At 47.8% G+C, this 71057-nt stretch overlaps 1 protein-coding gene across 3 annotated transcripts; it reads left to right on the top strand.

The window, feature by feature from the left end:
- Window positions 1-29906: 29906 nt before the first annotated feature.
- Window positions 29907-70667, top strand: FAM174B (family with sequence similarity 174 member B). Of its 3 annotated transcripts, XM_086364764.1 has the most exons (4): window positions 29911-30457; window positions 37090-37122; window positions 52876-53007; window positions 68960-70667. In XM_086364764.1, exons 1-4 carry the CDS (start codon window positions 30108-30110, stop codon window positions 68961-68963), a joined length of 519 nt encoding a protein of 172 aa, XP_086220890.1. In that variant the 5' UTR covers window positions 29911-30107; the 3' UTR covers window positions 68964-70667. The 3 variants fall into 3 exon arrangements, with proteins under 3 accessions (XP_086220891.1, XP_086220892.1, XP_086220890.1); XM_086364765.1 differs by lacking the exon at window positions 37090-37122 and having other exon boundaries at window positions 29907-30457; XM_086364766.1 differs by lacking the exon at window positions 52876-53007 and having other exon boundaries at window positions 29910-30457; window positions 68960-69084.
- Window positions 70668-71057: the final 390 nt, after the last annotated feature.

The raw sequence follows: 71057 nt of genomic DNA, 5'->3' as shown, positions 1-71057 counted from the left end.
TGTCAGGGGAGCAGAGAACAGGGCCTGGGCCCAGCTTTGAGGACACCAGTGTTTAGTGGCTCTGCGGAGGAAAATGGACACACAGAGGGGACAGAAGGAGAGACTAGAGATGCAGAGAGAGAGAGTTGCAGAGAGCGTGGCGTCATTCATGGAGGCCACCGGAAGAATGAATTTCAAGCAGGGCATCTTGCTTTCCTGAGAGAAAGAGGTCAGGGAAGATGAGGACTGAAGGACGTCTGCTAAATTGAGCAATGTTAAGTCATGAGTAAGTTTAGGAAGCGCTGTTCCAGTAAGGAGCTGGGCTGGTGAAGTAGAAGAGAGAGTAGGACGTGAGAAGGAACAGAGAAGCTTCCGGGAAGGTGCTTACAGGGACTGGAATGACTCCACTGTGGGGCTTGCTTAGCCCCACTCCCCTACTTCCTGCCAGGAATCTGGATGTGATGGCTGGTGGGACAACAGCCCTTTTGGGATTACAAGGAGGAGGAGTCCTAGAGGCCTCAATTCCAGCACCTTAGGCTGCTGAACTAGCCCTAACTCTCACTCACCTCTGAGTATTTCTTTTCATGAGAAAAATAAAAATTGTGTTGTTTGCAGCTAAAGATAATTTGTAACTGATATAGCGTGTCATCTGCCTTATCTCATCTAATCCCCACCATGGCTTTTTGAGCTAGTGGGATTACTATTCCTATATTATGGACAAAGAGACCTAAGCACAGAGAAGTTAAGACAATGGCATGTGTGTTCTAAGTCACTTCAGTTGTGTCTGACTGTTTGCAACCCTATGGACTCCTCCATCCAGGCCCCTCTGTCCATGGGATTCTTCAGGTAAGAATACTGGAGTGGGTTGTCATGCCCTCCTCCAGGGGATCTTCCTGGCCCAGGGATTGAACCTGTGTCTCTTATGTCTCCTGCACTGGCAGGCGGGTTCTTTACCACTAGCACCACCTAGCTGAGATTTAAAGAGGTTTTCTGATTTGAGATCAGGCTCATAAGTGCTGCTATGATGTGCTTTCTCAACAACTATTGTTGGTGACTTTGTTGTTGTTATTATTGCTGCTAGCCATCTCAGACGTCACTGGGAGACGTAGTGGCAACAGCCCCATCCTCTGTGTGTCCCCCTTTACTCTCATATGACTATCATACTCCTAACACTGCTAACACCAGATGTGGGGGTTTACCTCCACCAAGCAAATCTGGGACACCAGCTGGGTGTTCTACCATGTCACTCAATACTGATGCTATCTTCCAGGAGGTAGCATCAGATCCCATAGGTTAAGGACCTGGTCCCAGGAGACTGCTCCCCACTTGGGATGCCAATCATGAGTCACAGGTCCCAGGTTAGCCAAAATTTCTGCCTGTCTTGTCTGTAACTCAGAGTTTCTTATGATCCCCTCCTTGTGTTCAATTAATTTGCTAGAGTAGCTCACAGAATTCAGGGAAACAAAAAATACAGAGGAACAGTCAGATGAAGAGATATATAGGGTGAGATCTGGGAGGGTCCTGAGCGTAGGTGCTTCTATTCCCATGGGAATGGCTTGTGTCACCCTCCTGGTATGGATGTGTATACTCACCTGGAGTCTCTTCAAAGCCTACACCTTTGGTATTTTTATGGAGACATGATCGACTGTGAAATCCATTTCTAATCCTCCTTCTTCCTCAAGAGACTTGGGGAGTATGGCTGAAAATTCCAAGCTTCTAATCAAGGCTTGATTTTTCCAGTGACCAGCTCCCTCCAGGAATCATCCAGGAGCTCACTCAGAGACACTTCCTTAGAACAAAAGACACTCCTATCATCCAGAAAATCACCAGAGTTTCCGGAGCCCTGTGCCAGGAACTGGGGCAGAGGCCAGTGCATATGTGGATTTTATTACCTTGCAAGGGAATTAATGATAGAATAATGCTAAGTCCCCTTTCATGGAGGTAGCCTTATAGCTTGAATTTCCCAGAAGCTTTGAAATGCCTAATGATTCTGTCTATGCCTCCTCTGTTCCATGTTTGTGGAGCTGGTGTAGGTGGTAGGAATACAGAGAGTTGACATGGAAGGTAATTTCTAAAGCTATAATTCTACAGTTCCACTCTAAAGACACTGTGGTGCAGTTCATATATGAAACAATCCTCCAGCTCAGGATCCCGGGGTGGGAGTGGGGGAACGCTGAGATCAGGGAATCAGTACAGTCTGTGAAGGGGATCAAGTTCCCTTTCCATGGCTGCACCCATCCGTCAGGCACAGTGAGGAGCGGGCACCCTGGGACCAATCATGTTTATTGTTGTTCCGTTCAGCATGACATCACTAAGGGGGTCGCAAAATCACCCAGTTCTGTGCGGAAGAGAAAATCTATCCAAGTTGGGCAACTGTTATGTAAAATCCTAGCCATCAGCCATGAGAAAAGACCCATCAAAGTATAGACTAGAATAATTTTCAAGGATGGTTTTTATTACTAACTTGTCACTGCAAACATACTTCCACCCAAATAGAGCAAGAAAAAAAATTTTTTTCCCTCTAGTTTATAGTCTATGAGAACTTGAATAGAATTTGTATCCTTCTGTGTGTGAAAATTGTATAAATCTTAATTATGTTGAATTGGTTCATGGTGATTTTCAGGTCTATGTATCCTTACACTTGTCTGTGTATTCACTGTATTAATTTTTGAGAGTTTGATATTGAAACTCCAACTAAAAATCTTAATTTATCTGCTTAAAAAATAAATGTAATATAGTGGAACTATGGGCTTCCTGGGGAGAAGGCAATGGCACCCCACTCCAGTACTCTTGGCTGGAAAATCCCATGGACGGAGGAGCCTGGTGGGCTGTAGTCCATGGGGTCGCTAAGAGTCGGACACGACTGAGCGACTTCACTTTCACTTTTCACTTTCATGCATTGGAGAAGGAAATGGCAACCCATTCCAGTGTTCTAGCCTGGAGAATCCCAGAGACAGGGGAGCCTGGTGGGCTGCCATGTATGGGGTCGCACAGAGTTGGACACGACTGAAGCAACTTAGCATGGGCTTCCTGGGTTTCCCAGGTGGTGCTCATGTTAAAGAATCCATCTCTCAGTGCAGGAGACATAAGAGACACAGGTTCGACCCCTGGGTTGGGAAGATACCCTGGAGGAGGGTATGGCAACGCACTCCAGTTTTCTTGCCTGGAGAACCCCACGGACAGAGGAGCCTGGCGGGCTATGGTCCATGGGGTCACAGAGAGCTGGACACGACTGAAGCGACTTAGCATGATGCATAGTGGAACTATATGTAATTTTGTCTGTATTTTCCAAGTCTCCTGTAAATGTGTTATTGTACTTTCATAATTTAAAAAACAAAAAAGAGAAGAACCAATATTTGCTATATTAAAAAAAATTCCTGAGAATCAGCACTGTGAAATCACATCCTCAGAGTGTTTATAATTACTGTTGGCAATCCACTTATCAGTATTTCCACATGCATCTTGCCAGTGCAGGCGTGTATCAACAATTAGAGAAGCTACTACCCTTACTTAATGTAATTAAAAATTGAATTTAATAAAGAACATTGCCTAATGATTTGTATCTTTTTTTTAAAAAAAAGTCTTGAATAAAATTTAGAGTTTGTTAATGATTTATATCACTTATAATTCTTTAAGCATTGATCATGTGTGTGTGTTCAGTAGCTCAGTTGTGTCTGTCTCTTTGCAACTCCATGGACTAGCCCACCAGGCTCCTCTGTCCATGGGATTCTCCAGGCAAGAAGACGGGAGTGGGTAGCTGTTCCCTTCTCCAGGGGATCTTCCTGACCCCCAGGGTTGGACCCCAGTTTTCCTGCATTAGCAGGTGGATTCTTTACCACTGAGCCACATGGGAAAGCCCAAGCATTGGTAGTAGACTAGTGCTACTATATACAATTTAAAACTGCATGTGATAGGGACTTCCTTGATGGTCCAGTGGTTAAGAATCTTCCTTCCAAGCAGGGGACACAGGTTCAATCCTTGGTCAGGGAACTAAGATTCCACTTGCTGAAAGGTAAATAAGCCCACGGGCTCTAGAGCCCATACTTCATAACTAGAGAAGCCCTTGTACCGAAACAAAAAGGTCCCACATGCCACAACTAAGACCTGATCCAGCCAAATAATAAACAAATAAAAACTTCATGTAGGATAAAAAAGGTCGTTGCGTTTTCCTCACCAGGGTAGGTGGGTGAAATAAAACACTGATATTTACACTACTGTTTTTCACTTTCAATAACTGCCCATCAGTTTCAAACAAATGAAATTCATTTTGTAAATTTTTTAAAATTGAATATTTTATTGAAGTATAGTTGATTTACAATGTTGTGTTAATTTCTACTGTATAGCAAAGTGATTCAGTTATACATATATATATATATGCTTTTCATATTTTTTTCCATTATAGTTTATCACAACATATTGGCTGTAGAGTCCCTTATTCTTTATCCATTCTATGAATAATGGAAATTCAATTTACTTCAGATTCTCCACCACCATCATCTTGATCATGAAAGCTTATTTTAAAAATGTGTCCTCAATGAGATTGCTGAAGTTTGAGTGCAAAGTTGGGGGAATCTATGCATAGGCACTGCTGTTGCTAATTCACTCTGGTTCTCCTTGGCTAGTACTTTCCATGAACAATGCTTTAGGCTTGTTAGTGGGCTGAAATCCTTTCCACCAGTCTTGTAAATCATTCATTCTGGAGTCAAATGAAAATGACCATTTCTTTAGATATCCTACACATATTTATTGAATTTGTTACAATATTGCTTCTGATGTTTATGTTTTGGTGTTTTGGCCTGGAGGCATGTGGTAGAATACCTTAGGTCCCAACTAGGAATTGAACCTACACCCCCTTCATTGGAGGTTGAAGTTTTAACCACTGGACCTCCAGAGAAGTCCCTCCTACATATTTTAAATGCTACAGCCTTCTGTAATGGTGGGAATGGAATTCCAAGGACATGGGTGACCTGTGTCTTGCTTAGAGGAATTAGTAGAACTATAGTCTGTGCTGTGAGCACCTACTGTGTGCCAGGAACTTTGGATTTATTATTATGATCATCTCAACTCCATGAGGAAGGTTTATCAACTGGGGAAACAGAGTCAGACCATCAAGAAACTTGCCCAGACTCTCACTCCTATGAGGAGCCAGAGGTGTTACTTTAAGATATACGTGTGTTCAGTTCAGTTCAGTTCAGTTCAGTCGCTCAGTCGTGTCCGACTCTTTGCGACCCCATGAATCGCAGCACGCCAGGCCTCCCTGTCCATCATCATCTTCCGGAGTTCACTCAAACTCATGTCCATCGAGTCAGTGATGCCATCCAGCCATCTCATCCTCTGTCGTCCCCTTCTCCTCCTGCCCCCAATCCCTCCCAGCATCAGAGTCTTTTCCAATGAGTCAACTCTTCACATGAGGTGGCCAAAGTACTGGAGTTTCAGCTTTAGCATCATTCCTTCCAAAGAAATCCCAGGGCTGATCTCCTTCAGAATGGACTGGTTGGATCTCCTTGCAGTGCAAGGGACTCTCAAGAGTCTTCTCTGACACCACAGTTCAAAAGCATCAATTCTTTGGCACTCAGCTTTCTTTGTAGTCCAACTCTCACATCCATACATGACTACAGGAAAAACCATAGCTATGACTAGATGGACCTTTGTTGGCAAAGTAATGTCTCAGCTTTTTAATGTGCTGTCTAGGTTGGTCATAGCTTTTCTTCCAAGGAGCAAGCATCTTTTAATTTCATGGCTGCAGTCACCATCTACAGTGATTTTGGAGCCCAGAAAAATAAAGTCTGACACTGTTTCCACTGTTTCCCCATCTATTTCCCATAAAGTGATGGGACCAGACGCCATGATCTTAGTTTTCTGAATGTTGAGCTTTAAGCCAACTTTTTCACTCTCCTCTTTCACTTTCATCAAGAGGCTCTTTAGTTTTTCACTTTCTGCCATAAGGGTGGTGTTATCTGCGTATCTGAGGTTATTGATGTTTCTCCCAGCAATCTTGATTCCAGCTTGTGCTTCATCCAGCCCAGTATTTTGCATGATGTACTCTTATAAGTTGAATAAGCAGGGTGACAATATACAGCCTTGACTTACTCCTTTTCCAATTTGGAACCAGTCTGCTGTTCATGTCCAGTTCTAACTGTTGCTTCTTGACCTGCATACAGATTTCTCAGGAGGCAGGTTAGGGGGTCTGGTATTCACATCTCTTGAAGAATTTTCCACAGTTTGTTGTGAATCACACAGTCAAAGACTCTGGTGTAGCCAATAAAGCAGAAGTATATGTTTTTCTGGAACTCTCTTGCTTTTTAGATGATACAGTGGATATTGGCAATTTGATCTCTGGTTCCTCTGTCTTTTCTAAATCCAGCTTGAACATCTGGAATTTCATGGTTCACGTACTGTTGAAGCCTGGCTTGGAGAATTTTGAGCATTACATTGCTAACATGTGAGCTGGAGTGCAATTGTGTGGTTGTTTGAACATTCTTTGGCCTTGCCCTTCTTTGGGACTGGAATGAAAACTGACATTTTCCAGTCTTGTGGCCACTGCTGAGTTTTCTAAATTTGCTGGCACATTGAGTGCAGGACTTTCACAGCATCATCTTTTAGGATTTGAAATAGCTCAACTGGAATTCCATCACCTCCACTAGCTTTGTTCATAGTGATGCTTTGTAAGGCCCACTTGACTTCGAATTCCAGGATGTCTGGCCCTAGGTGAGCGATCACACCATCATGGTTATCTGGCTTATGAAGATCTTTTTTGTATAGTTCTTCTGTGTATTCTTGCCAGCTCTTCTTAATATCTTTTGCTTCTGTTAGGTCCATACCATTTCTGTCCTTTATTGTGCCCATCTTTGCATGAAATGTTCCCTTGGTATCTCTAATTTTCTTGAAGAGATCTCTAGTCTTTCCCATTCTATTGTTTTCCTCTATTTCTTTGCATTGATCACTGAGGAGGGCTTTCTTATCTCTCCTTGCTATTCTTTGGAACTCTGCATTCAGATGAGTATATCTTTCCTTTTCTCCTTGCCTTTAGCTTCTCTTCTTTTTCTCAGCTTTTTGTAAGGCCTCCTCAGACAACCATCTTGCCTTTTTGCATTTCTTTCTCTTGGGGGTGGTCTTGATCTCTGCCTCCTATACAATGTCATGAACCTCCGTCCATAGTTCTTTAAGCACTCTATCAGATCTAATCCCTTAAACCTATTTGTCACTTCCACTGTATAATCGTAAGGGGTTTGATTTAGGTCATACCTGACTGGTCTAGTGGTTTTTCCTACTTTCTTCATTTTAAGTCTGAATTTTGCAATAAGGAGTTCATGATCTGAGCCACTGTCAACTCCCTGTCTTGTTTTTGTTGCTTCTCCATCTTTGACTGCAAGAATACAGTCAATCTGATTTTGGTATTGACCATCTGGTGATGTCCATGTGTAGTCTTCTCTTGTGTTGTTGAAAGAGGGTGTTTGCTGTTACCAGTGCATTCTCTTGGTGAAACTCTGTTAGCCTTTGCCCTGCTTCATTTTGTACTCCAAGGCCAAAACTGCCTGCTACTCCAGGTGTCTCTTGACTTCCCAGGCTGTCAGGCACTATCAGTGTTAGTCGCGCAGTCGTGCCCAACTCTTTGCGACCCCATGGACTGCAGCCCACCAGGCTCCTCTGCCCGTGAGATTTTCCAGGCAAGGATACTTCAGTGGGTTGCCATTTCCTTCTCCAGGGGATCTTCCCACCCCAGGGATCGAACCCGGGTCTCCTGCGCTGCAGGCAGATTCTTTACCGACAGAGCTACAAGGGAAGCACTATATAATCTCTTAATTAGGGATTTAGTAAAACGGGGTATACACTGTGTATGCTTGTTGGTCTTAAACACCTACCAAAAGGAGAAAAAATTAGAAAAAGAGCCAAAGACAATATATGGGAATGACATCTAAATAAACAGCACTATTTCGATGGGATTTATGATGATTGTGAGGTGCCACTAAAAATAAGTCAGTATGGCTGGTTTAATAATGGAAAAATGTAGATTTGGGTCTTGTTTGAGAATCTGTTTCTGTATTTTCACTTTAATAATACTAATCAAAGACTGTTTCTTCTCATAGTGATGAGGCACAAATGGTATCTATAACATCACGACTGTATGTGCTAATGCTGGGCCATCAGGTGCTATATGGCCAAGATTTGGCCAGTGAGTAATTTCCAAGTGCTGATTTTATTTCACTTTTTTTTTTTTTCCACTTATTGGCCACACTGCGTAGGATGTGGGATTTTAATTCCCTGACCAGAGATCAAGCCTGCGCCCACTGTGCCTGTGCATTGGAAGTATGGCGTTTTAACCACTGGACCGACCACCAGGGAAGTCCCCCAAACACTTGGTAGATACTCATGTTCACTCACATTTGCAAAATGATATGGTAGGCTTATTAGAATCTACTTTAAATGGGGTTTCCCTTCCTACAGTTTTTGTAGAGAGAGAAGAAAATATCTCAAGTGTCTATTTCCTACTTACTGCAAACTGTTAGGGCTTCCCAGTTGGTGCAGTTGGTAAAGAATCTGCCTGCCAGTGCAGGAAACCAGGAGGCTCAGGTTTGATCCCTGGGTTGGGAAGATTCCTGGAGGAGGAAATGGCAACCCACTCCAGTATTCTTGCCCTGGGAAATCCCATGGACAGAGGAGCCTGGTGGGCTACAGTCCGTGGGATCACAAAAATCTGGGCACAACTGTGCACACACACACACACACGCAAACTGTTATGTGTAGACAGGACACACAAACTGTTTCTGCAGTTATTTCAACACAAGTGGCTACTTTCTGGTCACTTTGAATCTACTGGCTTCTCCTGCTTTGTGCTTTGGTCCTTCTGTTTGGACTCCTTCAAAATCTGCATATGTGCACTGAGTGCCTTTATGCTACAAAACACAAGCGCAATAGGTGGCGACTACATATTGTCACCCTGCTTATTTAACTTCTATGCAGAGTACATCATGAGAAATGCTGGGCTGGAATAAGCACAAGCTGGAATCAAGATTGCCGGGAGAAATAGCAATAACCTCAGATATGCAGATGACACCACCCTTATGGCAGAAAGTGAAGAGGAACTAAAAAGCCTCTTGATGAAGGTGAAAGAGGAGAGTGAAAAAGTTGGCTTAAAACTCAACATTCAGAAAACAAAGATCATGGCATCTGGTCCCATCACTTCATGGCAAATAGGTGGGGAAACAGTGGAAACAGGGTCAGACTTTATTTTGGGGGGCTCCAAAATCACTGCAGATGGTGACTGCAGCCATGAAATTAAAAGATGCTTACTCCTTGGAAGGAAAGTTATGACCAACCTAGATAGCATACTGAAAAGCAGAGACATTACTTTGCCAACAAAGGCCCGTCTAGTCAAGGCTATGGTTTTTCCAGTGGTCATGTATGGATGTGAGAATTGGACTGTAAAGAAGGCTGAGCGCCAAAGAATTGATGCTTTTGAACTGTGGTGTTGGAGAAGACTCTTGAGAGTCCCTTGGACTGCAAGGAGATCCAACCAGTCCATTCTGAAGGAGATCAGCCCTGGGATTTCTTTGGAAGGAATGATGCTGAAGCTAAAACTCCAGTACTTTGGCCACCTCATGAGAAGAGTTGACTCATTGGAAAAGACTGTGATGCTGGGAGGGATTGGGGGCAGGAGGAAGAGGGGACGACAGAGAATGAGATGGCTGGATGGCATAACCGACTCAATGGATGTGAGTTTGGGTGAACTGCGGGAGTTGGTGATGGACAGGGAGGCCTGGTGTGCTGCGATTCAGGGGGTCAAAAAGAGTCGGACACGACTGAGTGACTGAACTGAACTGAACATAATGTACAATAGTCGTATATTGGCAAACAGAAAATGCAGACAGGAAGTTGTCACGCAGATCCCTAAGGTGGATCCCTAAGGTGTCTGTAGACCCCAGTTTGAGAAACACTGGCTAGAAAATGAAACATCTGTACCTTTAGGGAGACACAGATGAAGTGATGTCTTTCTCATTTCTCCAAATTCCAGAGAGAATACAGTGAAGGTTCTGAAAGGCTGGAAGCCGCGGGGGTAAGGGCTTTAGGAATGAGGGTCCCAGCCTGGAATAATGAAGAGGAGAGGCAATAAGGTTCCCCTCAGGTGGGCTGAGAATTCTCCAGTTCTTGCCATGACGACAAAGCTGGGGGGACAAAGGGAATTAAGAACTTGCTGTTCCAACACCTAGATTGGGGTGGGAGGGGAATTGTTTGGAAAGACCCAGGGCACCAATAAAGAATTAGAAAGCAGCTAACCCAGTGCCCTAAGGCAGAGGCTCTCAACCTGGGCGCCTGTAAGCATCACCAGGGGAGCCCTTTAAAGGAGCTGATGCATGCATCCATCACTGGAGATCTGAATTAATTGGTCGGGGTTGGGCATCAGTCTTTGTAAAAGGTCCCTGGGGGATTCTAATGTGTGGGCAAGGTGGCCGATTAGTGTTTGAAGGGAAGCTTTTTCTACGGCATAATTACATTTAAGGCCACCTGTATTCATTTCTTTAATGGGGGGAAGGGAGCCAACCCTTATTGACTGCACTGCTCGCTATTTAAATAATAATAATAATAAATAGTAATAGCAGCTAGCATTTATTAAAGCTTGTTATATGCCAGGGGTTGTGTTAACCACCTGACATCTGTTGAACCTTCACGACACCTCTGTGAAATGGATATTATTATCTCCCTTTTACAAATGCAGGCTCAGCAAGACCAAGGAATTTGCCTCAAATCTTTCAAGGGCAAATACATAAATACGTAAATGAAAGCAATTACATGCCCAAGATCTTGTAGGGGGACTGGATGTGAACCACTGCCTTTAGTTCTTCTGTTGATGCAACTAACTGCTATCTCAACGCATTTAACAAATATTTATGACTGGACCATATACTGTTTAGTCGCTTCAGTCGTGTCCAACTCTTTGCGAACCCATGGACTGCAGTCCACCAGGCTCCTCTGTCCGTGGGATTCTCCAGGCAAGAATAATAGAGTGGGTTGCCATTTCCTCCTCCAGGGGATCTTCCTGACCCAGGGATCAAACCCACATCTCTTGCATTGGCAGGTGGATTCTTTTACCAATGAACCACCTGGGAAGCCCTATATGTGCCTGACCCTAGGGTAGATACTGTGGATGTGAAGATGAACAAGGCAATATTTCTGCTCTCCAATCTTATCAAAAGACAGCTAATTCCCAAACCATGTGATCAATGCTACTGGGGCAACCAAATACCCCTGTTGGCCCAAGATTCTTTGGTTTTAGCACTAAAATCCTTAATTCTGGACAACTCTTCAGTCCTGGGCGAATGAAGACATTTGGTCACCCTGGATGTTACGGAGCACTGTGTGTGGGCTGGGGCTGGTATGGGACGGTGGGAGCTCGTAGAGAAGAGATCAGGAACTTCACAAAGAACGTTATGTCTCTCTGTAGAAGGCTTTGGAATTCTTTAGGTCAAAAATGGAGGCGAGGGGGCCAGGGAAGAGTGTTCCTGGTGGAAGAACCAGGAAGGAGCTCAGCCTTGGAGGGGAGGGATAGCAAGTAATTTAGTAAAGTTTGAGTTTGGGGTGTGTGGGTGTGGGGTTGATGAAGCTGGCGATGGGGGAATTGGGTCAGTATTAAGGAACTGGGATTCTAGAGGCAAAGAGTTCACCTAAAGAGTTTTCAGCACTGAGTAGGGTTACCTGAGAAGGAAATCCAAAAAACAGGAGATGGTGGGCATTGGTGGTATAGTGGTGAACACAGCTGCCTTTCAAAAATAGAGGGGATATATGTATATACGGACAGCTGATTCACTTTGCTGGAAAGTAGAAACTAACACAACTTTGTAAAACAAGTATACCCCAATACAATTAATAAAACAAATCAAAAGGGTTTTCAGCAAGGGAGAATTACGCTTGATTCTGCACTCAAGAAGATGAAGCTGGTTATGAGAGCAGGGTGGGGGTTACAACTGGAAGATGGTTATGATACAGGTGAGGACTGGGGCCAGGAAAGAATGCTGACTACAGCAGCAACACCATCTAATGCCTATTGATTACTTGTGTGTGTGTGTGTAGGGAGGGGGGCGGTTAGTCACTCAGCTGTGTCCAACTCTTTGTGACCCCATGGACTTAGCCTGCCAGGCTCCTCTGTCCATGGAATTCTCCAGGCAAGAATACTGGAGTGGGTTGCCATCCCTCCTGCAGGGGATCTTCCCATCCCAGGGATCGAACCTGTGTGTCCTGCACTGGCAGGCACTCTTTTTTGCTGAGCCACCAGGGAAGCCCAATTCAGCCTGAACTCTGGCCTTCACCGAGACGCTGGGGATTCCAGTTGTGGGGTCACAGCGGGGCAGACCTGGAGGGGGCGTCTCTGGACGCAGGGGTGGCCCTGCGCTGCAGAGACAACAGCTGGTGTGTTTCCACCAGGCCAGGCCGCACTAGGCGTGCCATTCGCTGTGTGTTTTAAGGACCACCACCGGGAGGGTGAACTGCGCCCCGCCCCGCCCGCTTGCCCCGTCCTTTCAGCTTTTCTGAGGAAATCAGCCTGGAGTCTGTTTAGTTCCGCCCAGCTTGTCTTTGCCTCTCAAAATCTCCATTTTGAGAAGAAAACTAGTGAACGTGACTTTGATGTGTAGGAGACAAATACCAGAACTGCAGAAGGAGCTGCGGACAGCCCGCGCTCCGCTCAGAGCCGGGTGCTGGCCCCGTGTGCACCTCAGGACTGTTTCCTATGAAATCCCAGAAAAAGTTCCTCCGTGGGTGGCACTGTTTCCGCAGCCTGATTGGCCGGGAGGGCTTCATCAGCCAACATTATGTCATCACTGGTTGTTGGCGGGGGCTCCTCAGGGACACTTGAGAAACGTTGATAGAAACATTTCTCTTTGGCAACAGCCGGCTGTTTCCATGGTTTGACAACACTAACCAGATGCAAAGTGGACCAGCAAAGGGGAGGCCTGCCCCGGGGGATTAGAGACCCTCACACACTCAGTCCTGCCCTGGACAGCTTAGATAACCTCCTTCCGGCCCCTTTCCCTTTTTCTCATCTTTGAAGTGGAACAACAATAGGAGCTCTAATTACCTCGTGGTGTGAGAATGAGCAGTTAAAGAAGTTTGCAAAATTTTGAGTTCTTTAATAAAGAGTAATCGTAAAGTCCTTTGGAGGGCACAGTTTATGATTTTGTTTATTTATTTATTTAGGCTGTGCTGCGTCATCATTTGGAGAAGGCAATGGCACCCCACTCCAGTACTCTTGCCTGGAAAATCCCACGGATGGAGGAGCCTGGTAGGCTGCAGTCCATGGGGTCGCTAAGAGTCGGACATGACTGAGCGATTCACTTTCACTTTTCACTTTCATGCATTGGAGAAGGAAATGGCAACCCAGTCCAGTGTTCTTGCCTGGAGAATCCCAGGGACGGGGGAGCCTGGTGGGCTGCCGTCTATGGGGTCGCACAGAGTCGGACACGACTGACGTGACTTAGCGTCATCATTGCCGTGCTGGCTTTTCCGGAGTTGCGGTGAGCGGGGACGGCTCTCTAGTTGTGGCGTGCAGGCTTCTCATTTAGGTGGCTTCTCTTGTTGCAGAAGCACAGGCTCTAGGGCACACGGGCTTCAGTAGTTGCGGGCAATTGCTGTGGCCCACGGGCTGAGTTGCTCTGTGGCATGTGGGATCTTCCCAGATCAGGGATTGAACCTGTGTTTCCTGCACTGGCAGGCAGATTCTTTAACTCTGAGCCATCTGGGAAGCCCTGGAGGGCATATTTTAGAAACAAATGAAATAAGTAACAAAGCAGAACTTAAATGTACTGATGTTAATCTCATATGGATCTAATAGACTGTCATTCTTAGAGATCTACTAACTGAAGTAAATAATCCTCTCACCTGATATAGACAGAATATATTTTTTAAATTGAAGTATAGCTGATTTACATTGTGTTAGTTTCAGGTGTACAGCAATGTTTTTACATATATAAAATTTTCAGATTATTTTCCATTGTAGGTTATTATAAGATATTAAATTTAGTTCCCTGTGCCATCAGTAGGACCTTGATGTTTATCTGTTTTACATATAATGGTATGCATCTTTTAATCCAAACTCCTAATTTTGCCCCATTCCCCTTTGGTAACTATCAGATAGTTTTTTTTTTTTTTCCCCATAAGATTGTTTTCTGTGTCTCTGAGGCTGTTTCTATTTTGTAAATAGTTCATTTGTATCATTTTCTTAGATTCCACATATAAGTGACATGTGATATTTGTCTTTATCTGACTTACTTCACTTAGTATGATAATCTCTAAGTGTATCCACATTGCTGCAAATGGCATTATTTCATTATTTTTTATGGCTGAGTAATATTCCATGGTGGGCTTCCCTAGTGGCTCGGGGTAAAACAAAATCTGTCAACCAATGCAGGAGACTGGGGTTCGCTCCTTGGTTTGGGAAGATCCCCTGGAGAAGGAAATGACAACCCACTCCAGTATTCCTGCCTGGGAAATCCCATGGACAGAGGAGCCTGCCAGGCTACAGTCCTTGGGGTTGCAAAAGAGTCAGACATGACTTAGCAACTAAACAACAAGAACAATATCAAGCTGGTTTTAGAAAAGGCAGAGGAACCAGAGATCAAATTGCCAACATCCACTGGATCATAGAAAAAGCAAGAGAGTTCCAGAAAAACATCTATTTCTACTTTACTGACTATGCCAAAGCCTTTGACTGTGTGGATCACAATGAACCGTGGAAAATTCTTCAAGAAATGGGAATACCAGACCACCTGACCTGCCTCATCAGAAATCTGTATGCAGGTAAGGAAGCAACAGTTCAAACTGGACATGGAACAACAGACTGTTTCCAAACAGGAAAAGGAGTACATCAAGGCTGTATATTGTCACCCTGCTTATTTAACTTATATGCAGAGTACCTCATAAGAAATGCTGGGCTAGATGAAGCACAAGCTGGAATCAAGATTGCTGGGAGAAATAGCAATAACCTCAGATATGCAGATGACACCACCCTTATGGCAGAAAGTGAAGAAGAACTAAAGAGCCTCTTGATGAAACTGAAAGAGGAGAGTGAAAAAGTTGGTTTAAAACTCAATATTCAGAAAACTGAGATAATGGCATCTGGTCCCATCACTTCATGGCAAATAGGTGGGGAAACAGTGGAAACAGTGACAGACATTATTTTTGGGGCTCCAAAATCACTGCAGATGGTGACTGCAGCCATGAAATTAAAAGACACTTACTCCTTGGAAGAAAAGTTATGACCAACCTAGACAGCATATTAAAAAGCAGAGACATTACTTTGTCAACAAAGGTCCATCTAGTCAAGGCTATGGTTTTTCCAGTGGTCATGTATGGATGTGAGAGTTGGACTATAAAGAAAGCTGAGTGCCGAAGAATTGTTGGAGAAGACTCTTGAGAGTCCCTTGGACTACAAGGAGATCCAACCAGTCCATCCTAAAGGAAATCAGTCCTAAATATTCATTGGAAGGACTGATGCTGAAGCTGAAACTCCCAATACTTTGGCCGCCCAATGCGAAGAGCCGACTCTTTTCAAAAGACCCTGATGTTGGGAAAGATCGAAGGCAGGAAGAGAAGGGGACAGTGACAACAGAGGATGAGATGGTTGGATGGCATCACCAAATTATCAATGGACATGAGTTTGAGTAAACTCCAGGAATTGGTGATGGACAGGGAGGCCTGTCGTACTGCAGTCCATGGGGTTGCAAAGACTTAGACACAACTGAGCGACTGAACTGACTGGCTGAACAAGAACAATAACAACATTCATACATATTCCATTGTATATGTGTATGTACACACACATATATATCTCACATCTTCTTTATCCATTCATCTGACAGAATATTTTTAATGTAATTTTTTTTTTTGAACAGGTAGAAAACTCACAAGGTTTAATATTCCAAAGAGATGAAAGGCTTCCCTGGGGGCTCAGATGGTAAAGAATCTTCCTGCAGTGTGGGAGACCTGGGTTCGATCCCTGGGTTGGGAAGATCCCCTGGAGGAGGTCATGGCAACCCACTCCAATATTCTTGCCTGGAGAATCTCCGTGAACAGAGGAGCCTGGCGGGCTACAGTCCATGGACTTGCAGAGTCGGACACAACTGAGCAACTAAGCACACCCACACATGAAGGGATATGGAGTCACCGTTTCCTCCTGGACTTGTCCCAGTGAGTCAAGCTCCCTCTGCAAAGGCAGGGGACGAGCAAGCCCTGGTCTGTCTGAGGCTTTCTGATTTAGCCTTGAAAGTCCTTAGCCAACTGGTTGGTCACCCAATGTCACAGGCATAACTGACATTATGAGTCTGTTGTGTGTCCTTCTGCTGCTGCTTCTGCTAAGTCGCTTCAGTCATGTCCGACTCTGTGTGACCCCATAGATGGCAGCCCACCAGGCTCCCCCGTCCCTGGAGGGACGCCTTGTCCCTCCAGGCAAGAACACTGGAGTGGGTTGCCATTTCCTTCTCCAATGCATGAAAGTGAAAAATGAAAGTGAAGTCGCTCAGTCGTGTCCGACTCTTCGCGACCCCATGGACTGCAGCCTACTAGGCTCCTCCATCCATGGGATTTTCTAGAGGTATGTAATTTGACAAGAGCGATCTTACTATTTAAAAAATCATCACAGAAAGCTGTTGTAAACGACTAGCACATAATATTGAGAAAGGAGGAAACCATAATAACACGGAGACACAATTCTTATCGTCTAAGTGTTATTTTTAAGCATTTCCAGCCCTGGAATTGCTATTCCTCTGCAAAAGAAATCTCCCTGCCAGGCTTGGGGGAAAATGTCACATAAATGGTGAATTCTGTGGCCCCATTTCCCATAGGTGTGGTTGACCATTATCCTTTTGTTTACAATTTATTTTTGTATGGTTAAAAAAAGCATTTGTGTCCCGGGTGTTTGAATTTCATAAATATATTTATCCACCAAGTTATCTTTAAGAGTTCCCTGGGCGAATGCAACCGATTTGGGAAAGCCCCGTTTCAGAGACAGCAGAACAACTGCCCTTATCAAGTGTGAACTGAGAAAGACATAGGGAGGCCTTTTCCAGGCTAAAAATAGACCTAGAACTCGGCGTATTTTAGCTTCGGGACTTTTTACAAACTGTCTGGCAAACCAGCACATTATTATTTTATGAATAAGGCACCAGCGTTCCTTTTAAATGTTCTAGCTTCAGGCTGTTTTACTTTCGTGCAAAAAAGAAAAGAAAAGAAAAAGGTGAATTATTTATGAAAATAGGCATGAATATCATATGATAATACCCTCAGTTCTTGCAGGGAGTAAAATGCGCTGTGGCTGGTGCTGTCCGCTCCGCAGGCGAGCTGAGCCGGAGCACGCTGAGGATGCTGCTGGCGGCTGAGATGCGGTATGTGATCCAGAGAACCGTCAGGGCTTCTCCACCTCACTCGTGCTCTCTCAGCCTCCTTCCCTTCTTCCCTCCTGCTTCCCTGGCCGCCTCCCATCTTCCCCTTCCCCCCCACCTGCCCTCTCCCTGCCCCTCCCCTCCCCCCCCCGCCCTCCCCAACCCCCCCCCCCCGCCCTCCCCAACCCCCCCCCCCGCCCTCCCCAACCCCCCCCCCCGCCCTCCCCAACCCCCCCCCCCGCCTCTCCCCTCCCCACTCTTCCCTCTCCACCTCCCCTCCCCTCCCCCTCCCCATCTTCCCTCCCCACATCCCTTCTCCCCTCCCCGAGTCCCCTCTCCCCCTCCCCTCCCACCTCCCTTCCCCTTCCCTCCCTCTCTTCCTTCCTCCATTTCCTCCCTCTTTCCCTCCATCTCGCTCTGCCAAACTTCAGAAAGCAGAGTAGGGAAATCCTTCCTACACTCAAGTGTGGTCAGCAAGCTGGTTTTATGGAACTGCGAATTCAAGTTGTTCACCCTCTGTCAGCCTCAGTTTCTTCATCAGTGAAAGGAGGTGCTAATGATATCTTCTCCCTAGGCCTGTGATGAGGAGTAAAGGGGACGGATATGGAAAGCGCCCGACAACGAGCAAACGATAAACATTAGCTGTTATCAGAGCCTGCCGCTGGGGGACACACAGGATATGTGTGCTCCTGGGTAGAGATCACAGTTCGTGGACAGGGAGAGGGTGGGTAAGGTGACCAGCTCTTCCTGGTTTGTCCAGGACCAACTGGTTTATTTTTTTAACTTTCATTCTACATCAGAACTGTTTTTCATTGAGGTAACATTAGCTTATAAGTTTCACATGTACAACATTATATTGCTACCTCATCCCTACAGTGTGCTCACCACCAAAAATTTAGCTTCCATCCATCACTATATAGTTACTTGGTTTCAAAATGGAAAGTCCTGGGCTTCCCTGGTGGCTCAGTGGTGAAGAATACACCTGCCAATGCAGGAGACACAAGTTCCATCCCTGGTCTGGGAAGATCCCACCTGCCGCAGAGCAACTAAGCCAGTCTGCCACAACTATTGAGTCTGTGCTCTAGAGCCCGGGACCAACAGCTACTGAAGCCTACGAGCCACGAGCCCATGCTCCACAGCGACAGAATCCACTGCAAAGAGAAGCCTGAGCACTGCAACTAGAGAAACGCCTGCACAGCAATGAAGACCCAGCACTGCTGCAAATAAATACATAAAACAGAAAGCCCTGCACCGTGGGAACCTCCAGAGCAGCCTCACTGGTGGCTGATCGCCCTCCTGAGTCAGATCGGGTTGGCTCTGTCCTCTTCTGGTCTTCCCTCTTCTCATCAGAGCCTGTGTCACGGCGCCAGAGCTCCAGCACGTGTGAGGTTACAAGGACACTCAGTTGCCTGGCACACAGAAAGGGAAGGGGACAGCCTGCCGGGAACGAGCTCTGCGGGACCCCCTCCGCCTGCCTGGCCACTTGGTCATGGACTATGTGACCAGTGACCGAGAAGTGAGGTGTCTCCCTCCGTCTGGCCACCTGCCCCCGGCCTCCCCTCGGGGGGCTTCCTCCAGACCTCCCAGCTGACCTAGGAGAAATGGGAGGAAACGGTGCAAGCACTGAAAAGGGGAAGAAATACAACTCCCTTTATTACGTGGATGGCAGAAACTGTGTATAAAGAACCCCATTTTATTTCATTTCTTTTTTGACTTTTTATTTTATACTGAAGTGTAGCCAGTGAACAATGTTGTGATAGTTTTAGGTGCTCAGCAAAGGGGCTCAGCCAGACAAGTACATGAGTCCACTCTCCCCCAACTCCCGTCCCACCCAGACTGCCACATAACATGGAGCGGACTTCCCTGTGCTATACAGGAGGTCCTTGTTGTTTACCCATTTTAAACATAACAGTGTGTACATGTCCATCCCGAACTTCCTAACTATCCCTTGCTCTCTTCCTCCCCTCCTGGTCACCATAGGTTCCGTCTCTAGGTCTGTGAGTGTGTTTCTGTTTTGTAAATAAGTTCGTTTGTATCACGTCTTTTTAGATTCCGCATATAAGGGACGTCATATGATGTTTTTGCTTCTCTGTCTGACTTCCTTCACTCAGTATGACAATCCCTGGGTGCACCCATTCTGCTGCATATGACATTATTTCTTTCTGGTAACCGTAAGTTTGTTCTTTAAGTCGGTGAGTCTGTTACTGCTTTGTAAATAAGTTCATTTGTGTCATTTCTTTTTAGCTTTAAAGGAGCCCATTTTAGAATTTGTCTTGAACGTAGCATTTCCCTGGTATTTCAGGAGTATGTTTTGTTGCAGTGATCGGGGCCGGTACAAAGGAGGTTTGGAATGGGTTTCCAGAAGTTTCTCTGTCTAAGCCAGCACTATTCTTTTCAATGCATTCTGAGATTCAGAGCACTGTGCCGAGAATAGGGCATTTCCCAGGCGTAGGGGGAGGGAAACAGACCACAGAGGGTTGCTGGTAGGACTGAAGAAATGCCATGTGTGAGGTGGAGCCTGGCACACAGCGGGCACTGTGTAAACATCAGTTCCCTGTCAGAACCTCTCCAGTAATGATTGTATGGTACACGTAAAATCCATTCCCTACTCTCCCTGACCCTTTTCTCTTGGGTCTGGAAACTTTGTTTACAAGTGATTCGATTACCAGGCAGTAGATTTTGTCTGCAAATCAGAGTGGCTTTCATTAAGACCAGAGGCCACGTGTCACGTGCTTCTTCCCTCCCCACGGTGCCCAGCCCGTGAAATAACTGCCGCTCTGGCAAGAAGCCCTCCAGGAGACATAATGAGGAAAAGATGGAAGACGGGCCGAGTCACTGTGGGGTCGCCCCCCGCCCCCTCCGGATTTCTTGCTGAGTTGCCTCCACTTCTTTGCCTCACGTGCCCTTCGGGAAGATGGTTGGTCACCTGCTTCTGCAAACTGGAGTAGAAATACCCCCCAAAGCCTATAGGGACCCCTCTCCAAGCCAGTCCTTCTTCCCATTGCCCAAGCTCGAGGATCCTTCTCAAGTCCCTAGACTGAGAAACTGCTGGGAGCCCCCATTTCCAATCTATAATATAGAGTTGGAAGGTTAAGTGTGATTATGCATGTAAAGCTCAGTGAATACTGGCCACTGTTACCTGGAACTTCTTCACTCCCATTAAGTCTGTCCTTAAAAATTATTTCTGATAAAGAGTGTCAAGTGTGGGTGTGAGGCAGAAACGGAGAGAGACTGCTCTGGGGTTCTTGAGTCCACCTTTCCCATTTCCTTTACTCACACTCTGATGTCTGATCTTTGGTCACCTTTCTAGACCTTTCCCTCAGAGTTATATTAAGAAGGGGATTCATGTCATCATCCATTTTAGGCAACAAAATAGTTCAGATTCAAAATATATACTACAAGTTAAAAAATAAATGCAAAATTAATACAAGGTTACTGCAGAGACTAGGATATTCTGGTAAGGAAAGGAAGAAAATATAAATGCCCCATGGCTCAGACGGTAAAGAATCTGCCTGCAATGCAGGAGATCAGGTTTGGTCCCTGAGTTGGGAAGATCCCCTGGAGAAGTGAATGGCAACCACTCCAGTATTCTTGCCTGGAGAATCCCATGGACAGAGGAGCCTGGTAGGCTACAGTCCACGGAGTCACAAAGAGTCAGACAGAACTGAGCGACCAACACTTTCACTTTCACACTGACCACACACTTGGGGATAATTTCTGTTTACATGTTGATATATTTCCTTCTAATCTTTTTTCTTGAGCATCCTTCCATTTTAAGTCAGCTGTCACATGCATGCTAAGTCACTTCAGTCATGTCCAACTCTTTGCTATCCCATGGACTACAGCCTGCAGGCTCCTCTATCCATGGGATTCTTCTCGATCCGGGGATCGAACTCATGTCCCTTATGTCTTCTGTATTGGTAGGTGGGTTCTTTACCACTAGCACCAGCTGGGAAGCCCTGTTCATCCCAGGGAAAAGAGAACGTAGACCTTTTGAAGGATTAGGTTACTTGCTTGAGATCCATTTCCTCAGGGCTGACATGTGAAACCAAGAGTAGGTGCCGATTGACCATGGTTCTTCCTGCTCTGCACCCAAGGAATCTAGATGATTGACTCAGGTAGCGAGCTTTGCTCTGCAGCAGCTGTCCCTGGAGTTGTCCCTTGTGTATTGGTGAGACTTGAAGGTTGGAAAAACAATTTTATAGTTAAGTATTTTCAGTTATTGCCATGTTCCTTCTTCATTGTTCGGATATCTTAATAATTAACATTTGCTGACCATGTGCCATTTCTTTGATACTGTGTTAAGCATATTTTAAGTGTTAACTCATTTAGTTCTGAAAATCCTCTCATAAGCCAGTTTCTCTTATTATATGTATTCTATTGGTGAGGAAATGGAGGCATAACAGGTTTATGGGACTAAATTACTTCTCTTATAGTTTCTCTGATCTTTTCCAGTCCTGTGGCCACTGCTGAGTTTTCCAAATTTGCTGGCATATTGAGTACAGCACTTTAACAGCATCATCTTTTAGAATTTTAAACAGCTCAGCCGGAATTCCATCACTTCCTCTAGCTTTGCTCATAGTAATGCTTCTTAAGGCCCACTTGACTTCACACTGCAAGAGATCTCATTTCACATGCTAGCAAGGAAATGCTCAAGGTCCTTCAAGCTAGGCTTCAGCAGTATGTGAACCAAGAACTTTCAGATGTAGAAGCTGGGTTCCTAAAAGACAGAGGAACCAGAGATCAAATTGCCAACACTCACTGGGTCATAGAGAAAGCAAGACAATTTCAGAAAAACATCTACTTCTGCTTCATTGACTACAGTAAGGCCTTTGACTGTGTGGATCCCAACAAACTGTGGAAAATTCTTCAAGAAATGGGAATACCAGACCATCTGACCTGCCTCTGGAGAGAACTATATGCAGGACAAGAAGCAACAGTTACAACTGGTCCTGGAACAACAGACTGGTTCAAAACTGGGAAAGGAGTACGTCAAGGCTGTATATTGTCACCTGCTCATTTAACTTATGTGCAGAGTACTTCATGAGAAACGCCAGGCTGCATGAAGCACAAGCTGGAATCAAGATTGCTGGGAGAAATATCAATAACCTCAGATATGCAGATGATACCATTATAATGGCACAAAGTGAGGAGGAACTACAGAGTTTCTTGATGAGAGTGGAAGAGGAGAGTGGAAATGCTGGCTTGAAACTCAGCACTAAAGAAAAAACTAAGATCATGGCATCTGGTCCCATCACTTCATGGCAAATAGAAGGGGTAAAAGTGGAAGCAGTGACAGATTTTCTTTTCTTGCGCTCTAAAATCACTGTAAACGGTGACTGCAGCCATGAAATTAAAAGGCACTTCATCCTTGGAAGGAAAGCTATGACAAACATAGGCAGCATATTAAAAAGCAGAGATATCACTTCGTTGACAAAGGTTCATTCAGTTCAGTTCAGTCTCTCAGTTGTGTATGACTCTTTGCGACCCCATGGACTGCAGCACGCCAGGCCTTCCTGTCCATCATCAACTCCTGGAGCCTACTCAAACTCATGTCCATTGAGTCAGTGATGCCATCCAACCATCTCATCCTCTGTTGTCCCCTTCTCTTCCCGCCTTCAATCTTTCCCAGCATCAGGGTCTTTTCTAATGAGTCAGTTCTTTGCATCAGGTGGCCAAAGTGTTGGAGTTTCAGCTTCAGCATCAGTCCTTCCAATGAATATTCAGGACTGATTTCCTTTAGGATGGACTGGTTGGATCTCCTTGAAGTCCAAGGGACTCTAAAGAGTCTTCTCCAACACCACAGTTCAAAAGCATCAATTCTTTGGTGCTCAGCTTTCTTTATAGTCCAACTCACATCCATACATGACTACTGGAAAAACCATAGCTTTGACCAGATGGACCTTTGTTGGCAAAGTAATGTCTCTGCTTTTTAATACACTGTCTAGGTTGGTCATAACTTTCCTTCCAAGGAGTAAGCGTCTTTTAATTTCACGGCTGCAGTCATCATCTGCAGTGATTTTGGAGCCCAGAAAAATAAAGTCTGTCACTGTTTCCATTGTTTCCCCATCTATTTTCCATGAAGTGATGGGACCAGATGCCATGATCTTCGTTTTCTGAATGTTGAGTTTTAAGCCAACTTTTTCACTCTCCTTTTTCACTTTCGTCAAGAGGCTCTTTAGTTCTTTGCTTTCTGCCATAAGAGTGGTGTCATCTGCATATCTGACAAAGGTATGTATAGTTAAAAATATGGTTTTTCCAGTAGTCATGTACGGATGTGAGAGTTGTACCATAAAGAAGGCTGAGCACTGAAGAACTGATGCTTTCAAATTGTGATGCTAGAGAAGACTCTTGAGAGTCCGTCGGACTGCAAGGAGATCAAACCAGTCAATCCTAAAGGAAATCAGTCCTGAATATTCACTGGAATGACTGATGCTGTAGCTGAAGCTCTAGCGCTTTGGCCACCTGATGTGAAGAGCTGACTTATTGGAAAAGACCCTGATGCTGGGAAAGACTGAAGGCAAAAGCAGAGGATGAGATGTTTAGATAGCATCACCAACTCAATGGACATGGCTTTGAGCAAACTCTGGAAGATAGTGAAGGACATAGGAGCCTGGCATGCTGCGGTTGATGGGGTCACAAAGAGTTGGACACAACTTAGTGACTGAACAACAACAACATCCTAACAATATTAGTTCAAATAGAAACAAAATAATAAATAAGGTAACATTGACACATTGTTATGAAAATAACTGTATTTTCTTTAAAAACCCAGAAGAGTGGCAATATTTTAACATTTTTTGGTAAAACTCCTTAATGTCTGACAGTAGAAAATAGGTAGGTTTTCACATTCACTTTTGAATTCATTGTGTTACAATTTGTTGTTTTGGTTGAAAAATGAAAAAAAAAAAAAAAATTCAGCCTTGCCCTAATATGCAGTTAGAAAAGAGAAGGGGATTTTTATAACCTTTTCAGATAGTATGGATATACTCCTTGAATTTCACACCAAAATTTGTGAGCAGTAGTTTCTTAGATAAGTTTCTTAAAGATTAGTTGCACTGTGAAGTCTGGAACCATATCAATGAAATTTTGTACTCTGTTTCATTGAAATCCATTGGTCTATCTTGCACTTTGTATGGAACTTTCAGCCAGACATAATTTTGTAACATTGTACTTTGGCCATGTAGAAAAGAACTGGCTTGCTGATTTAAGCACATCTTCCAAATTTTGACGTATTTATAGTATATAATATCAAAAACACCACCAAGCTCATCAGAAAAGTCTTGCAGTATTAGGAAGCTGCTCAGCTCACAGCAGAAAGTCCTAATTGACAAGGTTTTCCTAAAAATTCAGATTTTAGCTTGAAAGGTTTGAATTTTATCATTGTTTACAATACTATCAGTAACTATCATTGAAACGACAGACTCATTCTTGTTCATTTTTTGAGAAAGTGCTCACCAAAGACCTGGGGCTTCCCAGGTGGCGCTAGTGGTAAAGAAACCTGCCTGCCAATGCAGGAAACATAAGAGATGCAGGTTTGATCCCTCAGTCAGGAAGATCCCCTGGAGGAGGTAATAGCAACCTGTTTCAGTATCGTTGCCTGGAGAATCCCATGCACAGAGGAGCCTGGAAGGCTCGTCTGTAGGTTGCAAAGAGTCAGACATGACTGAAGCGACTTAGCAGGCACTGCCAAGGACCAGGTCTGAAGTTTGTCAGGCACTCTTTTGATTAACAATGACATTCCATGAAAAAAGTGGCTGGTTCAGTTTGCAGCTCTAAGAATCGCACACATGCTTTATCTCGAGACAGTCATCATGGCTCATAATGCAGAAATAGTGGTTTATGCATACTTCTCATTTCATCACATCTAACAGTAAAATGTTCCCTTCTCAAGGGTCAAGGTTTAATCATTTCATGACTCTATCAAGGACATTATAAAGTGAAAGTGACTTTTTTTTTCCCCCTGCTGTGCATGGTCATAAAGAATGCAATTACTATGAGTGTAGTTTGTCTTAATTCATGCTAAAGCATCAGTTTTCATCACGATAGCTTTTGCATCATCAATGAAAAAGCCAAATAACATCTTACTGTTATTACAGAATTCATTTCGACTTTTCAGTTTCCCTGGAAGGGTCTCAGGGACCTCAGGAGCCCCAGACCACACCTTTAGAACTTCTGCTTTAGCTTGCCATTGATTCTAGAGGCGATCCAACATGCTTCCAATAAACTCTTTTCCTGAAATCAGCCCAAGTTGCTTTCTGTTGCCAGTCACCAGTGTTCCGTGTTAAAAAGATTATTGTTTGTGGTTGGTTGTGAGAAATGAAGCATTTCCTGCCATATTGGTAAATAAGGATGTCCCAGTCATCAGCAACTGCAGCCCTCCAATATGGGAAACAGTGTCAGACTTTATTTTTCTGGGTTCCAAAATCACTACAGATGGTGACTGCAGCCATGAAATTAAAAGACGCTTACTCCTTGGAAGGAAAGTTATGACCAACCTAGATAGCATATTCAAAAGCAGAGACATTACTTTGCCAACAAAGGTTCGTCTAGTCAAGGCTATGGTTTTTCCTGTGGTCATGTATGGATGTGAGAGTTGGACTGTGAAGAAGGCTGAGCGCCAAAGAATTGATGCTTTTGAACTGTGGTGTTGGAGAAGACTCTTGAGAGTCCCTTGGACTGCAAGGAGATCCAACCAGTCCATTCTGAAGGAGATCAGCCCTGGGATTTCTTTGGAAGGAATGATGCTAAAGCTGAAACTCCAGCACTTTGGCCACCTCATGTGAAGAGTTGACTCATTGGAAAAGACTCTGATGCTGGGAGGGATTGGGGGCAAGAGGAGAAGGGGACGACAGAGGATGAGATGGCTGGATGGCATCACTGACTGGATGGACGTGAGTCTGAGTGAACTCAGGGAGTTGGTGATGGACAGGGAGGCCTGGCATGCTGCGATTCATGGGGTCGCAAAGAGTCGGACACGACTGAGCGACTGATCTGATCTGATCTGAATATGAGCTGCTGAGCCCTACGGACAACCAGGAAGGAGAAGAAAACGTGCTACCTGGCAGGCATCAGCCTGGAGTCACTCCCTACAGTGAGCCCCAAGGAAGCCCAGGATGGAAAAAACACAGTATACTGGCCCCAGAGAGAGGAGGTACATAGAAAAGGAATGATTTCAGCGAGCCCAGACTCTTGCATCTTCCCGTACATAAGAGAAGTGCTAAATTCCTTAACTTGGGATATCTGGTTTTCTTTAATCATCATCTTGTGACGTTCAGACCACCTGCACTTCGTGGCAAAACCTCTATATAACCTGGCTCCTTCCCTCACCTCTTCAGAGCAGTTCTCCCAGGGTCACTTCAGATGCTGTCTCCTGGGCTTGAAGTCCTAAAAATTCCCACTGAATAAAACATAACTCTCAACTTTTAGATTGTGAATATTTTTAAAGTCAACAGTTGATTCAAAAATGTTTGAGGAACTCTAGGGCAGTTTATAAGTAAGTTCTTCGTTGTGATGATTTGCACAGCGAGTAATCAGGAAGAAGGAAAGGTTCTAAAGTTTCATTTTACTAAAATAATCTAACATTTATGTACATTCTTGGTGTTGTACATTCTTGGTGGTAGGTTATGTACATTCTTGGTGTTAAGTTATGTAATTCTTGGTGTTAAACAATCAAGCGAGTCTACCCCAGTCCATGAATTGTGGTAAAAGAAGGATAAGGAGACAAATGTTTTCTTCCTTCTTAGGGACATTTCCAGTGACCTTTCTGAGCTAAGTATGGCCATCCTCACTTTAGACATTAAAGACTTGGATTCTGTGGGTAAGTTTTCAGCCAAGGCCATTAAGTGGTCAAACCTCTTACCCTGAATAGAGGCTCCAAAACCCAGCACTTCTTTAACTCTCCATGGAGGGATTTCTGATAAGGACAAAAATCTAAGCCTGTGATATCTGAGGTTTATGCCTTAGAGGGCAGTCCTGCAAAATCATGGACGTCAGCAGTGGTTCTTTAAGAAATTTCTTTTCTAAATTCTATCACGATGATATGATAAAATGCTGGCTCTCTATCAACACACCATTTTTTGACAGAAAGTGGTATTTTAGAAAGTTGGAAGAGACCTAAAGCTTGTGATCTGTCCAAATTTCTCACATTCAACATGCATTTCAAATAGTACCTCCTGGGTGTTAACTTCTGATAGCCTGCTTGTTCATCCCAGTAAATCAAAATGTATCACATTATAAGTGACAGGCAGCTTGTGTGTGTGTGTGTGTGTGTGTGTGTGTGTGTGTTAGTCTTCAGCCATGTTTGACTCTTTGCAACCCCATGGACTGTAGCCCACCAGGCTCCTCTGTCCATGGAATTCTCCAGGCAAGAATACTGGAGTGGGTAGCCATTCCCTTCTCCAGGGGATCTTCCCAGCCCAGAGATTGAACCCGGGTCTCCTGGCAGCTTCTTAGATGTCCCCAATGATCCTTGCTTCCTGATACTCTCACCCTTGTATAACCCCTTCCCCTTGTGATGAGATCTGTAACTTGCTTCCAACCAACAGAATATAGCAAAGGTGTTGGGATGTTGCTTCTGTTGTCAGGTTTCCTAAGACAATGATTTCAATCTTGCTAACAGAGTTTCTCCATTGCCTTCTAGACTTACATATTAAAAAAAAAATTATTTATTTATGGCTATGCTGGGTCTTTGTTCCACACACCAGCTTTTTCCAGCTGCAGTGACTGGAGGCTGCTCTCTAGTTCTGGTGCTCTGGCTTCTCATTGCAATGGTTTCTCTTGTGGCAGAGAATGGTTTCTAGGGCATGTGGGCTCAGCAGTTGTGGCTTGCAGGCTCTAGAGCTTGGGCTCAGTAGTTGTGGCACATGGGTTTAGGTGCTCTGCGGCACGTGGGATCTTCTCAGACCAGGGATGGAACCTGTGGCTCCTGCACTGGCAGATGGGCTCTCGACCACTGGACCAAAAAAGTCCTAGACATGCACATTTTGATGAGGCAAGCCGCCATGCTGGAAAGGCCCAAATGGTAAGAACGGTGGACAGCCTCTGGCCAATAGCCAGTGGGGAATTGAGGCTTTCAGTCCAGTAGCCCATGAAGAGCTGAATCTGGCCAAAAACCACTGACTAAGCTTGGATGCAGATCCTTCCCCAGTTGAACCTTCAGATGAGACTCTAGCCACCAGCATCGACTGCACCTTTGTGAGAGACCCTGAAGCAGAGGACCCTAAGCTATGCTCAGATTCCTAAACCACAGAAACCCTGATAAAATATGTGTGTGTGTTTTAAGCTGAGAAATTTGGGGATAATTTGTTAGGCAGCAATAGCAAACTGATACATTGTACTGTATTTTATTTACCTGTTGCTTTTTTACAAAATAGGACCAGGAGTGAGCTGTGTAAGGTCACTGAATACTTGTCATATCACCAGAGAAGCTGGTCATATCACCAGCTTCTGGCCAGGATCCAGCCTCATGCTGAAAGGTGGAGGCCTGCAGGATAGGTCCTAGCGATCCAGGAAGGCCCTTTGTGACCTCCATCAGGTCCCACCTTTGGGCCTCACACGGGAACATCCACAACTATCTTTCTCCACTGAAGTATCATCTAGCTTGCAAACCAGAGGCAGCAAGCCAATTACTCCCTGGGGGCTGAAACTTCAACCTAGGAGGAAGACTGCGGCTGCTGCTGCTCCTGCTAAGTCGCTTCAGTCGTGTCCGACTCTGTGCGACCCCATAGACGGCAGCCCACCAGGCTCCCCCGTCCCTGGGATTCTCCAGGCAAGAACACTGGAGTGGGTTGCCATTTCCTTCTCCAATGTATGAGAGTGAAAAGTGAAAGTGAAGTTGCTCAGTCGTGTCTGACTCTTCGCAACCCCATGGACTGCAGGAAGACTATTCTACAGCAAAGGTACAAAGTCAGGAATGCACACTGGGCTTCCCTGGTGGTTCAGATGGTAAAGAGTCCACCTGCAATGCGGGAGAACTGGGTTGGATCCCTGGGTTGAGAAGATAATCCTCTGGAGGAGATCCTCTGGCAACCCACTCCAGTATTCTTGCCTGGAGAAACCCATGGACAGAGGAGCCTGGTGGGCAACAGTCCATAGCGTCCCAAAGAATCAGACAACGACTGAAGCTACTTAGCACGCAGCACAATCCAGTTCAGAAGCAGAGGTGCAAAATGTCTGAAATAGCGAAGCCATGAGATAAGAAACTCTTAGGGAAAAAGAAGTTAATTGGGGAGACGCTGAACTATAAATATACACAGTGCACAGGGCACTTCATTCACTTTGGAGGCTTCGGTTTCCGCATCTGTAGAATGGAGTCTTTGATTCTCTGTCTGGCACAACCTGAGTTGCTGGGAGCTAAATCAACTCTTAAAGGAGGGTATCAGCAATACCTGTCTCCTAAGGGGGGGTGATGATATCAAACAGATAAAATGTGTAACGTGCAGCACAGCTCCTGGCGACTGCTACTTCTCCCAGGGTGTCCCAGGTCCCCGGGGGAACAGCGCAGCCCGCACCCGGCCTGGTGGCCTGCCCCGCCCACGTGGGGCCGCGGCCCGTCGAATGACTCGGTGCAACGTGTTGGTGGCTGCGGCGGCCGCGGCCGCGGGCGGCGCGGACTCTTCCGGGCGCCGCAGCTTCCTGCCAAGCACCGCGCAGCCGCCGGGCTCCGCCGCGGGAGGACCCGGGGCAGGCCTCGGCGCCGCTGCGGGACTCGGGGCTCCGCCGCGCGCGCCCAGCCCGGCCCCCGCGCCGCCGGCCCGCACCATGCGCGCCGCGCTGCCTCCCGCGCGGCTGCTGCCGCTGCCGCTGCTGCTCCTGCTCGCGCTCCTGGGCGCGCCCGCCGCCCGCGCCAGCAGAGCCCAGTCCGCCGCCCCTCCGCAGCCCGGAGCCGAGCTCCAGCCGCGGCCGCCGCCCGGCCCGGGGCCCGGGAACGCCACCGGCACCGGGTCCGGGGAGGCGGCGGGCGGCGGCGGCAGCTCCAACAGCAGCGGCGACGCCTTGGTGACCCGCATCTCCAGCCTGCTCCGCGACCTGCCCACCCTGAAGGCGGCCGTGATCGTGGCTTGCGCCTTCACCGCCTTCCTCATCGCCTGCCTGCTGCTGCGAGTCTTCAGGTGGGTCCAACCGCCCCTTTGCAGCCCCGCGGGCCAGCCTGCCCCGCAGCTCCGCCGCCCCGCTGTCACCGCGCGCCCTCGGCATCCGCGCGCACACCAGACGCTCCGGCCCCGGTGCCTGGTTGCATTTGTGCTACCCCGGGACTCCCGGCCCTGCCCCTCAGGCTTTTTCCCTCTTGCACACTAGAATTTTCTCCTGTTTGAACGATAAATGTATCCATATGTATATGTATAGATATGTGATCAGCCAGTCAGTCGTGTCCTACTCTTTGCGACCCCATGGTCTGTAGCCCACCAGGCTCCTCTGTCCATGGAATTCTCCAGGCAAGAAGACTGGAGTGGTTGGCCATGCCCTCCTCCAGGGGATCTTCCCGACCCAGGGATCGAACCCGTGGCTCTTATGTCTCCCGCATTGGCAGGTGGATTCTTTACCACTAGCACCACCAGGGAAGCCCGTAATACATGCATATGTATACATAAAATTATACGTATATAAAATATTGAATTCCTTTTAACTTTTCATTAATGCTTAACACTAACAATAGCGCTTCAAATTCTGACAGCCTTACGCAGATTTTATTTTTATACCCATTTCCCAGATGAAAAATTTTCTGGAGAGGCAAGGTGGCTTATCCAAGTAAACTCAATGGTGGAAGTAGGATTCGAATCCAGGTCCACCTTACCCATCTTGCTGCCCCACCCTCTGTTTCCTTTGAGGGTCCCTGAGGTGCCACCTGCTTTTTTTCTTTTCATTGGTTCTGCTACGAAAAGAAGCAGTGTCTATCGGGTGGGCTGATTCCAGGATACCTGTTGGAGGCCCACTTTTTTGAGCCAGAGAGTTGGAGCCGGGCTCCAGGACGTTTGGCGGCCTTGGTGACCTCGGTGACTTTCTGCCTACCTCTGTGCCTGAATGAACTATCGCAGTGAAGATTTGCAGGGATGCGAGAGATCTTGGAGGCTGTTGTAGGTCTCTCAAGTTCAGGGAGAAAGTGGGAAATTAGGAAGACTGTCTGGAGTAGGGAGCTGGAGAAGGCTACAGGCAATGCAGGGAGGGCTGCATTTCCCCCCATGGCTGGGAAATTCTAGTGTTGCAGGAAATGAACCAAATGTATCCTGTTACTCAGGCGGGCCTCCCGGAAATCTGGGCGTCTGTGTGTCAGTTTGTCCCAGCCTGTTCCCTCCCCTTCTGAGTTTACACAGAGTGCTTGGGTGTTTGATCAGCTGTTGGAGGTTTGGGGCCAGGGGTTTGCGAGCATTTTCAGAGCAGGAGTAGAAACCAGATCTGCAAAGGCAGGTCTGGGAGCTCTCCCGTGAGGTTTGTTGCTGAATGCTGTGTGACTTGGAGGCAAGGTGTTTCTTTGTGGGTCCACGGGATTAAATATGCCTGTGGTCCTGAAAAAATGGAGAAGGGAGCGCTGTGGGCCCACATTCTCCTCCCCCATCCCCTCTCCTCCCCTCTCCTGGCTCCAGCCACATTGTTCCTCTCTGTGCTGATCCCCTGATCTCTTCTGCACCCCATCGTACCTGCTGCCCTTCTTCCTCTGCTCGCAAACTTCAGTGGCTCCCTGTAGCCACTACCTGGGTGTGGCATTTGGGCACCTTGAAATTAGCCCCGGAGCACCTTGAGGCCATCCGCCCGTCCTCTGGACCGCCCATCGCTTCTCTCCTTACACTCCTGGCTGATGGCTTGTGGATTTTCCGTTCCTGGGCCTGTCCCTGCCGCACACTTGCCGTGACTGCACGCGGCCACCAGGGCCCGGCTCCCACGCCCCTTCCTCTGGGTCGTTTTCCTGCACATAGGGGCCAGGAGGTCACTTCCCTTCCTGGCCACCCCCAGCCCCAACCTTGTTCATCCTCCAGACGGCCTTTCTCACATCAGGCTGGTGGCTCCCCTGCTCAGCAGATGGTCCTGGAGGGTGGGCACATCACATCCTGTGCCCAGGCACGGCCTGGCCATCATCAGATGCGGCCGTCATCCTTTATGGCCTTCCCGATAGCTTGGTTACATTGAACATGGATGCCCCAGAGCAGCTCTGAGCCTGGGGGTTTGAAACATTTTGCTCAAAATAGGCCGCCCAGCCCACAAGGCGGTGTACTTTTTCAGAAGGTATTTGAACTATTTTGCCAGTCTGCTCCTTATTACCCAGGAGAGGGAGGAGAACACTCAGCAGCCTGCGGCCAGATGTGAGGGTGCACGTCTGAGCTGGAGAGGACGGGCCCTTGCTGGCCAGTGAGCCGACTGTGGAGAGAGGGTCCGACTTCTCTCAGGAGAGGCCATTATGGCCTTCTTCTTGCAGGGTCGAGTTTCCAGGGGGGACAGCTGGCACTCTGGATCTGATGTGGAGGGGAACTTTACAGCATCGGACAGCTGGGAAAGGCCTTGATGGTAGACAGTCCGGCCCCACGTGCTCCTTGGCAGAGAGGAAAATTGCATCTCAGTGACAGTGTTAGTCTCTCAGTTGTGTCTGACTCTTGCGACCCCATGGGCCGTAGCCCACGATGCTCCTCTGTCCATGAGGATTCTCTAGGCAAGAATACTGGAGTGGGCTGCCATGCCCTCCTCCAGGGGATCTTCCCGACCCAGGGATTGAACGGCAGGTCTCCCGCATTGCAGGAGGATTCTTTACTGTCTGAACCACCAGGGAAGCCCAGGGAGTGTGGGCTAAGTTATACAGTAGATTCTAGAACACTGCAAGCCCAGGGTATATACTGTGACCTTTCCACAGGCCCCTGCAGGCTGCCTTCATCAGGCTTCTTGAAGGCCTGTTGCCCTGGGTGGACATCCTCCTAGCTCCTTGCCTGCAGTGAACACATCCTGGCCATTCTGCCCCCAGTCTCCCTGCGTGGTCTCACCTGGGCCACACCCCTCCCCTGGGGCACACCCCCCGTCCCCCCAACCTGCCGGTGCTTCTGGCTCACTTTGCTCTGTCTCTAGAGTCACAGCCGTGTCCTTCAGGCTGGTGTTCCCGCAGCCAGCCTTGTCTCCTCTCTGTGCATCCTCCTTCTCTGTTCTCACACTTCTGCCCTCCCATCCCCGCAGGCGTGGGCTCCTTAGTGTAGCTACCCGCTGGCTTTTCGTACCTGGGGTCCCACTCCCTCTCAAGCCTCCATCTCAGCTCTGCCGGCTGCCCCAGCCCTGCTTTATGTCCAGGTGTCCTCCAGGGGCATCTTGTGGCCCTAGCTCCGCATGTCACTCTGATCATCTGCATCAAGTCCCCTCCGCCGTCAAGGTGTCATGACCAGCTCACTGCTGTTTGACTGCCTGGGTGTCACCTCCTCTGAGAAGCCCCCCAGCCAGGGCCCCCAAGTGCTCCCAGAGCACACTCGAGATTTGAATTTTCTACTTGGGGTCAAGAGTGTCACTGGACGTCCCAGGTGGAGGGCTCCTAAGAGCGAGACTGGCCGGTACTCATTTGTGCCTCTCTAACGCCTCCTGGGGCTCCAAGCACAAGCTGGCATCTAATATGGATATTTTTAGCAAATGAATGAACCCCTGAGTATTTTGCCTTGTTGGTGCTTCCCAGAATGTCTCTGCGATGAGCTATGTGGCTAGTGCAGGGAGCCTGTGAGGTAGGAGTTTGTCTGGATGGGGGCCACCATTTCCAAGATGATGGATATGAAGAGCGGGAGAGTGTAGTATGTGTTATTGCTTATATAGAACCCTAGCCCATGTGTCTGTTTTCCCTGAAGGAGTCACTTTACCAGACAGCAGAAAGAATGTGGATCCAAGGAAACTGTTAAACTTAGAAGCAAAGAAAGGTATACACTTTTAATCAAGCAATTCCATTTCTAAGGTACACACATTTTTTTACTGCGATATCTATTCTTTGTTTCAAATTTTATTACTTCAAAGAGGAAGCAAAGATGCATGATCAATGAAGTTCAGAGCAGTTCTGTTTAATAGTGAAAATGTTTAAGTAAGCTTGGTATCTAACAGTTGATTATACAAATTATGGTAGTCTTTATAACGGAATACTGTGCAGCCGTGAAAAATGATGTTGGTCTAACACTATATACTGTTAAGTGGAACAGGTTACTAAAACCATGTGTAGTATGATCTCATCAAATAGATAAATTATATATATATATATATATATGAATGTGCAAAGAAATTTTTGTGTGTACACATGTGACTGTGGGAGATACTTAAATTTTTTTTTAATTGGAGGGTAATTGCTTTCCAACGTTGTGTGGCTTCTGCTGTATGTCAGCATGAATCAGCCTTAGGCATACATGTGTCTCCTCCCTCTTGAACCTCCCTCCTACCCTCCACCCCACCCCAGCCCTCTAGGTTGTCACAGAGCCCTGGGCTGAGCTCCTTGTATTACACAGCAGTCTCCCACTGGCTGTCTTGTGTTGCACATGGTAAGTAAGTAAGTAAGTCACTTCAGTCGTGTCCGACTCTGTGTGACCCCATAGATGGTAGCCCATCAGGCTTCCGCATCCCTGGGATTCTCCAGGCAAGAACACTGGAGTGGGTTGCCATTTCCTTCTCCAATGCATGAAAGTGAAAAGTGAAAGTGAAGTCGCTCAGTCATGTCTGACTCTTTGCGACCCCATGGACTGCAGCCTACCAGGCTCCTCCGTCCATGGGATTTTCCAGGCAAGAGTACTGGAGTGGGGTGCCATTGCCTTCTCCGGCACGTGGTAATGTATATGTTTCAATGCTACTCTCTCAATTTGTCCCACACTCTCCTTCCCTTGATGGGTGCATATATCTGTTCTCTATGTCCCCATGATTCTTTATAATTTATTTATTATGTGCTTATTGTTTATGATGTGTTTCTACATTGTCTGAATTTCCTTTCAGCAGACATTTATTCATTTTCTCTCTGTGCACTCAACTGTCTGCTGCCCCCTTAAATGTGTTCTCCTGAGGACCTGTGTAAGAGTCTGGGGTGGACCCCTCGCAGTGGGGCTTCTGGGTCCCAGGGGTGCTCTTACTTGGCTTCCTTGAGGATGTATCAGCTTACCTTCCCACCCTCAGTATCTGGGGCTCTCAGATCCTCCCATCATATCTGACACTTAGTATTATCTGACTTTCTAATGTTTAAAAAAAAATAGATTTTTTTCCTGGTAGTGAGAACTTTTGGGGTCTACTCTCTTAGCTAGACCTCTTAGCTGCTCTCTTTTCTCATCTGTCCTTTCCCGGGTATGACTGGGTATCTCTATGCTTGTTTTTGCAGATCTCCACTTCTTCCTGAGGTTGAGCCGCTGTCTCTTCCCATACATATTCTTTTTATAATTAAATTTATTTCCCTTATGCATTAATCAATCTGATGTCCCATCTACAGAATCATTTACAGCTTTTTCATGTATTGGAATTATTATGGAAAACTATTTTAAGACTGAAGACAAACTTGGAGGAGGGAAAGGCAGTTTTAGTGCCCGTTGGTGAGGGTATCTTCGTGTGTGTGTGTGTGTGTGTGTATGTATGTGTGTGTGTGTGTGCAGTTCTGCCTGGCTCGCAGTAGGGCCAGCCTTCCTGGGTCTGTTACTGGTTACATGGTTATGAGAGCTGGAAGGAAATCAACAAAGAAGCTGTGTTTAGGAAGTAGAAAACTCCTCTGGGTTTGGATGTTAGGAAGCATCTCATGGGGTTGCATGGACTTGGGGATAATGCGTGTAAAGCCCAGTAGCTGCTGATCAGAACCATTTGCCCTCCCCCGCCCCATGCTCTCTGAGATCAGGCTCTACCCGCTGAGAGCCAGGGGGAATCTGACTTTACTCTCTGGTGTCTTATGAACGAGGTGGAGACAAGTCACAGAGTGCCACCTGAAACCACGACTCTCCTTTCCTCATCCTGGGAAGCTCCCAGCTCTCTTGCCAGGCCAGGTTTCTCCCAGATCTCTGTTGGCTGCCTGCCCACCCCCTTATTTCAAAAGCTCTGTAAAATCGTCTTATCTGAAAGGATGGTTTGTTTTGGTGCTTCCTGGGGGACGAGGAGGAAGACAAATTCTAGGTGATCTGATATTGCCCAGCTGTCGCACTTGGATCAATGGCAAAGATACACGCCATCAGAGCCTGAAGATGCTGGAACCGCGGGAGCTTAGTTAATTACTAAGGCAGGTCTTTGAAAAGGAGCCAGAACATTTCCTGCTTCTCCTGGGATCCCCTCATCTCCCATTGTTTGTCCAGAGAATGAAAGTTATTTAAGAGAAAATATAGAAGCTTAATACTTTCAGGATTTGGGGGCAAGTATTCTGAAATGTTTTTAGTTATTGTTCATTAGTGTATAAATATTATTTTAATAAGTTGGAGTTTTGGGCAGGGCCCTGGTTACAAAGTTAAACCCCTTTTTATGACTTTGGGTTTGTGGTGCTTGTGTAGCACCAGGAGGTCATTTTTTAAAAAAAATTATTGAACTATGATTGATTTTCAATGTTGTGTTTAATTACTGCTGTGCAGCAAAGTGACTCAGTTATACACATAGATATTCTTTATCCTACTCTTTTCCATATGGTTTATCACAGGCTGTTGAAAATAGTTCCCTGTGCTGTACCTTGTTTATCAGGAGGTCCTTTTTAATTGCTTGGTTAAAGCTTTGAATTAAGGGAAGAGTGATAGCTGTGAAACATATCTATCTTAGTTTTTGCTTTGCAGAGTAATTTCCTTTTTTCTTTGTTTTCCAGTTCTGTGGAGACAACACAGACATACTACACTATGTAAGTTTCCATGGACAGCATAATGACTTGATTATGTGCATTATGAAATGATGACCACAATAAACATAGTTAACATCCATCATCTCTGATAGATCCCCCCAAAAGGAAAAGAGATAGTTTTTTTTTTTTTCCTGGTAATGAGGAATTCTGTGGTCTTAGCAACTTGCCTGTCTATCACACAGCAGTGTTAGCTGTAGTCATGGTACCCGCTCCATCCCCAGGACTTGCTGGTCTTGCTGGAAGTTTGTACTTTCATCCAGTTCCCATGGGTGTTTAATTTTATACACCACAGTGAAGGAAGTGTTAAATAAATCGAATCCAGCAAAAGTCCAAATTAAAAGCAGAGAGGGGAGGGAGCATGCCCTTGATTGAGATCTCCACCAAGTTAAAAAAGGGACTGTCAACCAGAATGAGGTAAGTTAGAAAGAGAAAAACAAATGTAGTATAGTAATGCATATATGTGGAATCTGAAAAAAATTGGCAAAGACAATCTTATTTACAGAGCAGAAATAGAGACACAGATGCAGAGAACGAAGAGAATGAATGTATGGACACCAAAGAGGGGAAAGGGAGGTGGGGGGAATCGGGAGATTGGGGCTGGCATATATACACTATTGATGCTCCGTATAATAGCCTCTGTTTTACACATGGTATAAACGTCCCTGATGCTGGGAAAGACTGAGGGCAGAAGGAGAAGAGGGCCATCAGAGGATGGGATGGCTGGATGGCATTCCCGAAAGAATCGACATGAACTTGGGCAAACTGCGGGAGGTGCTGAGGCACAGTCATCACCTGGAGTGCTGTGGCCCCTGGGGTCCCAAAGAGCCAGAGGCGGCTGGGCGACTGACAACAGCAACAGCAGAATGGAACAGAGCGCCGATGACAGCCCGCTGTGCAGTGTAGACAGTGCCAAGAGGAGATCGCCGATCGGAGCTCGCTGTGCGGTGCAGACAGTGCCGAGAGGAGAGCGCCGATCAGAGCCCGCTGTGCGGTGCAGACAGTGCCGAGAAGTGTGCTTACTGCTCTGTGGTGACCTGAATGAGAAGAGATTAGAGAAAAGGGGGTTACAGGTGTGCACATGACTGGCTTGCTGTGCTGTGCAGTAGAAACTAACACAGCACTGGAAAGCTCTGCATGTGGGAGGAATAGGGCTCTTAGAGTTTCTTTCCTGGGGCGGATTCTGCCTGCCTTGGGGTCATTTGGCCCCAAATGAACAAATGTGTCTATAGACCAAAATATGTCTTTTTTATCTCCCAAATTCAAATCATCTGGCAATTTCCGGGAATGTTTTTGGTTGTCATGACTTGGGGAGGGGGCATTTTGTGGCCAGAGATGCTGCTTGTAGGCATTCGCCAGTGCCCAGGACAGAGCCGCTCACCAGTGCCAGCCCCTGATGCCAGTAGTGCAGGCGGGCACCTTCTGGCAGTCTCCATCAGCAGGTGACCTAACTTTTCTGGGCTTCTGCTTCCCAGTGCTAATTAAAGTCCCTGCTGCTCAGGGCTGTTGGGGTGTTTGCAGTGAGACTGGGTCTATCAAGTCCCTGGCTCTCCTTTGAGCAGCCAGGTGTCTCCTATTATATTGAAAAAATGATCCAGAAAGCAGACGTAACTTATGCCCAACCTTTTGGTCTTGCTTCTGCCAGTAAATGAGGATTCAGCCATATGGCCAGGATCATTAGACAGGTGCATCTGCTTCTGAGCCTTTCAGAAATGAAACTGGTGACTCTTTAGCCTGTGTGAGCTTCCCTGGACACTGAGGACCCCACATAGTGTTCGTCCCCCCTACTACTGAATTTCCCTGGGGAAGGAGTGCCTCATGACCGTCCTTATTAACAGGACTGTGGGGCCCCAGGACCTGCCACTGAGTTCTTCTACCAAATTGGAAAGGGACGAAAATCCCTCTTTAATTTAAACCTGAGCCCTCCAGATTAGCTGGCTTTGCTCACAAGCTCTTATGTCCATGTACCCACTGAGTTTGGGGGCTTTGCAATCACAGGCTCTTCTTGAGGTATGGTGGGGCACAAGTAGGGGTGAGGTGGGGGTCTCCAGTGTCAGTATCTGCAAGAAATTCTGTAAGGAGAGTGTCTCAGGAGGGAAGCCCTCCAGGATTTAAGCAGAGAAGGTTTCATGGGTTGTGAGTGGAATTTTAGTTTTATGACTGATGTTTTGTTTCTATTTACAAAGGGAAATTCTGGAACCATGAATTTAGAATCATGTTGGCATGGTTTCACTTTTAAAAATCTGTATTTAATCTGAGGCGATCTGCCAGGAATCCAGACTTCATCCCCAGGGTGCAGGGAGAAGGCAGTCCCTTCTCATCAGCAGGTGTGGAGCAGAAGAGGGGCCGTGGCAGAGCCTGGACAGGGCTCCTCAGGCCTGGGAGGGCCTCGGGGCCTTGTAACCTCTTGGATGTGGGGCTTCTTTGCACTCAGAGCTCCACTGGTCTTGCTCCTTCTACCCATAGTACAGATGAGGAAACTGAGGCCCAGAAATGGGAAGAGTTTGTTAAGCTCACTCAGTGAGTTTGTTGGAAGAGGAAAGCTCTAGCCTAGGTGTGCTGATGCTCAGATGTGGTGTGCTTGGCTTTAGCCTGGTCATTTGGTTCTCCCCAAAGCTCAGCTAAGGATCCAGCAGAGAGCATGGCTGAGTGGATGGAGAGATCCTTCCAGTGTGTTTAATGAGACTGACTGGAGAAGGAAATGGCAACCCACTCTTGCCTGGAGAATTCCTTGAACAGAGAGGTACAGTCCATGGGGTCTCAAAGAGTCAGACGACTGAGTGACTAACGCTTTCACTTTCACTGGAAGATAAGAAGGTGTGGAAGAAACAGTCAAGGTGAGGAGTTTCCAGTTCAGTTTGGGAGATGGGATAATGCCTTTGTGTGATTTTCCTTGGCAGGTAAGAAACAGTCCAATTCTGTAGGGAGTCATGTGTCAAAAGCAGTACTTGATAAGTTGCAAAAGGACCTATCAAAGCCCCAGGGACTTTGGTGGGGGACGCAGGGGTCAGGGAAAGGCATGTGGGGAGAAGGGAGGAGGATTAGGACTTGACGGGGTGGGAAGAGAAGCAGAGGGTCTTTCAGGACCAGCTGGCCGGGCAGGTTTTGGGGTGGACAGCGTTTGCGGAAACGATCACTTGGGAATCATGGTGACAGTAATAATAGTAGCAACTAATATTAAGCCCTTACTGTGTACCAGGCTCCGTGTCACACATTTCATATGTTTCCTCATTCCTCGGAGTGTACTGTCCGAATCCCGTTTGACAGATGAGTAGATCAAGGTGCAGAGTGATGGAGTGTCTTGCTCACGGCTGTGAGGCTGGTGAAGGACAGGAGTCTGATTTCTTTCTTTCTTTATGGATTTATTTATGGCTGTGCTGGGTCTTCATCACAGTGTGCGGGCTCCTCACTGCTGTGGCTTCTCTTGTTGCTGAGCGTGGATGCTAGACCGTGCGGGCTTCAGTCATTGTGGGGCACAGGCTTAGTTGTTCCGTGGCGTGTGACATGTTCCCAGACCAGGGATGGAACCTGGGTCACCTGTATTGGAAGGCAGACGCTCAGTCCTTGGACCACCAGGGGGGTCCCAGGGGTCTGATTTCTGATGCAACATCCTCCCCACCTTGGTGAAGGGGTGGTCTGGCAGGGGAGAAGCCTCGGTGAGAAAGAGGGTGACAGAAATGCCCAGAAATGCCAGCCATGCAGCTGGATGTCTCGGCCTGGGGTGGAGAGGTTGGGAGTGCCCTTGAGAAGTGGCTGGCCCTGAGCGGGGCTTGTGGTGGCAAGGGCTGACCCACTGTGGCATGCCAGGGGCACAGGGGTGCTGAGAGGGTCACTTAAGACGTGTGTCGTGAGCACAATGACCCCTGAATTTCTGGGCTGTGTTTGGGCCCCCTGGGTCCACCAGAGAGTCCCTCCTGGTCCTCATGCTGCCCGTGAACCAGTGGAGCTGCCCTGAGGGGCTTCCTCCCCCGCCTTTAGCTTCACTGCCCTCGCCTGGCACCTCCCATGTGGGCAGAGTGGACCCAACCCTTTGCAAACACGCCTGGGAGCTGGAGGGAGGAGCAGGTCTTGGGACATTTGCTGTTACCGCATTTCACGTGACTCCTCAAATAGGTCAGACCGGGTCATGCTTCTTTTTTCTGGGACGAACGAGAGGTGGATCTGTCCCTCAGGGACCGGGGGAAGGAAAGGGAAGGGGGTGGAGGAGTAACCCTGAGGTGTTATGAAGAAGAATCCCAAGGCCTGTTGTTGAGCTGGTTGGGGTTCTTTGGCCTGCGTTGCCTCTGGTCCTGTGTGAATGGAAGCCCCAGGAACACTGGGCCTTCGGGGTTCCAGGTGGGTTGTGGGCTCAGCTGATGATGGTGTCAACTTTGTTAATCCCTCGGGGATGGTGCCAGGAAAGGAAAGGAACTGCTCAGCTGTACAGGTGACGACCAGCTCCTCTACATGGTGATGGAGCTGCTGCTGAGCAGATCCCAGACCTCAGCTGACCAAGCGTATCAGTCCACCTCTCTGGGTCCATGATTTTAACTGTATTGTTCTTCGTCACTCATGCGTGGCACCCAGGTCCAACTAGACTGTGGTCAGGAAACTAAGTCAGAGGTTACAGGTATGGCCCACAGGTGTGTTTTTGAGTTTTGTTTTGATCAGCACAACGTTTTTGATTTTTGTTAGAGTTGATTTAAAATGTTTTAGGCGTACAGAAAAGGGATTTAGTTATACATACACACACACACACACACATATATATGTTCTTTTCCAGATTCTTTTCTGTTATAGATTATCACAAGGTACTAAGTCCCCTATGTATGAACCAAGTTGCAAACTTTCTAAAATGCAAACGTGCATTTGCACGTCCAGTCACATCAGGCGTGAGTGACACGGCAGCTTGCCCTCCGTCTCCTGTTGCTGACGACCCTTCGGCTCTGCCATCTCCCACCTCCTCTCCCTCGTCCATCAGTAACTCTTCTGGCCTGTTCACTCCGTGCCAGCCCCCGAGTGCCAGCTGTTGTACTGTACTGCTGTACTTTTCAAGGTCCTGTACTGTAAGATTAAAAATGTTTTCTTTATCTTTTGTGTTAGTTTTTGATGTATTATTTGTGTGAAGAGTATTATAAACCTATTGCAGTACAGGGCCATATAGCCGATTGTATTAGTCGGGTACTGAGGCTAACTTTGTTGGACTTATGAACAAATTGGACTTACGTGCTCTTGAAGTGGAACCTGTTTATACGTAGGGGACTTACTGTAGTGAATATAATTCCCTGTTGGTAACGGTTTGTTTTCTACGTCTGTGAATTTATTTCTGTTTTGTAAATAAGCTAATCTGTGTCATTCTTTTAGATTCCACATAAACACACAGTGTTTTTAACAACTGAGATAATTGAGAACACTTCAAATTGGGACTTCATCTGCTTTTTTCAACAGATGGGAATATTTATGGAAACACACGGCCCCTGTAAGGAGGGAGAATAATGGTGTGCGGGGGTGGGGCGAGCTGGGCAGGCGCAATCCCATCTCATCTGGGTTTACGAGACCCAATCTTTGTGTCTCCTTGCCTCCGAGGCGGAGGCTGGCTGCCGATGTTTGTTTACATCACCGCTTTCCTGTGCCCTCGGGCTCCGGGGCGTTTGCATCATTCCTCCTGGCTGGGTGCTGGCACTGGAGCAGAGAGCCCAGTGAGGTGGGGAGGGGAGGCCCCAGCTCAGGGGTCGGGCCTGACACCGATGCGCCTGTACCCAGAAGGCTCTGGAACACTTGCTTTCTGGAGGGCTTGGCCGGAGCCCTGTTAGCGCTGGGCTGACCGAGGCCTTGAAGCTCTCGCTGCTTTTGTCTCATGTGACCGAGAGCCTCAAGTTGCCTCTCTGGAGTGGAGCCAGGTGAGATTCAGATCACCCCGGGCCTGGGCTTGGTTTGGGGCCATGCCCCAGGCAGTAAGGGGAGGAGGCCAGTAATCGGGAATTGTCCCCCAGTCCCCAGCCTTCCCTTGTGGCTCAGATGGTAAACAGTCTACCTGCAGTGAGGGAGACCCAGGTTCTATCCCTGGGTCAGGAAGATCCCCTGGAGGAGGAAATGGCAACCCACTCCAGTATTCTTGCCTGGGAAATCCCATGGATGGAGGAACCTGGTGGGCTACAGTCCCTGGGGCTGCAAAGAGTCAACATGACTGAGTGACTTCCCTTTTCACTTCCCCAGCCTTGGGTTTGCCACTGAGCCCGGGGTTGATGCCAGGCCGTTGCCCCTTCTTGGGATACAGGCACTGTTGTGGCTGTCTCTCCTACACCTGCTTCTTCCCACCATGGTGGGGCTGGAAAGTGGGTTTGGAGGTTGTGTCCTTTCTCCAAGCTTGCTTGGCTGTCTAGGGAAGGCTCAGTTATGTCACGTCCCGAGGGAGAAGATGTAGGGCAGAGGTCGGAGGTTGGGCACTTCCCTGGGGGCCTGGTGGTTGAGAGTCTGCCTGCCACTGTGGTCGACGCAGGTTCGATCCGTGGTCCGGTGACTAAAATCCCACGTGCACCTAAGCCCGCGTGCCACGACCACTGAAGCCCGCGCGATTGCCCTTCGGCGGAGACCCAGCGCAGCCAAAAGCGTTACAAACAGGGAAGGCCTGTGTCCTTGGGGCCTCGGAAGCTTCGGCCCGGCACCAAGGCGGGCAGCTGACTCTCAGCAGCTGCTCGATTCGGCCTCTCCCTTACACATTCTGTTTCCATCTTCTTTATTAATTTTCCAAATGTCAAAGGTGGCGTGTTCCTTGGAATGAGTAGTGTGGTTTCAGCAGAAAGCTGGCCCCTGGGCCGTAGAGCTGTTGACTTTACTGGGCTTCACAGCGGGCAGAGCTCGGGTGGAGGAGAGGCCAGAGATGCTGGGTTCGGCCCCTCATGTCAGCAGGTGAGCAGGAGGCGGAGGGCAGCCTCTGGGTAGGACGGGGCCATGGTAGGGGCGGGCCATGGGCCTCTCCAGGGAAAGGGTCTCCTGCCCCAGAGGCAGGCCTGACACACCCCTGGCCTGTTTAAATCTTTACCTGAATTACTGCCTTTGAATTGTATTTACTTGTTTATGTGTTTTAAAAATAGCTCATATATTCACATGGCTTGAAATTCATGGGGAGCCAGCGTGCGCAGTGAACAGTCTCTTCCCAGCCCTGCCCGTGGGCCACCCAGCTTCCTTCTCCGGATGCTGTCAGTTTCTTGGGACTCTTTTGAGAGAGATTTTATAAATACAGAAATGAATGAATGTGGTAGACATGCATGCATACAGACATATCTATCTTTCCTCTTATTTTTAAAAAATATTTATTTATTTGGTTGGTCAGGTCTTAATTAACTATGGCGCACAGGCTCTTCCTTGCGTCCTGCAGGATATTCTGGCAGGGCACGGATGCTCTAGTTGTGGCACACGGGCTCCAGTGTGTGTGGGCTCCAGCAGTTGCAGAGCAGGGGCTTTAGTTGCCTCGAGGTATGTGGGATCTTGGTTCCCCGACCAGGGATTGACTGCATCCCCTTCATCACAAAGTGGATTCTCAACCACAGAGCCACCAGGGAAGTCCCTGTCTTTCCCCTGTTTTTAATGACAGCTTCGTAAGATGTCACATGCCTTGCAGCTCACTTATTTAAAGTGCCCAGATGGTGGTTTTGTAGTACATTCACAGAGTTGTGCGCCGTCACCTTGGTCAATAGTAGAATATCGTTCCAGAAGGAAATGTGAGCTCACTCCCTGCCTCCCTCCCACCCCCCACCGTGGTGAGATCTGCTCCTGGAACCCCAGCGGCGCTTGGCAGGTGGTCAATGTGGATACGAAATTCAGGTTCAAGGTGAGGACTTGGCCGGAGGCTCCCAGACAGAGGAGTTGGAAGGACTGGGGTGGAGTCAAGCCTCTGGATGCTCAGCCTGCAGATCCGATTGCTGTGCCCCCAGATTGAAGTCCTGACAGCAAACGAGCCCACCCGGCCTTGCGTTGTTCTGTGTATCTTCGCAGGGGAGGCTGGGGCGAGCAGGCCCCTGTCCACGCGGGTCCTCTGGGCTCCCCTCGTGCCCCAGCCTCCAGGGCGCATGGGGAGACCAGCTTCTGAGCAGCTGTCCAGCGAGCCTTTGAATAAACAAACCCTCTGGCTGTAGGATTACATTTCCGAGGAAAGGAGTTGGGACTTCTCTGTCTTGTTAGAAATGTGTGTTCGGCCCCAGTGGAAGGGTCCTTCGTCTCTTCTAGAACTTCTCTGGTCTTGCTGAAGCACAGCACAGGCATTTGTTTAAAACCACCCTTTGCTGTCTCTCTGTGGGGGCCTCCTGGTTTAGCGGACCTGGCACCGGAAGAGCAAAACGACGGCCACGGGGCGCCGTGCTGTTGAGCATGGGCCAGCCGCATCATTCTCATTTCCCTCCCTTGTTCCCTGAATCTCCCCCTTGTTGGGCAGCGGGTGCTGTGGCAGTTGTGGCAAGCTGCCCTCCTGCTGGTCTTCCCCATCCCCGCGGCTGCCCCCAGGTCCAGAGGAAGCAGGTCCGTAACTAGAGACACCAGGATAGGAACCCAAGTCTGGCTCTGACCCGGGCCTCTGTCTAGAACCAGATGCTCCTTCTCAAGCTGTGTCCCAGAGGCTGACCCACTGTGCCCAGGCACCCCCGGGGAGCTTCAGATTCCCTGTAGCCACATCCCCTTCGCCCTTTCCTCAGACCAGGATGCTGGTGAGCAGCCCCGCGGGAAGGGGCCATTGGTCGTCTTGGAAAACCAGTTGACTGGTAGGCCCTGAACGGAAACTTGGACAACGTTGTCACCGAGACCCTTCATCTGTGTGGCTCTTTGCCTCTAGGACCAGAACAAGGGTCCTGCGGTTTCAAAGGGTTTGACGAAATGGGAGAATTCTACTCGCGTGGAAGGTTTGTTAGAATGTGGGAGAATCAGAAGATGGTGCCTGTCCTCACAGCTGTGCTTGTGCTCCTCTGAGACCCAGGGACAGTCAGAGCTCCTTGTGTGTGTGTGACCGGAAGCCCTGGCTGGACGGGCTTCGGTGACAATGAGGGTAGTTTCTTGGTGTCAAGGAGGGCTGGCGTCATAGGCGGTTTGGAGCAGGATCTCTCCTTCCAGTCTGTCCTCTGCTGTGTTGGTTTATTTTCCATTCCTTTCTTTTTTTTAAAATAAAATACTTTTGTTTGCATTTTTTTTGGTGGCATTTATTCCTGGGCTGTTAAGTTTTTATTTCTTGAGTTTCTTCCAGGGTATCTTTTTTCTCCCGTACGGCCTCCTCTTCTGGTTTAGCGACAGTCTGTTCTTTTTTGAGTGCGGATCCTCTCTGTGAGGCAGGGAGAGCTCGGGTTGATCTGACCCTGAGCTCTGTAAGTCCTGCTCTGCGTCCTGGGGGCTTGGTTCGCCTGGACCTGCTCCACGATCAGAGAATCTACATGTAAACCTGTAAATTCAGCACCACTCCCTGCATTTCTGGTGCTGCCAAAATTCAGCACTCTTTCTGGACCAGCAACCCTTCGTCCAGCCCCACTGTTTGGCCCGTGCACGCCTGCCAACGCTAGCATTGTAACACCGGAATGACATGCATTGCGGCTTTAAAGTGACGCCCATCACATTCATGGTGGTTTTCCAGATATGCATACCCTTCATGGCCTGGGCAGTTTCACGGGTGTTCTTAAAGTGAACACGAAGATTTGAACCTCTTGGTTTGTATGATTTTGTGGGGTTTTGGGGTCAGTTGAATGGCGAACCATTTTTAGAGGTCACCTCAGAAACTGCTTACTGGAAAAGGATTTTCCATCTCTAGAAGGTGGCGAGGTGGCTCTCACCTGGGTGATTCCCTGCCTCCTTTGCTGCCTGACCAGCAAAGGTCACTGGCTCCGATTAGTCACATACTCCCCCCAACCTCCCAGTCATGGCTTCAGGGTGGCAATACACTGATTTTGACTCAGACTTAAGTCCCAGGTCCACTCCTGGAACTGGGGGTGTAGCCAGTGGTCAGGCCTCCTCTTCCCCTAGGGACCATGGGGCAGGGGGATTCACAAAGGATACAGATGCCCAAAGAAGGGAGGAGATGGAGACTGGCCTGTCTCAAACCAACTCGCATCCAGAGGGAGTCACTATTAGAAAGCGTTTATTACGAGCAGTCTGCCCTGATTGCTTTGAAATAGGAATGTGTGAGCTGTGTTAAGTAACAAGTTCCAGAAAAATGTATACCAAGGGCAGAGAGTTCCCTGGTGTTAAAGTTAAGTGGAGGCGGACTCTAGTGGAGTGTGGCGTGAGCTTGCAGAAAGAGTGAGTGGAGAACTGGAGCCTTCCTCTTGCCTGGCACAAGGTGGTTCAAGGTGACCCTCCAGGGAGGTTTGTGCTGGGGCAGCCCTCGGTCCTCGGCCGTGGGGACGTCGACCTCTCTGAGCCTTGGTTTCCTCGTCTGTAACACAGAGATAACGGTGCTGCCTTACGTGTGTGCTAGGTCCCTTCAGTTGTATCCAACTCTGTGTGACCCTATGGACTGTAGCCCCCCAGGCTCCTCTGTCCATGGGATTCTCCAGGCAAGAATACTGGGATGGGTTGCTGTGCCCTCCTCTAGAGGATCCTCCCAATCCAGGGACTGAACCTGTGTCTCTTGTGTCTAACTTGCATTGGCAGACGGGTTCTTTACCACTAGCATCACATGGGAAGCCCATTGCCTTATAGGATCATTTATGTCTTGCATGCAATCTTAATGTTAATTGGTTAGCTGGCACTCAGGAGGAGCTCAACTCTTAGGAAAAAAATGAGTTAGACCAGAGGTCCCTAACCCTAACTGGCTTGTGTCAGTTGGAAAAGATGAATTGATTGGAAAAGATGAGTTATTGGAAAAGATGAGTTAGACCAGAGGTCCCCAACCCTAACTGGGGTTCCTGTTAGGAACCTGGTTGCACAGCAAGAGGTGAGCAGTGGGTGAAATCAAAACTACTTTGCCCCTCCCCACTTCCATGGAAAAATTGTCTTCCATGAAGCTGGTCCCTGGTGCCAGAAAGGTTGGGGATGGCTTTGTTAGAGCATTCTGAAGAGACAGAGGCCTTGGCACAGTTGTATGCGCTCTCAGTGAGTCTGTTTTCCCCTTGTCTCACGTCTCCCTCCCGGAGGCAGGATGACTGCGTTCTCTGACTCCAGGCCAGCGAGGCTCAAGAGTCAGAGCCTCTGCAGGAAATGCTGACTGACCCTGTTCATGCACTTCCCTGCTTCTGACTCCCACATGGTAAAGAAAGAGCTCACCTTTCAATCTGAGAGACACACGAGCCACCCCACCCTTGCCCCATCCCGGCCCACTCCAGTTGTATGCCATGGTTTCCCTCCAGTGCCGCCCTACCAGCTTCACAGCTTCTGCCACAGATGAAGTTGAGCCTCTTTCAACCTCTCCCAAATCGTGGTTTCCCCTTAGTAACAGACCCAGTAGCAAAACAGCAGGAATTACTCCTCTTTTGTGAAGGGTGTTGTGTCTCAGAGATTTGTTGGAAATGCAATGTCTTCATTGTTTCAGAACTGGTGTTTGATGTATGCATGAGGGTTCCTGCAGAGGGTTGTTAGATGGGGTTCTCCAGAGAAACGGAACCAAGAGTGTGTGTGTGTTGTGTATGTGTGTGTGTGTGTACACATACAGGCCAGAAGTCTAAGACGAGCTAAGATTTCAATTCTGAAGGCAGAAAAAAAAAAAAAAAAATGGTGTCTCAGTCCCCAGGCAGAGGAATTCTGTCTTCCTTGTGTGAGGTCAGTCCTTCTTATCTATTCCGGCCTTTGACTCGTTGGGTGAGGGCACTGGGGAGGGCAATATGCTTTGCTCAGTCTACCAATTCCAGGGTTAATCTCAACCAGAATTGCTCTCACGGACACATCCAGAAAGAGTGCTTAAACAAATGTTGGGGTACCCTGTGGCCCAGTCAGGTCAATGCATAAAATTAACTGTCACACCTTTGGTGTAATCTTGAGGTTTAAAATTATCTTCTCAGGTGACCTGGTTTGGAATGCCTGGTGTTAAAGCAAGTAGGCCATGGTGTTCTAGAGGCTGGGTTGTGTTCCAGCTTCTCCCATGGGTAGGTGTTCAAGGGTCTTATTTTAAGCTCAGTAGGTTAATTTTCTCATCACAAGACTCTGTATAAGCAGTCAGGAAGAAGGAAGGTGATTCTGTGGGTGATGGGGATTCATTCCCGTGAAGCAGGGCTGAAGTCAGGGCCCCCAGAATCTTCTCCCAGGGTCAGCGGTCAGTCCTGCTCCAGAACCAGTGACTAAGTGAGGTTTCAGGTTCCAAGTGCAGCCTGCGGTTTACAGTCCAGATTTTGCATCCTGTAAGCCTCATGACGTTTGAAAAATGGTTACCAACATGCCGGAGTCCAGGTCCAGGAGCTGGGGAATCAGCCTGAAGAGGTGAGCGGTGTCGGCAGACGATGATGTAGCCTCTGACTCATAGTACGGAACTGCATGTTTATTTCAAGCTTCAGGTTCTCTTCTATACTTTGACAAAAGCATTAGGTCAGAGGTTTGACATTTTCAGTTTCGCCCACCCAGATTTATTGTCTCCAGAAATCACTGTTGCCCTTCAAACAGAGTTCCTGCTTCAGCTTTACTATTATCTACTTTCTCTTATGTGTCCTATACTTAACTTGTGATTACATTGTAACTCATGCCACAGTCCTCAGTTTATTTCTTATCTTTCTAAATCCTGTTTGCCCCTAGCATCTTAAGATCACTATCTCCTAAAAAGGCTTCTAGCTATTCTTAATTATTCCTAAACCCTAAACTCAGCAAACTTCTTTTGCCATAAACATTTCCCTCACAAACAGGTCTCAGATAACAGTCCTTCCCATGGCCTCAAGCTGCGGCCTACGTGCTCATCCTGGGACATTCTTTGTAAAGATCCTTGAACAAATGTCAATGGTTATTTTATAGATTATTTTCTGGGCACAACTGCAGAAGGCTTTGTGCTTTCTCATGCTTCTCTCAAGAACAATAAGCACCTTAACATTCTTTCCAGCCAACTCAACTGAAGAAAGGAAAGAACAAGTCAGAATCACAAGACCTAACTCCTTCATCCTGGGACCGTACCTGCGGGATGAGGAGAGGGGGTTGGGGCCGTGCCTCCATTCTGTCAGTAATGCCTAACGTGGCTCCAATGCCTCCATTCTGTCAGCAATGCCTAACGTGGCTCCAACAGTGGTGACTTCATCCAGAAGTCATGTGGGTGCTCGTCTCTTTGGGCATCTACAGGAGCCTTCTTGAGCCCTCAGGTCCACAGGCCATCTCCTGTTCTAGTGTTCCAGATGCTCATGCAGGTGTGTGTGCCCAGTGGGCAGCCCTGGCACTGGGCACAGCTAACAGAAGGGCAAGTCCTTTGCAAAGTCAGGTGTTCCTCTGAACAGCTGTGACCCATCAGGGTGGAGATAGGAGACTTCCTGAGAAAGGTGTGGTGTGTGGGTCAGCATACTTTTGGGGCTTGACCCTAGTCTAGAGGGCTCGGGGGTGGATGGTTTTCTTGTGGCTTTGTCGTGGGTTGCCTGTGGCACATGGAGCCATTTCTGGGCTTAAATATCTCCATCCAGTGTTGGAGATTAAGTTGGTCAGGGTTTGTAAGTCCTCTGAGGCAGAACAAAAGATCTATTTTATTCCATTGGCAGGAGGTGGAGGGAAAACAAGAATCTTGATGGTGAGAATCTGGACTGGCGGGGTTTGTCACATTAGCATTTAAGCTCCCGCACAAACCTGCTTGCAAAATACTGCTGTCCTGTGGCCCCAGGGAGGCCACTGGCTGTGCCCCTCTTAACACCTGGCTCGGCATTTGCACCTTGCTGCATCGTGCTTGAAATGCATGTGGTGTCTCACACACACACACACACACACACACACAGTGCTTGTGATGGAAGCAGAATGGCAGATTGCTTTGTAATGAGGCTAGGGGGTTGTCAGGCTGTATACCTGATGCCCCAAAGTCTCTACACAGAGAACTGCAGGCAGCAAATACTATAGGCTATGTAGGTTGCTTTATGTCAAAGGTGTAGATAAATATATATATTTTCTATGTAAATAATCCTTTCACAAATCATGTTTTTGATGAATACTAGGCAAGAAAAGAGCTTCCCTGGGCTTCCCTGGTGGCTCAGACAGTGAAGAATCTGCCTGCAATGCTGGAGACCTTGGTTTGATCTCTGGGTTGGGAAGATCCCCTGGAGGAGGGCATGGCAACCCACTCCAGTCTTCTTGCCTGGAAAATTTCATGGACAGAGGAGCCTGGCGGGCTACAGTCCATGGGGTCGCAAAGAGCTGGACACAATTGAGAGACTAATGCTTTCTTTCTTCAAGAAAAGAGCAAGTTGCTGTTCCTAAGAAATTCTTACTTGAAGGTGAACTTCTGTTTTCACTATTTTGCAAACTTCTTGAGGCGTTTTGTGTGCTGGGGGCAAAGAGACCCCACATGTGTCTTTGACATGGTCTCTATGCAGGTACGGCTTACGGCCTGTGGGAAGCATGTTTAGAGACTATGATTCTTCAGCGCCGTATTTATGATTTGGGGGTGGTGGTGGTTTGACTGGTTTCTCACAGACAGTTTCAAATATTTATTTTCAAAAGAAGGACATCAGAGGATACAAGGCATTTGGGAAAAAGTTCAAAATAGTGGAGAAATAAATGCATAGAGCATCAGTAGTTGTAAAACAATATTGTTCCTTGTGGCATCATAAACTCTCAGCGTGGCCTGATCAATGCTGCATGCTTCATAGAGAAGGTCTGACACTGGAGACCGAAAGGCTTGCTCAGCAGTTTCCTGGGGGCCCCCAGTGACCGTCTACCATCCCAGAGGTAAAAGCCTAGGGTTACAGCTCCCAATGGATGTAAATCCTTGTGATGGAAACAATACTCATTTGTCCAAGTCCTTGTCATATGAGAGAGGCGTAGCCTGTTTAACTCCTTTTTGTTGATTCTTTTTCTTAAAATTTATTTATTTGGCTGTGCTGGGTCTTAGTTGTGGCACACAGGATGTTTTAGCTGGGGCATGTGGGCTCTAGTTTCCCTGCCAGGGATTGACCCCGTCCCCCTGCACTGAGAGCATGGAGTTTTGGCCACTGGACCACGAGGGAAGTCCCTCTCTGTTGATTCTTTTCACCAGCAGCCCTTTTTGCTGAGAGCCTGCTGCCTGGGCTGATTGAATGCCTCGTCTCACTTCATCCTCCCTGGCCTGTGAGGCACAGATCTTGTTCTCAGCCCATTTTCTTTATGAGTACACTGAGGCCTCAGGAGATTGACCGACTTGCCTGTGATCACGCAGGTAGAAAGTGGCCCAGCCTGGGTTCTGATTCACTGGGCGGCCCATGGGGCAGTGCACACGGTGGTGCCAGGCTGTGACGCCTGTGCTTGGAGCAGTGACCTGCCGACACAGCAGGGCTGGGGCGAGGGTGAGGGGCTGGGGGTTGAGGGGACGAGGTGCCTCAGGCCTGGCCCAGGGCGTGGCTGAGCTCCATCCACAGTGAACATTCTGATCTTTGGCTCGTCGTGGGTTTTCTTTGCCTTACTTTGCCTTTTGAAAATCTTGTGTTTGGGTGTTATGGATCCTGATCCCTGGGCTTTATAGCCCTCAGGGCACATCTTTGCTTTGTGGGTGAGAACCAACGAGGGATGCTGAGGTCAGGATCCCGCCCGAGGTCCCATGGCCAGAGTGAAGGAGCTGGATGGGGTTTTGCCAGGTCTCCTGGGAGCTGGGCTGGGGGTGGCAGCGTGGCTGACTTCAGTGGGCATCGCCCTAGTCTCAGGCATGTGCTTCCCCTCGTCCAGGTCTGGGAAGAGACTGAAGAAGACCCGCAAGTATGACATCATCACCACTCCCGCCGAGCGAGTGGAAATGGCCCCGCTGAACGAAGAGGATGATGAGGACGAGGACTCCACAGTATTTGACATCAAATACAGGTACTGGGGGGCTTCCCTGGTGGCTTGGTGGTGAAAGAATCCACCTGCCAAGCAAGAGATGCAAATTTGATCCCGGGGTCGGGAAGATCCCCTGGAGAGGGAAATGGCAACCCACTCCAGTATTCTTGCCTGGGAAATCCCATGGACAGAGGAGCCTTGGGGGCCACAGTCCACAGGGTCACAAAGAGGGGGACATGACTGAGTGACTAAACGACAACAACAGAGGCTGGGTGGGGACAGCGGCTTCCTCCTGCGCTCACAGACTCAGGAAGGTGGGGAGGTCCACCTTGGAAGACACTGAGTGGCCAGGAGTATAATCTTGTTTTTTGGCTGTCTTTGACCTTGGGTGTTCTGCTTACGTGGGGAGAAGTGCTCTGATCCCTTCTGGGAATGCACAGCACCCAGGAAGCCAGCAGGGAAATGGGTGTTCTCAGCTCTTTCCAGATGCTGACACTTTAAAGTGAAAGTGAAAGTGTTATCCGCTCAGTCGTGTCCAACTCTTTGCAACCCCATGGACTGTAGCCCACCAGGCTCCTCTGTCCATGGGATTCTCCAGGGAAGAATCCTGGAGTGGGTTGCCGTTTCCTTCTCTGGGGGATCTTCCTGACCCAGGGGTTGAACCCGGGACTCCCTCATTGGGAGGAACCAGCTTTACAGGAGCAGAAGAGGGGCTGGATTTCAGACTATGAGCTTCCCAAGCACAGGCTGGCGGGGGTCTGGTGCACACAGCCTCCTGTGCCTCACGCCGTGCACGTGAATGGAAACTGCTCTTTTGGGCTTGGTTAGCTGGTAATGGAGCGTGTGGAGTGGGGGCTACTCCTTGGATGGAACTGACTGCTGAGTTCCAAAGGCTGGTGTTTTTCTTTAAGGTTGCCTATGGAAAGTCAGAATGACTGTGTGACTTCAGGATTGTCTTCTGGGTTTTGGCTCCTTTGGGGTGTACTGCTTTTGGGTCTGTGGGATTCTCAGTGTGAAAGCTGGGGTAACTGGAGTTTATTTGTTTATTTGTTTATTTATGGCTGTCTTTGGCCTACGCTGCGGCATATGGGCTCTCCAGAGTGTGGGTGTGGACTCTATAGTGGGGGCACACGGGCTCTCCATGGCTCATGGGTGAGCCATGAGCTCAATCTGGTGAGCCACTAAGCACCCAGGCTTAGTGTCTAGAATGTGTGGGCCTCGCTGCCCCGAGCCATGTGGGATCCCAGCTCCCCAACCAGTGATCAGACCTGTATCCCCTGCAGTGGAAAATGGACTCCCCACCACTAGACTGCCAGGGTGGTCCTGGTGAATGTAGTTTAGAGATGAGGGTGTGGAGACCCAGAGAGGGGCCCTGGGTTGGCCAAGGTCTCAGGTCTTAGTGGCAAAGATGAGACCCCAATGCAGGCTGGGCCCAATCTGGAGATTCCACACTCCCCCACAGGGTTCTGTAGGGAAACAGAATCAACAGGATATGTGCATACAGGAAGAGGTTTGTTACAAAGGTCCAGGTCTGAAGGCCTGGGAACCAGAAGAGCCGGTGGTGTGAGCAGTGGGAGCACAGGAGAAGACCAGTGTCTTGGCTCAACACAGGCACAGAGCAAATCTCCCCTTATCCTGACTTTTGTGCTGTTCAGGCCCTCAACAGGTTGGATGAGACCTACCCATGCTGGGGAGGGCAACCTACTTTACTGAGTTGATCCAGACAATCATTAATCTCAGCAAGAACACCCTCCTGGATATACCCAGACTACTGTTTGACCAAATATCTGAGAACCGTGTCACCCAGTCAGGTTGACCCATAAGAGTCACATCGCACACAGATTTCCCATGACTGAGAAAGTCAGTCAGTTCAGTCCCTCAGTCCTGTCTGACTCTTTGTGACCCCATGGACAGCAGCACGCCAGGCTTCCCTGTCCATCGCCAACTCCCAAAGCTTGCTCAAACTCATGTCCATTGAGTCAGTGATGCCATCCAACCATCTCATCCTCTGTCGTCCCCTTCTCCTCCTGCCTTCAATCTTTCCCAGCATCAGGGTCTTTTCCAATGATTCAGCTCTTCACATCAGATGGCCAAAGTATTGGAGCTTCAGCTTTAGCATCAGTCCTTCCAATGAATATTCAGGACTGATTTCCTTTAGGATTGACTGGTTTGATCTCTTTGCAGTCCAAGGGACTCTCAAGAGTCTTCTCCAACACCACAGTTCAAGAGCATCAGTTTTTCGGTGCTCAGCTTTTTTTATGGTCCAACTTTCACAACCATATATGACTACTGGAAAAACCATAGCTTTGATTAGATGGACCTTGTCAGTAAAGTAATGTCTCTGCTTTTTAATATGCTGTCTAGCTTGGTCATAGTCTTTCCTCCAGGGAGTGAATATAGGTCATCCATATCTCTCCTGAATTGTCCTTTTCTAGCACGACCTTGGGTGTACTTGGCTATAAATGAGTTAGATTCAAGAAAGCAGTGTTTGAGATTTTGATGAGAGCTGTGTTGACTCTGTAGATTGATTTAAAGAGAATCAGCCCTTTATACTAAGTGGACTACATCTGACAGAGAAAGACATATTATATGATATCGCTTATGTGTGGAATTAACAAATACAACAAAGTAGTGAATATAACAAAATAAAAAGAGGCAGACTCAGAGATACAGAGAACAAACTAGTGGTTACCAGTGAGGAGAGGGCAACGGGGAGGGGCAAGATAGGGGTCGGGGATTCAGAAGTACAACCCACTAGGTATAAAAGTAGCCACAGAGATACATTGCACCACACGGGGAATATAGCCAGTACTTTATAATAACCATAAATGGAGTATAACCTTTAAAAGTTTTTCCTTTAAAAATTTTGAATCATTATATTGCATACCTGTAACTTACATAATGCTGTATATCAACTATACCTCAATAAAAAAAAATAAAGAGAATCAGGCCCTTTATATTCTCTCTTCTCATCCATGAGTGTGGAATGACTTCCCATTGATTTAGGTATTTTAAGAAATGTCTTTCAAAAATTTCTCCATTAATGTATTATGAATTTTTGCTAGATATATTCCAAGGTGTTTTACAATCTGACATATATATTTTTTACTTTCAAATGCTATTTTATTTATACTCATGTCTGAAAAAAATGTACTGTTGTATTCACGTACATACTGATATTGGAAAAAGAGTTGTTAATGAATCACACATAAATTTTATGGGAAATGCACAACATTAAGACATGGGTTTGTTATATATAGAGGAACAAACCATTAACTATGATTTGCATTTTAGGTAAATAACGGCCCCCTTTGAGAAGAATCAAAACAATTACTAATATGCATCTGTACTGCAGAATACTATGTACATAAGAAGTGGTTATACTGATTTTATTGCTAAGCCATTTTATCTATCTCACATTCAAGTCACCGAAATGAAATGTGAAGACAATGCTGTCTTCATTGAGTCACAATGGAAAGGCTTGGCTGCGTCCTGCAGGCCTGCTGGGGTTATTGTACAGGAGGGAGCCCTGGATGGCTTTAGTGGATCACGGACTGTTCTGATTCTGAGCCATGGAATGGGATCTCATTTATATTTGGTGTCTGAGCTGACTCCTTGGGGGCTGCGATGGATGGAGCGATTTTTGTGGTAGCCCCAGGTCTGACTGCATAAGAAAAGCCTGAGCAAAGAACTATAATGGTCTGTCTGGACAGTCTTAACTGTAGGCTTGTTCCTGAGTATAGGTGGGAAGAGGGTCTGGATATAAGTATTACTGTCGTCTGAACACGGCTGGGTGGAAGTCGTGTCTGATGGCATGAGGAGGAGGAACATACAGAACCCACTGTCAGACCAAGAACCTTCCCAAGTGAATCTCAGTGCTTCAGACAATAGAGCAAGTTCCTTTCCTAGGAACAATTAGTGCTGTATTGGCATTGCTCCTGGCTAGGACAGTCACCAGCAAAGGCAAATGATGGTAAATGATGGGTAATTTTGCAAAGGCAAAATTAAAACTTTTTTTTTCAGTTTTCTTGCATAGCACTGTATAAGTTGAAGGAAAACATATGACATACATGTATTGGGAAATGATTGCCACAATAAGTTTAGTTGATATCTAGCACGTCACATAGTTAGAAAACCGTTTTTTCCCTTGTGATGAGAACTTCTGGGATCCACTTTCCAGGCAGCCCTGAGGTCCGTCATGCAGCAGTGTTACGTGGGGTCATTGCGTTGTGCATTACCTTCCCAGGAGGTATTCGTCTCCCACCTGGAAGCTTGAACCTTTTTTACCGCCTTCGCCCAATTCTCCCATCCCCAGGGCCCTGATTCTGATAACTGCAAATCTCATCTCCTTTTCTATGAGTTTGGTTTTTCTAAATTCCACATATAAGTGAGATCACACAATATTTGTCTTTCTCAGTCTGACTTACTTCTCTTAACGTGATACCCTCATGGTCCATCTGGGGTCTTGTAAGTGGCATGATTCCTTTCTGTTTGGTGCTGAGGAGTGTTCCATTGTGTGTGTGTATGTATACCACACTTTATTTATTCGTCTGTCAGTGGACACTTTGGCAGATGATTACATGGAACCACCTGGTAGGTGTTAAGGTAGCAGATAATACTTCTGCTGTTTGAGAATCTGAGTCTGCTCCCTGGTCTGTGGCCATGCTCTGGAGTGTGTTCTTTGGTCACTGTAGTAATGCTCCCCGCTCCGTTCTCTAAGTCACACAGCAGCAGCATGGGGCCTTTCACCCGTGGTGATTTTTAATACAGGAATCACTTAAGGCCCCCAGGCACCTCTGTGCCTCTCCTCCACCCCGATTCTGGGCAGAAAGTCGGGACCCAGCAAGTCCTTTCATATTAGTCTTTCATCCCCGATCATCTACCGTAATGGCCCCCGTGTCCCACCGGATCAGTCTCCACGCCTGCGTTTCTGCTTCTGGGGCTGCAGGCTTCTCTCTGCTGTCACTTTGGGAACAGCTTCAAAGACAAGTGCCTCTGTAAGCCGCTGCCACACTATTCATGACCTCAATCTGAGCCTCCTTTTAAAACATGTCGCCTTCTTACTTTCCATGGTGTCTAGAAATGCAGTTGATTTTTTAAAAATGGTGATTTAAAAAATATCCAGCAGCCTCATTAAACTCTTATGAATTCTAGTAGTGTAACTGTGGATTCTTTTGAGTTTTCTATGTCGATATATCACGTGAGACTAATGGGAGTGCCTCCCTTTCCCTCAAGTCCTTCATCATTTTACCCTATTTTTAAAAGCCTTTTTATACTCATTCTTGGTCTCTAAGTCCTTGTTAAATACAAGTGATGGTAATAGGCATCCTGTCTTATTCTTGATCTTAACAGCTGTGCTTTCAGTATTGACACTAACTGCACTGTTTGCTATAGCAAATACTATACAAACCGTATTGGGTTTGTAGATTTTTTCCCAAGAAGCTTCCCTCTATTCACAGTTTGCTAATGTTGATTTTATTAAATGTATTTCCTAGCTCTATTGAGAATATTATACTTCTTCCTTTAATCTGTTAAGGTGGTGAACTTATAATTATTGATTTTTTCCCCTAATATTAAATCAATTTTGCATTCCTGAGATAAAAGGAGTTTGGTCCTGGTCATGTTTTTATTCACAGTGCTACCTTCAGTTTGCTGATATTTTGCTTAGGACTTTCTTGTTTCTCTTAGAGACTGAGATTGGTTTGTAAATTTCCTATTTTGTCATGTCCTTGTCAGGCTTTGCCCAAAGAAAGGCAGTGCCAAAGGATGTTCAAACTACCGCACAATGGCACTTATCTCACACGCTAGCAAAGTAATGCTCAAAATTCTCCAAGCCAGGCTTCAACAGTATGTGAACCATGAACTTCCAGATGTTCAAGATGGTTTTAGAAAAGGCAGAGGAACCCGAGATCAAATTGCCAACATCTGTTGGATCATAGAAAAAGCAAGAGAGTTACAGAAAAACATATACTTCTGGTTTATTGACCACACCAAAGCCTTGGACTGTGTGGATCACAACAAACTATGGAAAATTCTTCAAGAGATGGGAATACCAAACCACCTGACCTGCCTCCTGAGAAATCTGTATGCAGGTCTGTATGCAGAACTGGACATGGAACAACAGACTGGTTCCAAATTGGGAAAGAAGTATGTCAAGGCTGTATTTTGTCACCCTGCTTATTTAACATATACGCAGAGTACATCATGTGAAATGCTGGGCTGGATGAAGCACAAGCTGGAATCAAGATTGCTGGGAGAAATATCAATAACCTCAGTTACGCAGATGACACCACCTTTATGGCAGAAAGCGAAGAAGAACTAAAGGGCTTCTTGATGAAAGTGAAAGAGGAGAGTGAAAAAGTTGGCTTAAAACTCAACATTCAGAAAACTGAGATCATGGCATCTGGTCCCATCACTTCATGGCAAATAGGTGGGGAAACAATGGAAACAGTGAGAGACTTTATTTTGTGGGGCTCCAAAATCACTGTAGATGGTGACTGTAGCCCTGAAATTAAAGACACTTGCTCCTTGGAAGAAAAGCTATGACCAACCTAGCCAGCATATTAAAAAGCAAAGACATTACTTTGTCGGCAAAGGTCCATCTAGTCAAAGCTATGGTGCTTCCTTTGTAGCTCAGTCAGTAAAGAATCTGCCTGCAATGCAGGAGACCCAGGTTCAATCCCTGGGTCGGGAAGAATCCTGGAAAAGGAAATGGCAACCCACTCCAGTATTCTTGCCTAGAGAATCCCATGGACAGAGGAGCTTGGCTGGCTACAGTCCATGGGGTCCCAAGGATCAGACATGACTTAGTGGTTAAACCACTTATGCCTGCATTACATGGTTTTTCCAGTAGTCATGTATGGATGTGAGAGCTGGACTATAAAGAAAGCTGAACACGAACTGTGGTGTTGGAGAAGACTCTTGAGAGTCCCTTGGACTACAAGGAGATCAAACCAGTCAATCCTAAAGGAAATCGGTCCTGAATATTCATTGGAAGGACGGATGCAGAAGCTCCAGTACTTTGGCCACCTGATGCGAAGAACTGATTCATTGGAAGAGACCCTGATGCTGGAAAAGATTGAAGGCGGGAGGAGAAGGGGACAACAGAGGATGAGATGGTTGGATGGCATCACCGACTCAGTGGACGTGAGTTAGAGCAAGCTTTGGGAGTTGGTGACGGACAGGGAAACCTGGCTTGCTGCAGTCTGTGGACACGACTCAGTGACTGAACTGAACTGTCAGGCTTTGGTAGAAGTTTTATTAGCTTCATAAAACAAATTGAGGCAGTTCCTTATTTTCCTTTTCTCTGAGATAATATCAGATTAGAATTATTTGTTTCTAAACGTTTAGTAGAATTTGCTAAAACTGTCTGGGCCCTGATGCTTTCTTTGTTTGAAGACTGGAAAACACTATTGATGTCTAATTCTTTGAATAGTTACAGGACCATTTAGTCTTTGTTTCTTCTCGGTGCAATTTTTTGGCTTTTAAAAAATACTTATTTATTTATTTGGCTGTGCCCAGTCTTGTTGGGGCATGCAGGATCTTTACTTGGGGCATGTAGGAGCTAGTTCCCTGACCAGGGACGGAACCCGGGCCCCCTGGATTGGGAGTACGGAGTCTTAGCCACTGGACCACCGGGAGGTCCTGTTCTTGGGGCAGTTTTGATGGGTTTTATTTTTCTGAGATTTTGTCCTTGTCATCCACGTTTTCAAATGTATCGTCTAAGGTTATTCACAATGTTCTCTTTTTATCATCTTTTTATTCTTTGTCCCGTGTGTAGTCATGGTCCCCTTTTCATTCTTTTTCATTGTTGTTTTTGAAGTATTTGTTTATTTGGCTCTGTCAGGTTTTAGCTGTGGCACGTGTAATCTTTATTTGCAGCACGTGGGATCTCGTTCTCTGACCAGGGATTGAACCCGGGCCCTCTGCCTTGGGAGCATGGAGTCTTAGCCACTGCACCACCAGAAAAGTCTCCCCTTTGCATTCTTAATATTGCTTGAAAGTGAAGTCGCTCAGTCGTGTCCAACTCTTCGTGACCCCATGGACTGCAGCCCACCAGGCTCCTCCGTCCATGGGATTTTCCAGGCAAGAGTACTGGAGTGGGACGCCATTGCCTTCTCCGATAATAATATTGCTTGTTTGTCTTTTCTCCTTTTTCTAGATCAGTCTTGCTGTACATTTAATTTTATCTGTACAAAGAACCAACTTTTGGTTTCTTTGATCCTTTCTATTATATTATCATTTTCGATTTCAGTTGATTTCTGCTTCTCTACCTTAAGCTTTCCTTGAGTGCATTCTGTTCTTTTTTTTTCTAACTTCTTCCATCGGCTATTCAGCTCCTCTATTTTCAGCTGCCTTGACGTTAGCATTTATTCTGTAATCTTATCTACTTCAGCTGCCTCCCTCAGGCTCTCCTTATCAGTGCCAGGCACTACCCTGCCTCCCTGTTTGTTGTGAAGGACGATGGGCTTCAAGTGGTTCCTGTGAGAAGTTGGTGCCGTTTGTGAGGATGTGCGTGAACTTGGGGCCGAGTCATCCGACAAAAGACCCCTCTAGTCCTTGGGCTCGAAGACCTTCGGTCATTGAAAAAGACAAAGACTGGGTCATAGCTTTTCTTATTACAGATGTAATGTATGCTATGGAGATTACAGATTTAAAAAAAGGAAAAATAAAATTACCTTTACTCTCACTACTTAACGATAACCACTAGAGTGTGTGTGAGTACGTACCTGTAGAATCCTTTTTTTTTTTTGACAGAAATAGGACTGTGTTACCCACATAGTTTTGGAACGGTTTTCCACCTGAATGGCATGTCACAAACCACTTTTTAGGTCAATACGTTTGAAAGAACAAGGATGTTAAGGCTGGTTTGATGTCGGCTTTAGTGCTTTTGAGACCTTCTCTGTCTACACGTGATGGTCTGCTCACCGGTCCTCATCTTTCCTGTTTAGACATAACTCAGCTAAAGTTTTTGGTTCCTGCTGGGAAACAGACTACATTTAAATCGGATGTGGCTGAATCATGACTTTAGTTGGTTTTATGAATGAGTGCAAAGAGGAAAATCGTGTTTCTGGCGCCCGGGTGGTAAGGTGGTACCCTGCCTTGTATTACGCTTGTGGCTCGGATAACATCTCACTTAGAGCCCATGAGCATCAGCCAGGCAGGAGGTGGGGTGGAGAGAAGGCACGCAGGGCAAGGCTTCCGTGGGCAGCTCTCCTCCCAGGTTCCCATGGCACCGAGATGTTACAACGTGTGAGGTTAGAACCCCAACGTCTAGGGCCAGGTGCGGGGAGGGAAAGGGGCTGCCCATGTGGTGCAGTGGTAGAGAACCCGCCTGCCAGTGCAGGAGGCTTAAGAGACACAGGTTCAACCCCAGGGTCAGGCAGATCCCCTGGAGAAGGAAATAGCTACCCACTCTCGTATTCTTGCTTGGAGAATTCCAGAGACAGAGGAGCTTGGTGGGCTACAGTCCACGGGGCTGCAAAGAGTCAGACATGATTGAGCGACTAAGCACACAAACGTGCATGTGTGGGAGGAGGGAAGAGAGTCTGCGGAAAAGAATTTCCAACTCTGTACTTAAAAAGGCTAATTGGAAGAGAGAAATGATGGCTTAGTGGAGTGCAGAGAACCCTGGGGTTTTGAAATGATTCCTTATTTCAAAAGGCATTTGCATCCTGGTTGCATGCATTTGAGCTTGGTTGGCCTAGCGTATATGGTGGCTGATGCTATGGGCCTCTGTACCTCCCCGATTTATTACTGAGGCCTTTTGTGACATCCTCTGGGCAACCCCAGGGGCAAGCGGATGCTACTCTTTCTCCATCTGGTAGGCGGCACCAGCAGCTGTGACCAGCACAGCTCAAAAGCGCTCTGCTTGGAGAACACACGGCTCTCGCCAGACTGGTTCCCTGGGGCCGGGAGGGAGGGTTCAGTTCCTCTGCGTCTTAAGTCTGGAAAAGATGTGACCCGTGGGAGTGCCGATGTGTGTTCCAGAGATGCCTGCCACCCACCTTTTCCTGGATAGGGCTACCGGAGAGAATATAATTAGAAACACACGAGATGTCCCCTGTACCTCTGGGGGCTGTGCCTAGCATCATCTTATCTTTGGAACAAAATGCGTTCAGTGGCTGTTTGCAGCCAGAGGCCCCTGGAGGCTGTGGGAGGAGAGGGAGAAAACAGATTTGATTTGGTTATCCTAGACTGAGGTCCAGGACCTGGGTCCCCACGGCCACCCTAGGGCAGTGCCAAAGCTAAGTCCCTGCTAAGCACACTCAGGGCAATGACTTCTTGAATCCTCGAGCTGGGAAAGCCCATTGGCTCGCCCCACAAGCCCTCATCTCCTGAGGATGAGGAGTGAGGCTGTTGGAGTGTCAGCGTGGGGACAGCTGCAGAGGCAGTGGGTACCCTGAGCTGCTGGGGCCTGGGAGGAATCAGAGGGGACCCGAGGACCTGCCAGCTCCCCAAGGGTGCTGGAGCATCCTGTTGTTGTTGAGTCTCTCAGTCATGTCGACTCTTTTGCAACCCTGTGGACTGTAGCCCAGCAAGCTCCTCTGCCCATGGGGTTTTCCAGGCAAGCATACTGAAGTGGGTTTCCATTTCCTTCTCCAGGGGATCGTCCTGAATCAGGAATCAAACATGTGTCTCCTGCATTGCCAGGTGGATTCCCCCAGGGCATCCTACCTGGACCTGAAGCAACCTCAGAGGCCATCCCCAAAGCAGTCTGACTAACTCTCTGCCAGCCCTCTTGCTTGCAGAATGCTGAGCTTACGTGTTATATGTAAATGAGTGTCTCCTGAGGCATTTTTGTTTCTTTGAATCGCAATACTGGCATTTTGGGGGCAGTTCTCAGCTAAGGTATTGTGCCCCTTAAAACTAGTTGAGTTTTATGTCTATGAGGAGGGAGACTATGGAAACAGGAATTTGTGTGGTGATGAAAATTTACTGCTCAGTGACTCTCTTTTTTTATTGAAGTATAGTTGATTTACAATGTGTTAGTTTCAGGTGTACAGCCAAAGTGATTCAGTTATACATATACATATATCTGTTCTATTTCAGATTCTTTCCCCTCATAGGTTATTACAAAACCTTGAGTATAGTTCCCTGTGCTGTACGGCAGATCCTTGTTGGTTATCTATTTTATATATACGTTCGTGCCCAGTTGTGTCTGACTCTTTGTGACCCCATGGACAGTAGCCCACCAGGCTCCTTTGGCTATGGAATTGTCCAGGCAAGAATACTGAAGTGGGTTGCCATTCCTTCTCCAGGGGATCTTCTGTTGACCCAGGGATCAAACCCACGTCTCTTACATCTGCTGCCCTGGCAGGTGGATTCTTCACCACTAGCACCACCTGGGAACCCCTGTTTTATATATAGCAGTGTGCATGTATTAATCCCAGACTCCTAAGTTTTCCCTCCTGTCTTTCCCTTTCGATAACCATAAGTTTGTTTTCTGTGTCTGTGGATCAGTTTCTGCTTTGTGTAGAAACTCGTTTGTGTCATTTTCTTCGATTCCACTTTTGAGTGACATCCTGTGGTATTTGTCTCTCTCTTTCTGACTTACTTCACCTCGTACGATAATCTCTAGGCCCGTCCACGTTTCAGTGAATTTGATTGATGGCCTGCTTACGTACATATACGGTTTACAGTGCTGTGTGAGAATCAGGCGTGAAAAGGGGGGAAAGGGAAGGAACACACACAGTCCTCGCCGACAGAGCTTTGGTAGAAGCTTGCCGCGCTGTTGGGTTGTTCTTTTCTGTGGTCGGCGTGGTGGGATCAAAGCAGGGGGACTGCCTGGGGCCCCTGGCACAGGGTGGTGGGGTCCTCCTGTCTGCCCGTCTCCAGAGCACTCATATGTGCAGCCCGGCCTCCCGCCTGGCTTCTCCATCATTTATTCCCATGCCTGCTGTGCTGTCCTTCTGAGGCATCCTGGTTCCCAGACAGCTGGTCCCCTGTGGAGGGCTCTTTGTACCCACAGATAAGCTTCCTGTGAAGCATGGGACAGGGACAGGTTGGGGAGTGTCTCTCCTTTTCTGGGATGGCTATAACCCAGCATCGTCATGCAGGTTAGTTACAAATCTGAAGGGAATAAACATATCTCATGGTGCCTAAACATGCCTTCACCTGGAGTCTCCAGGAAGGGTGGGGACAGGGTCAGATCGGACCCCCTTTCTGGTTGGCCTTAATGACAAAGCAAGGATGTCAGCAGTGGTTTGGCTGCTCTGGAGGAGGGAAAGGACCCAGAGAGCCCCCTTGGGAGTCTCTGCCCATCACCTTCTGTGTGTGCCCAGATCACGGTGAGTGCAGGTTCTGGGCTGAGATGGCGAGACGGCAGAAACACAGACTCTCACAAGAGGACCTGGTCACACAGGGCTCTGTGGGCCTCCAGGAGGGTCTCGTCTTGCTGGCACCCCTTCCCAGTGGAGATGAAGCTTACAAGGGGTTAGGAAGGACCGGGGAGTGAGCCTGGAGCCGATTAACGGGCAGGGGGGAGTGTGAGGGCATTGGAGGAAGAAATAATGGCATGTCGACAGGTGCAGCTTTGAGCAGATGTGGGACTAACCAGGTGGCACCAACCAGAAGGAATCCACCTGCCCATGCAGGAGACGTGAGAGATGCAGGTTCGATCCTTGGGTTGGAAAGATTCCCTGGAAGAGGGCATGGCAACCCACTTTGGTATTCTTGCCTGGAGAATCCTGTGGACAGAGGAGCTTAAGTCACAAAGAGTCGGGCACGATGGAAGTGACTTAAGCTAACCAGGTGGCCTACAGCTGTGAACCTAGGCCCCTCCCCAGGAGAGCACCCCAAAGTTCATGGCCTCAGGGAAACAGCGGGGTGAAAAGAAGAGAGTGGGGACTTTACGGCCAGCCTCCTCACCCCAATCCCCATCTTGGTTTTCCCCAGGACTTCCCAAGTCCTGGTAGCAGTGGAGTCTGAAGCACAGCTGAGCACAGCGCTCAGACTTGAGATCCAGAGCCGGTGACCTCAGGGGTGCTGGTATACGCCCCCAGAACTCCCTGTGGGCTGGATGAGCAGGTCTGTTTCCTTTGTCCGGGAGCAGCCTCCGAGGTTTAGTTCCGCTGGAGAGGGAGCCTGAGGAATCCGATGTGCTTGATTCCTCGTGGGCTCCCCTCCTCTTGATCCAGTTCTACCGGCTCTGTGTGTGTGTGTGTGTGTGTGCACACGAGGGTGTTTATTCCTATAAACACAAGGGGTATCAACAGCTGCACATGGTGTATGTGGCAGGGGACGGGGTGCAGGCAGAGAACCTATCAGAGAATCAGGGGTGGGCCCTCAGGGCATCTGGAAGATGCAGTTCAACTAAATGGCAATTTGGGGATGCCAGTGAAAGGGAATTTTCAGCGCACTGGTGGTATGTAAAGTTCACATCTCTGTGAGCGCTGACAGTCTGCTTTTTCCAGATTCAGCAGGCTCACTGGCTTGTGCTTCTGTTCACATGCATGTCTGCTCGGGGATAGCTCTTGGGAATCGGGCCCCTTTACTCTGGTCCGATTCTCATTTTAGGAAACCTTTGCTGCTCTGTCTCCAGTGTCTTGGCCCCTGCCCTTCACGCTCAACACTGAACTTGCAGCCGGATGCAGTGGAGAGCCTGATGGTGGGGTCAGGGCTGCTGGGAGTTCCTCAGGCTGCGTCTGTAGAGTGGGGGTGAGTGCCTTGGCTCTGTAGATTGTGGATGTCAGTCAATGGGAGTGAGCCGCCCACTCCCCAACCCAAAGAAGGGGGCATGTGGGTGATCTAAGCCTTCACAGTGTGGACGTGGCCATGGGGATTTATCTTTCTCTTCTCTACTCTGTTGAGTAGGGGACCCTAGTGGACAGTACGAGGATACCCCCACCTTTTTTTTTAATTGGAAATAATTTCAAAGTTAAAAAATGTTGCAAAACAAATAGAGTATAGGGAACACCCAGATACACTTTACCTAGATTTTCCTATTTTAATATTTTGCCTCATTTGCCTTATGGTGGCTCTGTGTGTTCAGGTTATTTTTTTCTGGACCATTTGAAATAAGTTGCGTGTATCATGTCCCTTCCCCCCAAAATAAAGTATGCATTTCCTAAAAATAGGATGTCCATATCTTTCAGTAATTAGCTACCTGATATTTATATTTGGGATAACATCAAAGCTGTGGTTTTTCTAGAACTCATCTACAGATGTGAGAGTTGGATCATAATGAAGGCTGAGTGCTGAAGAATTGATGCTTTCGAGTTGTGCTGCTGGAGAAGACTCTTGAGAGTCCCTTGGACAACAAGGAGATCAAACCAGTCAATCCTAAAGGAAATAAAGCCTGAATATTCATTGGAAGGACTGATGCTGAAGCTGAAGCTCCAAAATTTTGGCCACCTCACTTGAAGAGCCAACTCACTGGAAAAGACCTTGATGCTGAGAAAGATTGAAGGCAGGAGGAGAAGAGGGTGACAGAAGATGAGATGGTTGGATGGCATCACTGACTCAGTGGACATGCGTCTGAGCCAACTCTGGGAGACTGTGAAGGACAGAGAAGCCTGGCATGCTGCAGTCCATGGGGTTGAAAAGAGTCAGACACAATCTAGCAACTGAACAACAGTAATATCATGCAGAGAAGTTTGTTATTTTATAAGTTCTAATAAGTCCCTACTATTTTTTCATGTGATTTTATCATTGTTTAGCTGCTCAGTCATGTCCTACTCTTTTGCGACCCCATGGACTGTAGCCCACTAAGCTCCTCTGTTGATGGGATTTCCCAGATAAGAATACTGGAATGGTTGCCATTTCCTTCTCCAGAATATCTTCCTGACCCAGGAATTGAACCCATGTCTCCTGCACTGGCAGGTGGATTCTTTATTGCTGGGAAGCCCAGATTATATAATGTCCACATTTAAACGTTAATAGATGGACACGTCTCAGATTTTCCCTCCTTTTGTAAGTCTTTGGATGATGTCTTGAATAGATTTAGTCTTTCAGCTTTCCTTGATCATTGCACAAATATCTCTTGCACCCCCTACAATTGTCTGATGCTGTGCTTGGTGCTGGTGTTTAAAGGTGAACAAGTTCAGACAAGCATCTCATCTGCAGGGAGCTCCCAGTTTAAGCAAGAGACAGACATCAATCAGATTATTACATAAACCACAAGTCATAATCCACAAACCAGGGGCCGGCAGCTTACGGCCCCCAGACCAAACCTGGCCTACTGCCTGTTTTTTTTACGACTCCTGAGCCAAGAATGATTTTTACAGTTTTGATGGTTGAAAGAGAATCAAAAGAAGAATAACGTTTCATGACATGTAAAACTTAAATGCAGTTCAAACCCCGGCATCCACAAATAAGGTTTTATTGAAACTCAGCCATGCCAAGCATTTCTAGCAGTTAGGTCGAGCAGCTGCCACAAAAACTAAAGGACCTGAAAAGCAAAAAAATATTTAGTACTCTCCGGACTTCTAAACAGGGAGAGCTTGCTGAGTGAGTGAGTGAAGTCGCTCAGTCGTGTCCAGCTCTTTGCGACCCCATGGACTGTAGCCTACCAGGCTCCTCCGTCTGTGGGGTTTTCCAGGCAAGAATACTGGAGTGGGTTGCCAATTCCTTCTCCAAGCCCTGGTGTAAATACCCGCAGGAGTGCTAAGAAGGAGGGTTACAAGAAGAGAGGTTGTGTACAGAGGTCTGTGTGGGGACTTAGGAAAGGCTGCTGAGCTGGGAGCCGAGCGAAGGGAAGGCGTTACCTGGAGGAGTGGTTGTGCATTGCAGGCAGCACGTTCAAAGGTCCTGGAGTTGAGGAGGGTGGAGTTTTCAAAAACTGAAAAGACGGCTTTTCAGTGTGATGGGAATAGAGGTGGGGTGGCAGCTCAGGAAGTGCTGCTGGAGGGGTGCCATCCAGCAGAAGGGTGCCATCTGCCCTGCCATGGTGACAGTGATTATGTGGCCTGGGGGATGGCCGTGGTTAGGGAGGGGTGGCAGTGGGTGTGCGGCTCTGCCAGAGGCCACTGACTTGTTCTTCCTCTTCTTTTAGGTAAAACTTGTTCACCAGCGTGTCGGCGTCCTGTGGCAAGCTGGTCAGCTGAGGCTCGGGGTGTGAAAGATCTGGAAGCTGTCCCATCCGAGGTGTTGAAACCAAAACAAACATTATTTGTGCAACTCTGGCACACTCCTGTGTGTGTGTGTGTGCAACATCGGCTCTGTGTGTCACTGCAGGAGACACCACCCTCCGGACGCCCCTTTAAAATGTCACCCCTTCCTTTCTTCCCCGAGAGGGCTTTTGCCGTGCTAAGGGGTGGAAACAGGCTGTTTTTAAAAATAATTTTAAAGCAACTCTGTCGACGAAAGTGAGAGACATCAGAAGTGACCAAGGACCCAAGGGTTTCCGACAGTCCGCTCTCCTGGATCAGCGATGTTTTGGACGTGGTTTTTCTGGGCTTGCTGGAGCGCTGGCCTTTCGTTGGTGGTGGCTGTGTCCAAGTTTTAGAGCGCGGGGCGTAGAGCTGCTCAGCTCGTACAAGGTGTAAACCAGTGCTTGTGGTTCCTTTTCTTTCCTTTTCCCAAAGGGTTCAGCAGAACTGGCCATGGCTAGCTCACAAAGAATTCTGAGTATCAGGGAGAGACCTCTACCTGTGTTTGCTGTGAGTGAGTGTGTGAGTGTGTGTGTGTGTGTGTGTGTACGTGAGATAATTTCTCCATCTCCAAAGAGAAAGTGCTCACCCGTCTTCAGTTAGTAACATCCGTTGTTTCTCTGCCCCGTCACCGTTCTACGTTGGTCTTAGAAATGGAATTAAAACAACAAAAAATCACTGTGATAATTTGAATGGTGATCTGGTTGGCTGATAAAAAACCCCTGCCAGGGACTGTTGGTCCAGGCCAGGCTGGTCCAGGAGCCCACCCGGGTACAGGTGCTGAGAGCAGGCGGGCCCCTCCCGCAGGTGGGGCCGGGGGTCTGGGCGGTGGGCTGTCCCACAGCTCGAGCGCCCAACACTTGCTGGCTTCTGGAAGCGGGGCCTCGGGCTGACTTCTCGGGACGCTAGAGGCCTCCCGTCTCCCAGTGTCCTTCTGGCTAAAGTCTCCAGGCAGTGCCTTGGGGTGCGGGGGACTCTGTTCTTTCTGGAAGGATGTTTTTAAAATTTTTCTATCTCTTTCCTGGTGTTCTGCAGGGTTCCCATATTTGCCTGTGTATTGGCTGCTCCACCGCTTGGGATGAAAAACTCTAGCCTTTTCCCACTTGCCTCCTCTATTCAAATTCTTCAGTTTCCTGAGAAGGGGGCTGCCCTGCTTTGGGGTCCCCTGGCTCCCAAGCCCAGCTGGGCCTGCCAGGCTGACTCGCTGGCCTGTGGGGGACGGAGGACGATGCTTGGGGATGGCCAGCCTGAAGGTGGGGGCCCGCTGCCCCTTGGCGCCTCCCGTGACCACACTGCTTTCACTGGCCTCCCTTCTCCCTTTCTCTGCCCTGTTTGCTGGAGGGCTGGGACAGCTTTGTCTGCCATCTACTGTGTCCTCGCGGGGGGTGACTCAGTGGGCCGGGGCACCTGGGAGCTGTGTGCCCTCAGAACCTTCGAACTGGAGCCACGGCTCCCACTTGCCTTTCCATCCTCGGAGAAGCTGGTTCTTCTGCCTGACGCGTAAATGCCAGGTGCTTGCCGGGCCTGGCAGAGGCAGCCCCCAAGGATGACCTTCCAGATGCCAGGGCTCTGGCACCACAGGCTCTTAAATAAAAACCCTTCTGGCGCAAACTGTGTGCATTGCCTTGAATGTTTTCTGAGCTGGGAGTCCAGTAGGGTGCCTTCCTGTGATCAGAGAGGTGGGCCTGAGGCTGGGAGGGGCAGAGATGGGGGACCATGGGCAGGTCCCTGGTCCTGGGAGTTTAGAAAAATATCCCAGGGGCGTGGCACACTGCCCTGCTTTGTCCACTGCGCACCCCTCGCTGGTGGAGAGGCGGCAAGGTGAAGTAGGCAGGCCGGCCTTTGTGTCGACTGGAACTGGGGGGAGTGGGGTCCCGGGCAGTGGGAAGAAGGGAGGGTGGGGTGGGAGAGGAGGCAACGGGGGGACCCTTCCATTACCTGCATTATCCAGCCCCTTCTCTATGAAGATAAGTTCTGTTTCTTAAAAGCAGAGTGAGTTGG

Source organism: Bos grunniens, chromosome 21 (assembly GCF_055505025.1).
Source record: "Bos grunniens cultivar Pamir isolate PY7600 chromosome 21, Bosgru_T2T1.0, whole genome shotgun sequence".
In the NCBI taxonomy this organism is placed as follows: Eukaryota; Metazoa; Chordata; class Mammalia; order Artiodactyla; family Bovidae; genus Bos; species Bos grunniens.
The sequence above is the reverse complement of the archived record's forward strand: the minus strand, read 5'-3'. Positions and strand labels throughout refer to the sequence as shown.

What these genes read in the sequence shown, in the direction of transcription:
- FAM174B (XM_086364764.1), top strand. Translation starts at nt 30,108, where the DNA reads ATGCGCGCCGCGCTGCCTCCCGCGCGGCTGCTGCCGCTGCCGCTGCTG. An exon ending in CTGCTGCTGCGAGTCTTCAG is followed by an intron (nt 30,458 to 37,089) that starts GTGGGTCCAACC and finishes TTTGTTTTCCAG; the next exon opens with TTCTGTGGAGACAACACAGA. An exon ending in ACACAGACATACTACACTAT is followed by an intron (nt 37,123 to 52,875) that starts GTAAGTTTCCAT and finishes CCCCTCGTCCAG; the next exon opens with GTCTGGGAAGAGACTGAAGA.